The sequence below is a fragment of the Apium graveolens genome, chromosome 7, assembly GCF_009905375.1.
Source record: "Apium graveolens cultivar Ventura chromosome 7, ASM990537v1, whole genome shotgun sequence".
In the NCBI taxonomy this organism is placed as follows: domain Eukaryota; kingdom Viridiplantae; phylum Streptophyta; class Magnoliopsida; order Apiales; family Apiaceae; genus Apium; species Apium graveolens.
The window spans coordinates 232,123,287-232,195,375 of NC_133653.1; the positions used below are offsets into that span (position 1 = coordinate 232,123,287).

The 72,089-nt window shown below is 35.8% G+C and overlaps 2 protein-coding genes and 4 non-coding genes across 10 annotated transcripts in view; all 6 read left to right on the top strand.

Annotated features, from left to right (window-relative positions):
* Positions 1–32,548: 32,548 nt before the first annotated feature.
* Positions 32,549–45,358, top strand: LOC141671827 (protection of telomeres protein 1b). Of its 5 annotated transcripts, none has more exons than XM_074478205.1 (11): positions 32,549–32,783; positions 35,881–36,017; positions 37,050–37,239; positions 38,125–38,189; positions 38,359–38,444; positions 39,696–39,731; positions 40,517–40,795; positions 41,093–41,169; positions 41,317–41,375; positions 43,641–43,732; positions 43,863–44,293. In XM_074478205.1, the coding sequence occupies exons 1-11, from the start codon at positions 32,651–32,653 to the stop codon at positions 43,954–43,956; spliced, it is 1,248 nt and encodes a 415-aa protein (XP_074334306.1). In that variant the 5' UTR covers positions 32,549–32,650; the 3' UTR covers positions 43,957–44,293. The 5 variants fall into 5 exon arrangements, with proteins under 5 accessions (XP_074334306.1, XP_074334308.1, XP_074334304.1 ...); XM_074478207.1 differs by lacking the exon at positions 43,863–44,293 and adding an exon at positions 44,304–44,432 and having other exon boundaries at positions 32,551–32,783; XM_074478203.1 differs by lacking the exons at positions 43,641–43,732; positions 43,863–44,293 and adding exons at positions 44,304–44,456; positions 44,854–45,358 and having other exon boundaries at positions 32,565–32,783.
* Positions 33,015–33,105, top strand: LOC141675972 (small nucleolar RNA snoR113). The gene has a single exon (XR_012556592.1). It is a non-coding gene; the product is annotated as a small nucleolar RNA snoR113 (small nucleolar RNA).
* LOC141675975 (small nucleolar RNA snoR113) lies at positions 33,684–33,773 on the top strand. The gene has a single exon (XR_012556595.1). It is a non-coding gene; the product is annotated as a small nucleolar RNA snoR113 (small nucleolar RNA).
* LOC141675974 (small nucleolar RNA snoR113) lies at positions 34,085–34,175 on the top strand. Its single transcript, XR_012556594.1, has one exon. It is a non-coding gene; the product is annotated as a small nucleolar RNA snoR113 (small nucleolar RNA).
* LOC141675976 (small nucleolar RNA snoR113) lies at positions 34,547–34,636 on the top strand. The gene has a single exon (XR_012556596.1). It is a non-coding gene; the product is annotated as a small nucleolar RNA snoR113 (small nucleolar RNA).
* A 26,044-nt stretch (positions 45,359–71,402) lies between the features above and the next one.
* LOC141672680 (polyadenylate-binding protein-interacting protein 5-like) overlaps positions 71,403–72,089 on the top strand; it is a 4,204-nt gene continuing 3,517 nt past the window's right edge. The window contains exon 1 of the mRNA XM_074479333.1: positions 71,403–71,537. The gene's annotated coding sequence lies outside the window, so the exon portion shown is untranslated. The remainder of the gene's footprint in view (positions 71,538–72,089) is intronic.

The following is a 72,089-nucleotide window of genomic DNA, read 5'->3' on the forward strand; positions in this document are numbered from 1 at the left end:
GTATACATTCATTAGAGAACTCTGAGTTATCGATAAGCCAAAGTCTATTAGAGAACTCTGAGTTATCGATAAACCAAAATTCACTAGAGAATCTCAGAGTTGTCGATAAGTCAAGTCAACAATGAAGTTTCAGAGATATCGACAAGCCAACATGCCTATCGAGATGTCGAGTTCTCTACAGCTCAATTGAAGATCTCGAAGTGAAGAAATTTCTCTAAGTACAGAATTGCAGAACAGTTTAATATCCAAGGTTGCAAATCAACAAACAATTCACACAGCTGGATTTACAAGTCTACAAAAAGCAGCTTGAGAGATGTGCAAGATCAATGACAAAGATTAACTGAAAGAGGAGATTAAAGTAAATACCGGATGCTAAAGATATGCTAAGCCATAAATGGAAGATTTGCTTTTCTATAAATAGAAATGACAAGTGACAGTTTAGAAAAGCTAATAGCATGTTTATTACACACTGTGTAAACCAGTAGTTAACTGAGTTATAAAGTTAACATTGGTCCTCTAGTTAAAAATATAACAATCGAGATAGAAAATTGTGTGCCCTCTCTCAAGAAAGAAGCTAAGTTCTAAAACAAGAACTTAGAGATTTTGTAGCAAAACACTGCTTGATTTTTAATATAAAATTAAGTGAGTTTTGAAGATCTTTGTTTTACATATTCGCACAGTTATTTATGTTTAACATCTATTCTATTAAATCATTGATAACAACCAACTGCTAAAGCCAAGGTCGATCAAAAATCAAATATTTAAGCCAAAACACATTCACCCCCCCCCCTCTATGTTGCATTCATACCTAACAAGTGGTATTAGAGCAAAATCTGAAAGTAAACAGATTAGATCTTGGAAAAATGAATACACAGAAAATAAGTAGTATCAAGATTCCTCCCTTTGATAAGGACAACTACACTTTATGGAAAAAGAAAATGTTGATGTTTATAAAAATGGCCAATCATCTTTACATTTGTATCCTCAAGAATGGGCCTTTCACTCCTGTAGTTAGAGTTGAGGAAACCACAAATGGAGATATGGTTATTCCAGCTCATTATGCTCCCAAGGATCCTTTTGAGTATACTGAACCTGGAAGAGAGAAAGTTTCCCTAGATAGTGCTTTGCAACTCATACTAATTGAGTTACTTGACAATATAATGTATGATAACATTGTCAACTGTGACACTGCTAAACAGATCTGGGAAAAGATTGAGATACTTTGTGAAGGAACTGAGGAGGTTAGGTCAAATCAAAGAAGGATATTGATTTCTCAGTATGAGGGTTTTATGGCTAAACCAAAGGAGGGTATTACTGATGTGTTTGAAAGGTTTAATAAGCTGATAAATGACTTGCAGCTTCATGATAAATTTTATGATGTCGAAGAAGTGAATTAAAGTTCTTGCTTACTCGCCCTGACCATTTGGAACAAAAAATCTCTGCAATCAGAGAAGGAAGGGATTTGAGTAGAATCACACTGGAAGTGCTCTATGGGGTTCTGAAAACTTATGAACTTGAAATGATTCAAAAGAAATCATTAAGGGCTGGTCAAGGATATGTACTGGACGGCTCAAGTGCACTAATTGTGAATGATGGCCAGACCTCTAATGATGAGCAAAGATCCCAAACTCCAGAAGTTTCTATAAGTGAGAAAAGAGTCAATGACACTAAAGATCAAGTCATACTGGAATTGGATGTAGAAGATGAATTCTACACTCTTGATGAACTTGATGAGCTAGACAAATCAATGGCTTACTTGGCTAGAAAATTCTATAACATTAGAGTGAAGAAACCAAGATTTTTCAAGAGCAAAGGACAGTCCTTCAATAAAGACAGCAGCTGGAAAGGAAAAGGGAAGTACAATAGCAAAAATGGATACAAGACTGGATCTGTTGATAGATCAAACATAAGGTGCTTTAATTGTGATGAGTTAGGCCATTTTGCTATAGAATGTAGGAAACCCAAGAAGGCAAAGAAAGACAAAGCCTATCTTGAATTGGAAGCAAAGTATGATGTTCTTCTAAAGAAGCAACAAGGGAAAGCTTATATTGCTGAGGGCAAGAGTTGGGATGATTCAGATAATGATGAGGACAAAGAAGTTGGAAACTATGCACTCATGGCCTTGGAGTAAGGAGACTCTTCATCATCTAAATCACAGGTACCAACTCTTACCATAATTGATTTAAATGTGAGTCAATATAAGGAAACTGTTGAAAAGATGAGCACAGAAATGTTCCACATTCATACAAGCATGGTTGATGTAAATGAGGAAGTTAGCAGATTGAGAAAGATCAATGAAAAACTTGAGAGTGAAAAACAAGAGACTGAATTGTTACTGGTTGAGCTTGATGCAGCTAGGCAAGAAAATGCATACTTAAAGAACAAATTAAAGTGTGCAAGTGAAATTGAAGCAGTATTGAGAGAAGGCTGGAGAAGAATGAAGTGAAGCTGAAATCCTTTAAAAATGCTTCTGATTTAATTGGCCAATATCATGAAAAGAACAAGCCATGTGCAAACATTGCCATTGGTCTTGATTATGAGGGTTGAACAACAAAAAGAAGTCTGTCAGTGACAAAGGAAAATCAACTGAAGCTGAAGATGTTCCAATTATTTTGAAGAAAGTTGAATCACCTTTGTTCAAGGCATGTGAAGTGAACTTCAGTGAAGAAGAGTTGATCATCAAACATGAAATAGCTGATGAGGACAAGGAAAAGAAAAATGATGAGACAACTCAGTCTTCCATCTCTGTTGAAACACCAAAAGCCAATCAAGAAACTAAGGAGCCAGTGAAGGAGATTAAAACTGAACAGGTCAAAAAGAAAAAGAAGAATAGAAATGGAAAAATTGGGATAAACAAAAGCAATAATTTTGCTTATGTTGCCAATGCTCCTAGAAAGAGGTGTGAGAATTGTGGATCAATGAATCACCTAACTCATCTTTGTAAAAAGACTGTTAGCAATTCACCTGAAGGAGTCTGCAAGTACAATGAAGCTAAGGCTGATGATCCCTATTCATTATGTGACAAGTTTGACTGCATTCCCTGCAACATGAAAGTGATGAAGAGTTGCCACAAATTGAGAATTGATCTCATAGAATCAAAAATTGGTTCTGTATCTGAAAGGGAAAATGCTCAACAGTCTATGAATTCTATTTTATCTCAAAATTCTCATTCTACTTCTGCAAAATCAGTTAACAAGAAGAAAGTGCCCAACACAGCTTGGGTAGCTAAACACAATTAATCCTCATTGTGTGCAGGGCAAAGGAAATAAGGTCATATGGATCATTGATAGTGGATGTTCCAGGCATATGACAGGTGATAAGGCCCTACTATCACAATTTGAGGAGATGGTTAGCCCTTTGGTAACCTTTGGAGACAACAACAAAGGATTCACAATGGGATATGGCAAGATTGTTTCTGGAAATGTTGTCATTGAAAATGTAGCACTAGTTGTTGGATTAGAAGTAAATCTCCTAAGTTTTAGTCAATTTGTAGAAAGAGGTTTTCAAGTTGTTTTCAACAAAGAAGATTGTGCTTTTATTAGCAAAAAGACTGGTGAAATTGCTCTTAAAGGAGTAAGAAAGGGAAGCTTGTTTATTGCAGACTTAGACTCAACAAATAAGGTTGGAGTGTGTTGTTTCTACACCAAGGCATCAGAAGAACAAAGCAAATTATGGCATAAGAAGCTATCTCACCTGAATTTCAAAGCAATCAACACCTTAGTCAAGAAGGAGCTTGTGAGAGACATGCCCAATCTGAAATTTGCTCAACTGGAAGTTTGTGAAGCTTGTCATAAAGGAAAGATGAAAAGATCATGTCATAAGTTAAAATATGTGAATTCCATAAGTACACCTCTGCAACTTATTCACATGTACTTGTTTGGGCCAGTAAATGTCTTGTCCATTTCAAGGAACAAATATGCCCTTGTCATGGTTGATGATTTTTCAAGATACACTTGGGTTGAGTTCATGTACTCCAAAGATGAAACTCCAAACATTATAATTGAGCACATAAAGAAAATTGAGAAGCAAGCTGAAGGAAAAGTTAGTGTGAAAAGATTGAGAAGTGATAATGGAACAGAATTCAGAAACTCAACGTTAAGTGAATTCTGCAAAAACAGAGGCATTGTTCAAGAATTTTCAGCAGCTAGAACACCTCAACAGAATGGAGTAGTTGAGAGGAAAAATAGAACATTGGTTGAAGATGCTAGAACTCTGCTACAAGATGCTCAATTGCCAACTAGTTTTTGGGAAGAGGCTGTTAATACTGCATGCTACACTCAAAACAGATATCTCATAAACAAAGCTCATGGCAAATCACCTTACTCAATCATGTCTAACAGGAAGCCTACCGTGAAGCATCTACATGTGTTTGGAAGCAAGTGTTATATTCTAAAAGACAACTCTGAATATGTGGGAAAATTTGACTCTAAAGTGTTTGAAGCAATTTTTCTGGGATATTCATTGGAAAGTAGGGGTGTTCAAAAAATTCGTCAAACCGTGAATCCGGACCGGACCACGGCAATCCGAACCAAAAAAAACCGAAATCGCTAAAACCATTTTCAATGGTTCGGTTAACCGGACCGTTCACACATAAATGGTTTAGTTATGGTTTCCAATAAATTAAAACCGTTTAGACCAAACCGGACCGTTATATAATAATATATAAAAATTCTACTATATACGTACAAGTTAAGATTATAAATAATGGTTTTGTTTATGTGTGGGTGTATACTATATTAAAAAAATCAAATTACTTTTTAAATAAAAACTTCAGTTAATATGTTGCAGTTATACTCTTATTCATATACTTAGTATTATTTAAATTAAATTGAAGTATATGAAGGTCATATGTAAACTAAATATTTATAAATATATATCATAGTAATTCTATGCAATATATAATAATAATAAATATGATAAATTTTATATTACATTTACTTAAATAGCTGTTTCCATGTAAGTTTAACAAAAATGAAATAAAAGTAAATGATTAAGTTCAAACTGTGGTTCAAAAACGAACCAATCCGTTATTTTATGGTCTGGCTTGGTTTGGTCTCGGCGTTTAATTGGTCTGGTTTGGTTTTAATTTTCAAAAAACCGTTCTTACTGGTTCGGTTTCAAAAAAAACAAGAATCCGGACCAAACCAATACGTGAACACCCCTATTGGAAAGAACAGCCTACAAAGTTTATGTGATTGATCAAAAGAAAATTATGGAAAGCACAGATGTGACTTTTGATGATGACAAGTGACCAGGCTTAGAATGCCTTGATGTAAATAATGTTGAAGCCCTTGCATTTGAAAATCTAACCATTGATAATAATTCTGATGAGGAAGATGAAGTTGTGACACAACAAGTGACAAATGAAGAAACCTCTGAACAAAATCATGGAAATGAAAGCTCTCTTCAGACACCTGAATTTGATGGCACAAACTCAGGGGGAGAAGGAGAGAATGGAAATGACAGTCATGGTAATACTGAAGAAAATGATGAAGGCACTAGTCAACAGACACACACTAGAAAGTGGGATAGGAGTCATACTATTGAAGCTATTATTGGTGATCCCTCAGCTGGAGTGAGAACTAGAAGTGCAACTGCTAATGAATGCCTACATGCATGTTTTCTATCTCAAGTAGAGCCCAAGAAAACTGAAGAAGCCCTATTGGATCCTGATTGGATATGTGCTATGCAGGAGGAGCTGAATCAGTTTGAGAGAAACAAAGTTTGGAAATTAATTCCTGCACCAAAGAATAGAAGTATAGTTGGAACTAAGTGGGTGTACAGGAACATAATGGATGAAAACGGAATTGTTACTAGAAATAAAGCAAGGCTGGTTACTAAAGGCTACTCGTAAGAAGAGGGAATTGACTATGATGAGACTTTTGCTCATGTTGCAAGAATAGAAGCAATAAGAATTTTTCTGGCATTTGATGCACACTCAAATTTCAAGGTGTATCAAATGGATGTCAATAGTGCTTTTCTTAATGGTGAACTAGAAGAAGAAGTTTATGTGCAACAGCCACCTGGCTTTGAAGATCTAGAATTCCCTAACTTTGTCTACAAATTACTCAAGGCTCTATATGGACTGAAACAGGCACCTAGAGCCTGGTATGACACACTGTCAGAATTTCTACTCAAATATGGTTTTACTAGAGGTACCATTGATAAGACTCTCTTCTACAAGAAGCATGGTGAATATATGATCCTAGTTCAAATCTATGTAGATGATATCATCTTTGGATCTACAAATGAAAAGCTTTGTCAAAGATTCTCTAGGCTAATGTAGAGTGAGTATGAAATGAGCATGATGGGAGAATTGAGTTACCTCCTTGGCCTTCAAGTTAGTCAAAGAAGTGACGGTATTTTCATCAGCCAAACCAAATATGTGAATGACTTATTGAAGAAATTTGGTATGGTGGATAGCTCACCAGCATCTACACCAATGTCTACTGCAACCAAGTTGGATGAAGACAAGAAAGGCAAGAGTGTGGATATTTCAAGCTATAGAGGGATGATTCGATCATTGCTGTATTTGACTGCTAGTAGACCAGACATCATGTTTGCTACTTGTCTGTGTGCCAGATTTCAAGCCAATCCAAAGGAATCACATTTGATGGCTGTAAAAAGGATTTTTAGATACTTAAAAGGAACTCCAAACTTGGGATTATGGTATCCTAAGGGAACTGGTTTTGAAGTTGTTGGATACACTGATGCAGATTTTGCTGGATGCAGGGTTGATAGGAAAAGTACTAGTGGAAGCTGTCAATTTCTTGGTCAAAGACTTGTATCCTGGTATAGTAAGAAACAACAATATGTGTGAACTTCCACAGCTGAGGCTGAATATATAGCTGCTGGAAGTTGTTGTGCTCAAGTGCTTTGGATTAGAAATCAGCTAATGGACTATGGTCTAGTGTTACACAAAATTCCTATTATGTGTGACAATACTAGTGTCATATCTATAGTAGCTAATCCAGTTAATCATTCTAGAACAAAGCACATTGATGTTAGGTACCATTTTATCAGGGAACATGCTGTAACTGGTACCATTGAGCTCATTTTTATTCCAACAGAGAAACAATTAGCTGATATTTTTACTAAACCTTTGGATGAAGCAACCTTCACTAGACTTGTGAGTGAAATTGGAATGCTCAATTCTTCATCCTAAGGCAAGAACTCAGCTAATGTGTTGCAACAGATTAATTTCTGATAAATCTACCTAGTTTGATGTAATTGGAAATTAACTGAAATATGAATTATAAATATTTCAGAATCTCTGTATATTTATCTTTCTTAAAAACTCAAAAATTAACTTAGAATATTTCTAAATTCTAAGTAAACTGCTTAGTTGTTAATTTACATCTTAAATGTGTAAAATTAACACAAGGCAGAAAAACAGTACTCAAAGGTATAGAGAACTGAGTTCTCGATAAGTTAAAATGACTTATCGACAAGTCATTTTAGAGTTCTCGAGTGAGTCCTCGATAAGTCTATTTACAGACTTCTCGAATGACTTCTCGATAAGCTCTATTATGACTTATCGATAAGGCCATGTAGAGTTCTCTAATAGTGTTAATTCACAGAGTTCTCAACAAGGATATTTTGAGACTTATCAGTAACTCAGAACTAAAATAATTTAATTCAATGAATTATTTTAGACAAATACTTTTGGAAAATTTATTCTAATTTTGATTTGATTCAATTCAAATAAATTAAAATTATTTCAGTCATTTTCGGATAAACTGGGCATTTATCAGAGTTCTCGATAAATCATATTTGACTTCTCGATAAGTATTTTACTTTTTCTATAAATACCCAGACTTCTCGATTATTCTTAACTTGGAATTTCTCAAAATTCTAAGTAAACTGAATATTTATTACTTCATATCTTCAGTTTATGAACTTAATAAATAACAGATCAAAAGAAGCAAAAAGTATGAAAAACTGAACAAATTTAATTCATAAATTCTGTTCATAAAAATACTTTTGACATACTTTGTCTCTAATTTCTCTGACTTATTGACACATTTACATGCTTATATGATTTCTTGCTTACGTGGAAATATGTTAGCCCAATGTTAGTAGACTAGTACATTATTTGTGTTGTTTTCAGTATGTTGATAGTGATAAATTTATCTGACTGATTGCTAATAGGGTGAGTTACTTTTTGTGTCGGGAGTATGTGATTATTACTCTTATTATCCTGGAAACTCAAGAGTCTCTTGGTTTCTATCTTTACTCCCTCTATAAATTAAAACGCTTCACTCTTTATCACTCATCACTCTCTTACTCTCAACAAACATCAAATTTCAAACTTACCTCATGTTCATCTCTCTCTCTCTCTCTCACTCAAATGGATTCCCCAGTCTTCTACAGACTTATTCATGGAGCTTACCAACCGGTCCATCATTTGGATGATGATCTAGTGTATTTTGATCCTAGCGGACTTCGTATCCGTCTCAAGGGGTTGTTTACAGCCCCTTTGATATTCCACTTGAGGTCTTTTACGAACTCTCATGGAATGATCAAATCAACATTATTTTCTTTGAGATGGAAGCCTCTTTCGAGCAGGAGAGACGAGCCAGCGTGGCTGAGCAGCAAAGCCTTGCTGCTTTGGAGTTGCAGGAGAGGATCATCTCTCTTGCACACTCCATGTCCAGAGCTTACCAGCGCAGGGCAAGGAGGTTGGAGGCCGAGAAGAAGGAGTCTGAATTAGAGTAGTTAGGATTAGGATTTACTTGTTAAATCTATGTCTTAATGTACTATGTTTCCATTTTTAATGAAAGTTCTGATTCTTGTCTTGAAATCTCTTGTTTGTGTAATAATTACTATGTGCTTAAATCTATATTAAATTTTGTCTTCTCTGCAATAATGCTTGCAACTAAAATATCTTACAATGTATTTGTCTAATGAAACTCCAAAGAGATACAGTTGTTCAATGCATTACAGGTCTAATAGAAGACATAACAGGGAATTCAAATAATCAATTCACAGGTATTAGTGCTAAAACTGCAGCTAAAACACTTCAAAACCAAACTGTGGTTTACCCAGGCACAACAACACAAACACAAACTCAAACACAATCCCACTCAGGTGACTCTCAAAAGCCACCTGTTTTACAAAAGGACAGCAATTTCATGATGATCTTCAGATTGTTCTGTTGTTTGAGAAAAGAATCCACCAAACATGAAAGTTTATCAGTTTACTGAATACTTCATGAGTGTTTCTCTTGCACCTTCATGTGCACAAACAGTCTTCACAGACTGAAAGGTTTGAGGGTAGTACTCCTGAGGGGGAGCTATCTAAATCCTCTCCAATTCAATTGGAGGTTCCTCAAGAAGGAACAACTCCCCTCATAACTCTAGCAGAAGTTGTCTTAGCAGTCAAAGCTAGAAGAACAATTGCATATGACAATGTCATAAGAAGAGCAATCTTATCACATTTATGTGAAAGTGCTCTGCAAGGTGCACAAAGGTTTGAGGCTGGTGTACATGACAGTAACCCAGTCAAATCCTCTCCAATTCCAATGGAGTTTCCCACTACATGTGGTGGACAACACACTGTCACAACCACAGAGCAATCTGTGAGTCAAACTGTGACCCTAGTCATAGATGCTTATGCACTCATTTTTTTTGGTGAAATGAGTATGATTAGCCCTATATGGTCTTCCTCTAATCATATGATCACAGATTACCTCTTCTCAGTCACCTCTTATTTCTGTAGATCAAACAACATTTGAGCCTTTCATGTGAGGATAAGAGAAAAGATTGAGTGAAAAACAAAGAATAAGAGAGGCAGGATCCTTCCTGGCAAAAGGAGAGGTAGATGAATGTATGGATTTAGTAATCCTTGTGAGGGAACTCTGACTCTCAAAAGTCATGAGACTAGTGCAGTGAGAATTGGTGAGACTACTTATTCAAAAGAACAGAGAGCTTAGGACTTTTATCACTAACAGACTTTTTCTGCAGATCTAAGTGAAACTTCTATTTTTTGATAAACTCATCACCATGAATCTCAGTGAAGCTTGAAGCTGCAGACAGTGTTTCAAATGGACAATGACAACAGCTTGAACAATGTGCATTTAGCTGGATCTTTCTTCCTGGAGATAATGTCAAAAAGGGGGAGAATATATCTAAATGCCAAAACAGCTAAAGGATGTTGAATAAATCTAAATGCAACTCAACAAAAGAAGACCTAATGGGAAGATTGGTTTTGGTTTCTGCACTTGGATAAAGTTTTGACATCATCAATCAGAACTTGTGCATAATTTCATAATGAACAAGTTGGGGGAGATTGTAATATATAATAGATGATGTCAAAGATTACTGGAACTAATAATGTCATCAACATCTATGATCTGAGTATATTAGAAGATCAGAAGAGTTGAAGGCAGCAGGCAAGAGCAGAATATCAAAGGATTGAAGATTTCTGAATGTAAAAGTTGGCTCTTTGTCAAGATACATGATAGGGATGTTAGCTAGTTATCCTAAGCCAGATTTGCTGAAACTAATAGAGGCTCTAACTAAAACCCCCATCCTAGAAGAATTGGAAATACTTGTGCAGATTAAAAACATAATTGAGAAAGGATCAGACAGCTCAGTCTTTGCTTAATTATTGTAAACTGTCAAATGTTCAATGTACAAGTGTTGTATCAGCTTTTGTATTGTTTTGTTTTCATTCTTTAACTTGGGGTTAGTCTTGTTAACAGGCATGAATTTGTGATAAGTAATCTTCTCACAAATTGGGGGAGATTGTTGTGCAAGACATGCCTGTATCATAACAAGACTAAGTCATACTGACAACCATAAGATTAGTTATATTGTTACCTTAATCTGTAATTCATACTTGTAACACTTAATGTCTATAAAATGTAAATGGAGCAGACTGGAGCATTTTTCCCTAAACAGTGTCAAGCCTAAGAATTATATCTGGAAGAAGATCAAGAAGGTCATGCCTCAGAAGAATTATGAAGAAGTTTGGAGTTGAATAAATCTATTTGGTGAAAAACATTCTAAGTCAAGATCTCTACAAATCACAGAATTAGTGTTATAGAGAAGTCATTCGAGAACTCAGAAAGACCTATCGAGAACTCAGGAATTGTCTATCGAGAACTCAGGAAATGTTATTGGAGATATCGATAAGTCAGATACCCATTCGAAAACTCAGAGATATCGATAAGTATACATTCATTAGAGAACTCTGAGTTATCGATAAGCCAAAGTCCATTAGAGAACTCTGAGTTATCGATAAACCAAAATTCACTAGAGAACTCAGAGTTGTCGATAAGTCAAGTCAACAATAAAGTTTCAGAGATATCGATAAGCCAACATGTCTATCGAGATGTCGAGTTTCTACAGCTCAATTAAAGATCTCGAAGTGAAGAAATTTCTCTAAGTACAGAATTGCATAACAGTTTAATATCCAAGGTTGCAAATCAACAAACAATTCACACAGCTGGATTGACAAGTCTACAAAAAACAGCTTGAGAGATGTGCAAGATCAATGACAAAGATTAACTGATAGAGGAGATTAAAGTAAACACGGGATGCTAAAGATATGCTAAGCCAGAAATGGAAGATTTGTTTTTCTATAAATAGAAATAACAAGTGACAGTTTTAGAAAAGCTAATAGCATGTTTATTACACACTATGTAAACCAGTAGTTAACTGAGTTATAAAGTTAACATTGGTCCTCTAGTTAAAAATATAACAATCGAGATAGAAAATTGTGTGCTCTCTCTCAAGAAAGAAGCTTAGTTCTAAAACAAGAACTTAGAGATTTTGTAGCAAAATACTGCTTGATTTTTAATATAAAATTAAGTGAGTTTTGAAGATCTTTGTTTTACATATTCGCACAGTTATTTATGTTTAACATCTATTCTATTAAATCATTGATAACAACCAACTGCTAAAGCCAAGGTCGATCAAAAATCAAACATTTAAGCCAAAACACATTCACCCCCCCCCTCTGTGTTGCATTCATACCTAACACATAACATGCCTAACATGCCTAAAGTTTCTAAGTGTAATAAATCTGTTTGCATGCCATGTGTAGTATCTTTCATGCACACTTATCTTGATTCCACACACTCACATAATACATTTCATAATCATGATAAGCATGTTAGTAAGAACACTGGTAGATCAAAGACTGTAAGCCCTCCTAAAGCTAGGAAAGTGGCACCTGTCACCAAGCCCAAGAGCAAGTCTGTTGGTGCTTCTGAAAGTGCCAAGGAAACAGTCAATGATAAAGCAAAAACTGTTAAGCCTGTCAACTCTGTGAGAAGAAATGTTATATATTCAAATGCTTCTAAGTCTTCTGGACCCAACATAGTTTGGGTACCAAAGAAAACTTAATCACTTTTGTTTTTAGGGCATAAAGCAGAAGAAGGTCATGTGGATTCTGGACAGTGGATGTTCAAGGCATATGACTGGAGATAGAGCCCTGCTATCAAAGGTGGTTGAGAAAGCTGGCCCAGTGGTTACTTTTGGAGATGACAGCAAAGATTATACTACGGGATATGGCTGTTTGGAAATTGGCAATGTCATTATTGAAGAAATCTCTCTGGTTGAAGGTCTTATGCACAATCTTCTCAGTATCAGTCAATTCTGTGACAAAGGATGTGAAGTGCTGTTCAAGAAAGAGAAGTGTTTGATCTCTAATCAGAAGAATGAGAAGCTGACTCTCAATGGAGTTAGAAAGGGTGATTTGTTCGTAGCTGAATGGAATTCTGCAGATGGTCAAGTAATGTGTTTCTACAGTAAAGCCTCTCTAGATGAAAGTTGGTTATGGCATAAGAAGGTGTCCCACTTGAACTTCAAGACCATAAATTCTTTGGTTAAGAGGGAATTGGTGAGAGGATTGCCCGAGATGGAATTCAGTCCTGATGGACTCTGTGAAGCATGTGAGAAGGAAAAGTCAAAAAGGGCATCACACAAGAAGAAGACAATGACCGACATCAGTGAACCACTACAACTCCTTCATATGGATTTGTTTGGTCCTGTCAACATCATGTCTATATCAAGAAAGAAATATGGCTTAGTGATTGTTGATGACTATACCAGATACACGTGGGTGTTATTCTTACATTCAAAGGATGAAGCACCTGATATAATTATTGATCACATTAACAAGCTTGAGTTAGAAGTTGGAGTGCCTGTGCGAACAATCAGATCAGATAATGGAATAGAATTCAGAAATGCAAAGCTGAATGACTTCTGTGTCGAGAATGGCATCTCAAGGCAGTTTTCAGCACCAAGGACTCCACAACAAAATGGAGTGGTTGAGAGGAAGAATCGAACATTGGTTGAAGCTGCAAGGACTATGCTTAATGAAGCCAATCTTCCTACTTACTTTTGGGTTAAAGCAGTTAACACTGCATGCTTAATAGGGATAAATAAATCCTGATTAAATATTACAGTTTGGGCTGCAAGGCCCAATAAGAAGATGTATGGCATTCAGACCAGAAAGGTTAACATGTTGATCAGGCCTGATCTGGTCCATCAGGCCTGATCAACATGTTAACCTTTCTGGTCTGAATGTCATACATCTTCTTATTGGGCCTTGCAGCCCAAACATTTGGCGCCGTCTGTGGGAAAGCACAACAACAACCATGGTGAGAACACGGAGAACAATTTGAGCCCTGGAGGAAGGAACACCATCAGGGACAACCCAGGTGATTTCGTCAACCGTGGAGATTCCTCCCCACTCAACTTATGCATATACTCAAGGGGAAGCCCAGATAGGGGCAACTCAACCTCAACCACAAGGGACGACTCCCCCGACTATTCAAGGTACGAATCCTCAAGTTCAACAAGTACATGTACCTGTGACTTCTTGACCCGTCGGGTATGAATATTCAATTGTTGTTACTACTAACCCCCCTTATGGGATGCCCTTTTGCCCCGAGGTTGGAGGAAGTAGACATGTTGGGTGAAGTGAAGCACGAGGGCAATCGCCCCCCTATATACGAGGTTTGGCTCCTATCCCCGAGGATCGGGAATTTTCCGGTCCTTATACTGGGAGAGACTCTAAATCTTCGGATGATGAAGTAGCCCCAAGAAGGAGGCGTCTTGGCAAAGAGCCGATGGCCGATGGAAGACAACGCCCTCAGAGCACCCAAGGGGCGAATCCCCAAGAAGTGCAGGAAATGATCAGGGCTCATGAGGCTGAAATCCAAAGGCTGAGGCGTGACTTAGAAGCTCACCAGGCCACCAGACCCCAGATACCCCCTAGGGGGAGAAATCCTCCTCCTGTCATAGACCTGGATGGTCCAGTACGGAGAAGGGCTGTTGTCCCAAGAACTAATCCAAGCAATCTCCTTCCCCTTGGAGATCCTGATGATCCGACTCCTCCCTTCACTGAAGAGATAATGAATGCCCATATCTCAAGGAAGTTTAAGATGCCAACCATCAAAGCCTATGATGGCACGGGAGATCCCGCTAATCATGTTAGGACATTCTCTAATGCACTGTTGTTGCAACCCGTGAATGATGTTATAAAGTGTCGGGCCTTCCCTCAAACCCTGTCGGGTATGGCTCAAAGATGGTACAGTCGCTTGCCCCCAAACTCTATTGGGTCGTTCAGAGAATTAAGCCAGGCTTTTATTAAGCAATTCATCAGTGGAAGAGTTCATGAGAAAAGTTCTGCATCTCTTATGAGCATTGTGCAGGGACCAAAGGAATCCTTGAGAGATTACCTGAATCGTTTCACGAAGGAGGCTTTAAAAGTCCCAGACCTTGATGATAAGGTAGCCATGATAGCACTGCAACAAGGAACTAGGGACGAGTTCTTTAAGATGTCTTTGGCCAAACGCCCCCCTGAAAGCATGTTGCAGCTCCAGGAGAGGGCAGGAAAGTATATCAAAGTTGAAGAAAGCATGAGGAAGACCGTAATAAGTAATGAGCCCACTGGAGGCAAAAAGCGAAAAACTGATCTGGAGTATATCGCTAAGGACAAGTATCCTAGAACCGAGCAAAACCCTGATTCAACCCCCAAGAAGGGAGGACCTGGGCAAAAGTTCACCGAATACGCTAAGCTGAATGCTCCTAGAAGCCAGATCTTGATGGAAATCAGGAAAGATCGAGATATTCGTTGGCCTAAGACCCTGAAGGCTGATCCTACCAAGCTAGACAAAAGCAAATATTGCAGATTTCACAAAGATGTTGGCCATGACACCGATGAGTGTAGGCAATTGAAAGACGAAATTGAGTTTCTGATTCGAAAAGGAAGATTGAACAAATATACTGGAGAAGGAGGGGATAGAAACAACAACGTGAGAAGGAACTTCGATGATCGAAGGAAAGACCAAGACGATCAGGGGCGAAACCCCCAGCCGAGAGGGCCAGTTATAAACACAATTTATGGAGGGCCAAGACTTCGAGGGCCTGTGATAAACACGATCTTTGGAGGCCCAACTGCTGCTGGATTGTCCAAAAATTCCAGAAAGGCATATACTAGAGAGGTTATGCATATTGTTGGAGAAGCCCCGAAGAGGGCCAGGACAGGAGTAACATTGGCTTTTGACGATTCTGACCTAGAGGGAGTAAAGTTTCCTCATGACGACCCGCTGGTCATAACACCGGTAATAGGAAATAGCCCGGTCAAGAGGGTCCTTGTGGATAACGGTGCTTCAGTGGATATCTTGCTCCATGACGCTTTTCTAAGGATGGGGTATAACGACTCCCAGTTGACACCAACCGATATGCCGATATATGGATTTGCAGGAGTGGAATATCATGTGGAAGGGATAATCAAGTTGCCAACCACCATAGGTCAGGAACCAAGGCAGGCAATGCAGATGTTGGACTTTGTGGTGGTAAAGGCTAGTTCAACTTATAATGCTATCATGGGGAGGACAGGGATACACGCCTTCAAGGCAGTCCCTTCTTCCTACCATTCAGTTATGAAGTTTCCCACCCGGAATGGGATTGGAGAGGAGAAAGGAGATCAAAAAATGGCTAGAAGCTGCTATGTGGCCTCTTTGAGGGCAGATTAAGTCGGGGGGCAGGTTCTTCCTATTGAAGATATGGATGTCCGAGAAAATGATGAGAAGAGAGGAAAGCCAGCAGAAGACTTGGTTTCGATTCCTTTAGACCCCGAGAATCCTGAGAGGATGACTTTCATTGGAGCCACATTAGAGGAGCCCCTTAGAGGGAAGTTGGTGAAATTTTTGCAAGAAAATAGTGATGTGTTTGCATGGTCAGCAGCTGATATGCCAGGCATAGACCCGGAGCTGATTACTCATAAGTTAAATGTGGATCCAAGCAGGAAGACAGTGAAAAAAAAGAAAAGAAATTTTGCCCCCGAAAGACAAGAGGCTATAAAATAGGAAGTAGAAAAGCTCTTAGAGGTTGGTTTCATTGAGGAGATTCAATTTCCGGAATGGTTAGCAAACCCTGTAATGGTGAAGAAGGCTAATGGGAAGTGGAGGATGTGTATAGACTTCACTGACCTGAATGATGCATGCCCTAAAGACTGTTTTCCATTGCCAAGGATTGATACTTTGATTGATGCCACTGTTGGGCATGAGATGCTGAGTTTCATGGATGGATTTAGCGGATATAATCAGATTAAGATGCACAAGGATGACATTCCAAAGGTATCATTTATTACTTACTTTGGTGTTTATTGTTATCTTGTTATGGTATTTGGTCTTAAGAATGCAGGAGCCACCTATCAAAGGTTGGTAAATAAAATTTTTAAGGATCTTATTGGTAAGACTATGGAAGTCTATGTTGATGACATGTTAGTCAAGAGTCTAGTAAAGATTGATCATATAACCCATTTGAGGGAAGCTTTTGAGGTCCTGAGGTACCACAAGATGATGTTGAATCCTACGAAGTGTGCTTTCGGAGTAGGATCTGGAAAATTCTTGGGATTGATGGTCTCAAAGAGAGGAATTGAGGCTAACCCCGATAAAATAAAGGCAATCCTGGACATGGAACCACCAAAAACTGTTAAGGATGTTCAGAAGCTCACAGGAAGGGTTGCTGCGCTAGGACGATTCATCTCCAAGTCAGGAGACAAGTGCCTATCATTCTTTAAGTCATTAAAAAATATTAAGGACTTTGTATGGAGCGAAGAAAACCAGAAGGCTTTCGAAGAGTTAAAGAAATATATGGCTCAGGCCCCGTTGTTGGCCAAACCATCTTTGAATGAAGTTTTATTCTTGTACTTGGTTGTTTCAGAGAGCGCCTTGAGCGCGGTGTTGGTTAAGGAGGAGCTGAAAGTCCAGAAACCCGTATATTATGTCAGCAAAATTCTGCATGGTGCTGAATTGAATTATTCAACTATTGAGAAATTTGATCTAGCCTTGGTAATGGCTTCGAGAAAACTGCGTCCTTACTTTCAGGCTCATCAGATTGAGGTGCTAACAAATCAGCCACTGAGAAATATCATTCACAGTCCCAAGGCAAGTGGGAGATTGATTAAGTGGGCAATAGAGCTGGGAGAGTTCGATCTCAAGTATAAGCCGCGAACGGCAATAAAAGCCCAGGCGCTAGCTGACTTCGTGGTGGAATGTACCATACCCAATCAAGAAGTCAGGGGGCAGGAAGATACCATACAGCAAGATAAGAGAGTCGATAATGGGGACAGAGAGAAGGATGATAAGGAGAAAGAGTATTAGGTTCTCTATTTTGATGGAGCATCAAAAACAAACTCCAGTGGAGCAGGATTGGTATTGCAAAGCCCTGATGGGATCTTAATTGAGTATGCTATGAAGCTAGACTTCCCAACCACAAAAAATGAGGCAGAATATGAAGCCCTGATAGCTGGCCTTGGCCTAGCTGGGACAGTTAGAGTCAAAAACTTAAAGGTCCGTGGAGACTCGAAACTGATCATATCCCAGGTAAAGGGAGAATTTGAGGCAAGGGATGATACGATGGCTAAGTATGTCCGCCTAGTAAGGGCTGTGATGACCCAATTTAATGAATGCCATGTTGAACACATTCCAAGGGAAGAAAATGCTAAGGCAGATGCGTTATCAAAGTTTGCTTCATCTGAGATAGAAGAAAGTTCAGGAAGTGTGTACTTCTGTGTTTTGAAGATACGAAGCATAGATGTTAAGCTTGTGGCTCCCATAGGTCTGGGGACGTCATGGATTGATCCCATCAAGGCTCACATTCAAACCGGTTGGTTGCCAAGCGATGCAACTGAAGCACGGAAGTTAACTGTTTGAGCACTAAGGTACTCTTTGATAGATGGGATTCCGTATAAAAGATCTTTCGTGGTTCCTTACTTGAGGTGTCTCAGGCCCGATGAGGCACGCTTGGCTCTTGAAGAAGTGCATGAAGGTATTTGTGGACAACACTTGGGGGCAGGGCCTTGACTCATAAGATAACTCGTATAGGCTTTTATTGGCCAGAAATGATGGCTGATGCCAAAGAATATGTGAAGAAGTGTGACCGCTGTCAGAAGCATGCACCTATTGTTAGACAACCTCCCGAGATGCTGACCTCTATCAACTCGCCCATTCCCTTTGCTATGTGGGGGATGGATATTCTGGGGCCTTTCCCTATGGCCACGACACAAAGGAAGTTTCTGATTGTAGCCAGTGATTATTTCACCAAGTGGATTGAAGCCAAACCCTTGGCCAAAATCACAACTAAGCAGGTTGCACAATTCCTGTGGGAAAACATTATGTGCCGATATGGAATTCCCCTTATCCTCGTCACTGACAATGGAACACAATTCAACAACGAGAAATTCAAGAAGTATTGTGAAGAAAATGAAATTGAGTTACGGTTCACCTCTGTGGCTCACCCACAGGCCAATGGGCAAGCGGAAGTAGCAAATCGAATAATCCTGGATGGACTAAAGAAGAGGATCGAGAAGTCAAGAAATAATTGGGTGGATGAGATACTTCCCATATTATGGGCGTATAGGACTACCTGTAGAGTCACGACAGGAGCAACTCCCTTCATGTTGGCATATGGGGCAGAAGCAGTAGTTCCAGTAGAGATATCACATTCCTCTCCAAGGATTCAGGCTTTCAATGCAGAAGAAAATGAAGAAGGGCGGAGGTTAGCCCTGGATCTAATCGATGAAGTGCGAGATAAGGCACATGCAAAGATAGTAGAATATCAGAAAAAGGCTTCATTCTACTACTACCTAAGGGTTAAAGAAAGGTTTTTCAAACAAGGTGATCTAGTCTTGAGGAAGATAGAAGCATCTGGTGTAAGACAAAAAGGGAAGCTTGCCCCGAATTGGGAAGGGCCGTACAGAGTCAAGAGTGTTCAGGGTGGAGGAACCTACAAGCTAGAGACTATGGATGGTTTTGAAGTCCCGAGAACTTGGCATGCACAAAACCTGAAGGTTTACTATGTGTAGGGCAGCTGGATACGATTCTCACTTGTCAGGATGGCGAGTAGGTTGAAAAGCACCTTGAAGCTTTGCTTGCTTAGGGTTTATATGTTCTAGTTTTATTACGAAGTTTATTAAGACTTGTGTAAGGGACAAATCCCAGACAATTTATGAAATTCATGAGTTCTTCAAAGTATGTTTATGACCTAACAGGTAAAAACCAAATGCATGGATGCAAGCATAAAAGGTGATAAATAAAATAGATCGGATAAATATTACAAGAAGTTCGATAAATAAAGTCTCGAAAATAAGATAAAGAAAACAAGCCACGCAGGGCTGAAAAAGCTCTAAGGAGCTGAGGTACCCTCGGCATCCATATCATCGTCCTCTCTGCTCTCGCTGGATGTCTCTGTCGTCTCGGAGGAGGAGGAAGAGTTATCGTCCTTAGCAGGTCTGGAAGAAGACTCGGGAGGAGGAAGGAGTGGATCCTGAGGAACATGATCCGAGACAACTACTCGGGTACGAAACCTCTGTAGCAAAGCCTCGTCATCAGGGCAGACATAATCCGCCGGGTTAATATCAGGAAAAGCCTCGTTCACGGTCCCAAGGGTCGTGTCCCAACCAGTCCTAAAAAACCCGGGAAAGACTGAATCATCCCTAATCCTTATGGACTGGGCAAACTCCTCCGAGTCCAGATAGTTGTCTATAGCTTTATCCTTCTCCGCCCGAAGTACCACCAGCTCGGCGTTAGACTCCCCGAGTTCTTCCTCCTTGCGCTTGAGCTTCTTCTCCAGGGTAGCATACTTCTTCTATTGCCTCCTAAGGGCATTATCGGCCTTATCAGAAGCCCGCTTCCATGACTCGGCTTGCCTCACAGCGCCTTGAAAATAGGCGTTAGACTGAAACAAAGCAATCAGCAAAGTATAAGGCAAGAAAATGCTACAAGAATGAAAGATAAGTTTAAAAGAGAGGAGGCATACCGAAGCCAGAGACTGAGCTCCCATGAGCTTAATCCTCTCAAGGTCAGGGGTGGCCACCATGTCAGTAAAGTCCTTGGGAGTCACGCTATGGTAGGACCAATCCCAACCATACTTCGTGGAACCAACCACGGTATCCCCTCGGCAGAATCCCCAGAGAGGCTGAAAGGCGCCTGTAGCAGCAGCAGCAGGGGCAGCAGCGGTGATAGGAGCATTATGGCCCTCAGCTCCTTCAGTTAAAGCCTCCCTCATAGGCTCCTTGTGCTTTCTCAAGAAGATAGGCTCTGTCGCCTTTCCCCAGGTGTCTAGGCCTGCGAGCCGAGCTTTCTTCATCCTAGCAGTCTCTTCAACAGGAGGAACATTGTCCTCGTTAATCTCCTTAGCAGCTGCAAAACAAGGCAAAAAACAAAATAAGTGATGTTAATAATGCATGAAATGAAATAAAGATGATAAGGGAAGGAAAATACCCTGTTGAGAAACAGAGGATAGTCCCACGTGAATGAGGGAGAACTCCTCTAAGAGAGTCCAGCTGGTAGTAGTGTCGTTGTCTTGAGTAAGCCCATTATAAATAATAGTTTCCTCGGGGGTTAAGTGAATGGATTTGAGGCTACCATCACTGACCTTCCCGAAGGAAGATCGGAAGAGTGTGCCCCAGTCACCATTCTCCCAACGTAACCCAACGAAACTATTCCTCCAATTTTGGTTGTTGTCAGCAATGGAGGCGTTGTTAAAGATATGTTTACTTTTGGGCCTTTTCTTAACATAGACCCAACCACAAATACTGGAAGAGCTATTATAGCACTGAAAGACCTTCCTAAAAATAGCTACGGAAAGGGGAAAACCCTCCCTAAGGCAGCAGACCATAAAACATAAAATGTTCCTCCAAGCGTTTAGAGGAAGCTGACACGGGTTGATTTGTAAATCAGCTAAAAGATGAGGAATAAAAGGGTGGAAAGGAAACCTAAGCCCAGCATTAAGGGCATCAGTGTAAATAAAGAGAGTGTCGGGTCTCCAGTGGTAAGTACGGTCACCACCAGAGACTGGAACTAATCTAAGAGGAGGAAGGACGTTATAACGTGCATTTAGTTTATCGAAATCAATGTTGTGCCAAGTGTTATAATGATTAAAAGAATCGAGATGTGCAGTAGAGGGATATTCATCCCCCATAGTGTTAATCATATCGATTAAAGACATATACGAAGAACGGATCTCGATATCCTTACCTCGTTTTGAAACCGAGGCTATCTTGGCTGCCCTCTCGGAACTCTTGTCAGCCATTAGCAAAGCTGGAAAAGCCTGGAAACTTTGAAAGAAAGAGGGCTGGAAGCTAAGGGAGGAAAGTTGAGAGAGGAGAAAGTTGGAGAATTTTAGAAATGTATGAAATGAGGAGTGAAGAGTGTGAGTGAGAACACTCCCCCCCACCTTTATATAGGAGGAAAGAGGGGAAAATGGGCCTAGAAAAGCCCATTTGGGCCCAAGTTCAGGAACCTTCTGGAATGATCTACAAAATATTGGAAGAATTTGGAAAGATTTTCTAGAAAAATCCAGAAAGTTTTGGGAATATTTCTCAAAATTCCAAAAGCTTCTTAGCTTAGCCCACCTCAGAAAAACCAAGGCCCAATACCAAGGCCCAAAAAATAAAAAAGCCCTGTATGAGGCCCACTTGATTTTTAAGAAAAAATGGGCCTAAGTTCAAACCCAAAGTGTTGGCCCAAATTGAAAGCCCAGAACTAGGGGCCCAATTGGAAGGCCTGTGTAAAATAGGCCCAATAAGACAAACCCAACTAAAGAGGGCCCAAGTTTTAATCCATTAAAAATTTGGCCCAAAACAAATCCAGTTCATGGGCTCAAAATTCAGGATGGAAGAAATTTAGCCCAGATTTAAGGGCCCAAATCCAAGCATTTGCAAAAAGGGAAAATAAATATATTCCTGACCCAATTCGATCAGGACTTGCAATAGAATCCTAGTCGAATGAATTGAGGTTGTATTTCCTTCGACCAAGGCTAAAAGACAGCCTTAATTCGACCAGAAAGAAGATCCATTCGACTAGAAATCCAGAAAAAATCCTGGTCGAACGAGCCCTGCCCGAAATTTCGTCGACCTGGGCAATCAAAAAGGGGATAATTCGGTCAAAAGTAGAGACCTTGACCGAAATTCCTGATCGAAGTTGAATCCTGGCCGAAGGAAGAAAGCCCTGATCGAAATAGAATCCTGGCCGAAGAAAAATCCTGCTCGAAATACAAAAAAAAATATAGAAAAAATCCTGGCAGAAATTCGACCAGGATTCTTGCTCGAATGGTTCCTCCTCGAAAAGCCTTCGACCAAGGCACAGCAGAGGTTAATTCGACCAGGATCCTGGTCGAACAGGATTCCTGGTCGAAATCTGTAAAAAAAAGAGAGAGGATAAAGGGGGAAGAAAAAGAAGAAAAAATTCCTGGAAAATTACAGAAAAATAAGGAAATTCCTTAAAATATTTTCTGAAAAATGTTAATATTTTCAGAAATAAGGAATAAATCCAGAAAATTAAGGATAAATCCCAGAAAATTAGGGGAAAATCCAGAAGATTAAGGATAAATCCCAGAAAATTAGGGGAAAATCCAGAAAATTAAGGATAAATCCCAGAAAATTAGGGAAAAATCCAAAAAATTAAGGATAAATCCCAGAAAATTAGGGAAAAATCAGAAATTAAGGATAAGTCCCAGAAAATCAGGGAAAAATCCAGGAAAGTAAGGGAAAAATCCAGAAATTAAAGGAAAAATCCAGAAAATTAGGGAAACATCCCGGAATTAAGGGAAAAATTCCTGGAAATTAAGATAATTCCTGAATAAAAGGAAAAATCGTTGTAAACGTGTAGGTCGTTGTAAACGTGTAGGTCGCTCCACACTTTATTAATTTCGTAATTAATAAATAAGGGAGAAAAACAGCTATTAAGATAAGTCCTAGTGGGGATATAAATCCTTGTAGATTGGCCTCCAAGGAACCTCATGGGATAAGGAATCAGCTTCCTACTTCCTAGGACTCCTAAGTCTATCCTAATTCAGAGACTTGACCACCAAGTCTCCTATACCAAGTCCTCTTCAAGGACTCCCACATCTATATAAGGGGCAATCAGCAAGGTACGTAGGCATCTTGTTAAGGCAGATCGAGTCACGAAACACAAGAGCAGTCAAATCGAGCCTTGAAGCTCACGTTCCTTAGTACTAAATACAACAATTATATATATTAGTTTTTAATCCATAACAATGCTATACTCAAAACAGAACCCTGATCAACAAGATATATGAGAAGACCCCTTACGAGTTAATGGCCAATAAGAAACCATCAGTGAAATACTTTCACGTGTTTGGAGGAAAGTGCTTTGTGCTTAAGGATGATGAGCATCTTGGAAAGTTTGATGCTAAAGCTGAAGAAGGTATCTTTCTGGGCTATTCTCTGGAGTCAAAGGCTTACAGGGTGTATGTGATTAGTGATCAAAAGGTTGTGGAAAGCCTTAATGTAACATTTGATGACGCCAAGCTCCCAAGTATTCAGAAGGAAGATGATAGTGATAATCTTGATGTTGAAGATCTTTCTGATGGAGAAGATGAACCTGAAGTTGTTCCGGACAACAATGATAATGGCAATGATCCTGGTGATCATAATTCTGATGCAGATTCTGAAGGTAATGGTCATAAGACAAGTCACACAATCTCAGGGACCAGTCCTCAAGCTTCAGATTCTGTAGATCAGGCTGGAAACATCTTAGGGGGAGCAGAACAAGGAGAAGAACAAGGATCCGGTAGTCAGACTCAACTCAGTTCTGGAAATGCTGAGTCATCAAGGGCTAATCTACCAAGACATAGAGTATGGAGTAAAAACCACCCTCAGAACTTGATACTTAGTAATCCTGACAGTGGAGTCAAGACTAGAAGAGCTACAGTAAATGAATGTTTCTATTCTGGGTTTCTATCTCAAATGGAGCCAAAGAAAGTAGATGAAGCTCTTGGATATCCTGATTGGGTGATTGCTATGCAAGAGGAACTCAATCAGTTCGAACGACAGAAAGTGTGGAAGTTTGTACCTAGACCTAAAGACAAATCAGTGATTGGCACTAAATGGGTTTTTAGAAATAAGTTTGATGAAGATGGAATTGTAACAAGGAACAAGGCGAGACTGGTTGCTAAGGGATACTCTCAAGAAGAAGGGATTGACTATGATGAGACCTTTGCACCAGTTGCTAGACTTGAAGCCATCAGGATGTTTTTAGCATTTGCAGCACATTCAAACTTCAAGGTATATCAGATGGATGTGAAAAGTGCTTTCTTGAATGGTGAGCTTGAAGAAGAGGTCTATGTGGAGCAACCCCCTGGTTTCATAGATCATGAGTTTGAAGATTTTGTCTATTTTCTCTTCAAGGCTCTTTATGGTCTAAGGCAAGCGCCAAGAACATGGTATGATACTCTCTCAGAATTTCTTTATGAAAATGGTTTCACTAGAGGTGTCATAGATAAGACTTTGTTTCATAAGAATCATAAAGATGATACCATATTTGTGCAAGTTTATGTTGACGACATTATATTTGGGTCTACGAATGATGCACTTTGTGCAAGGTTTGTTAAGCTTATGCAGAGTAGGTATGAGATGAGTATAATGGGTGAGTTGAGCTACTTACTTGGATTACAAGTGAGTCAGAAATCAGATGGTATCTTCATTTGTCAAATGAATTATATCAGAGATCTTCTGAAGAAATATCAGTTGGAAGAATCAACACCTGCAAAGACTCCGATGGCAACTGCCACAAAACTTGATCAAGATAAGTCTGGTAAAATGGTGGACATCACTTATTATCGAGGCATGATTGGATCATTACTCTACCTGACTGCGAGTCATCCAGATATTATGTTTGCTATATATTTGTGTGCACGGTTCCAAGCTGATCCGAAGGAATCTCATATGATAGTCGTTAAAAGAATTTTCAGATATCTGAAGGGTACACCTAATCTAGGTATCTAGTATCCTAAAGATACGGGCTTTGATCTCATCGGCTACACAGATTTTGACTACGCTGGTTGTAATATTGATCGGAAGAGTACTTCAGGAAGCTGTCAGTTTTTTTGAGAGAAGATTGGTTTCTTGGTTTAGTAAGAAGCATCATTCAGTTTCTACATCTACTGCTGAAGCTGAATACATTGTTGCCGGTAGCTGCTGTTCTCAACTTCTTTGGATGAGAAACTAACTCCGAGACTATGGACTTGATTTGAAGAATATTCCTATCTATTGTGACAACACAAGTGTCATAGCAATCTCAAACAACCCTGTTCAGCATTCAAGGACCAAACATATTAATATAAGGTATCATTTCATTCGAGAGCATATAACGAATGGAATTGTGGAACTTCATTATGTTCCCACAACGGACCAAATTGCAGACATTTTCACGAAACCACTTGATGAAGCTACCTTCAACAAGTTGGTCAGTGAATTTGGCATGTTAAATTTATCCAATTAATTGGAAATCAACAAATGTAATTTGGTGCGGGTAAACTTTACTACCCCAATGATGATGCTTTGAGGGGAAAGTAAGTTTACATATCTATTCATTATATATATCCATGTTTGTAAACTTGTTTTGAAGCTAACTGATTACCATGAGTTACATGTTATATGCTAGTGGTAAGTAAGTTAGAGTTTTGATGCAATATATGAGTTGTTTGAATGTTTACATGTTACATGCTTACTCTGATGCAAACACTCTTGATATTGATATTATTATGATTGGAGTAGATTTTAAATTGGTTCAGTCTAGTGTTGTCTAATCAATTGGTGCATACTTGTTGTGTACACTCCTGGCATAATTAATGGCTTATATGACTTATAGGTTGATCCTTTATATAACTCTGATGATCTTGCTATGCTTATAATTTGTTCTGGATATTTGATCCTGATATATTCCTTATACTCTGATTACTTTATGCAAGTCTTATAAGTCTAGAACAATGTTTATCTCTTTGCTCTATAGTATTGATCTGTATTGGACTAACTTTGAACTGTTTTGAGTTGATGAGATTTGTTTGAGTAGTACTATCAAAAGAATCAGAAAGCATGATCATCTGAGACATCCTTCATGAATTCATATTGTGGTAAGTAAAGGTAAAAGACTTCTGGCTCTGAAATCACTATGTTCTTGATCATCAAACTCTCTGATATTATACTTTGGATGTTTGTGATCTTCAACACCCTCGGTGGTTTTAGGAACTGACTAAGAGCCTATCAAACCTCATAGGTTCTAACCCAAGTCATTAGAACCAAACATTTCTCAAACAATATTCCATTACCTTACTCTGATACATCCCCCAGATTTTGCTCCGATTCACTTAATTTTCTTGAGATATCAACTCAGTGATCAGACAAAATTACCACTTGGTTTTGGAGTTGTGTTGAGGATGAGGGAGATAGTGCCAAGAAGCACCACATAAGGAAGAAAAGGTCAACCCTACACCTCTGTCTCTTACAAAGAAGTGGAGTATGTATAACCTGAGACATCTGTAAGCCCATCTGTATTCTCTCAAAAGGATAAAGAGCTGAAAAAGGCATATAAACAGTTACTAGGTGCATTCTCCCAACAGAATGTTATCTATTGAAAATTCACCTGTCAGCCAGGGCATCTGTATAAGAGTCAGTACTCCTTGATTAAAATGTTTCCAATACACATGTGAGATTCACACACACAAGGGAGGTATTGACGCAACAATCATTATCAAACCATATCAAGGTCAATGGCAATAGGTTGAAATCCTGGATCATGTTCTAATCTTTATCTCTGATTTTGAATAAGAATATATGATCTTGGTTGGTTACTTTGATAAGTCTTCACAGACTTCAGAAAAAATCTTTGATCCTTAATGGCATATCATTGATCATTGGTTATCTTCCCAGAATTCAAATCTGGATATGATTTTGACTTAGTCAAAATAGCAACTTGTAAATGAGGACTCATGTATCAACTAACGAGTTTATAAGGTATACTTCTTCATAGAAGTATACCACTTAAAAGAATCCTAATTTCCCCTCTCAGAAGGAACATTTCTGAATCTCTTGACTGAGAGTTTCCATCCTTGAAGGTGGAAGGCAACTTTTCAATGAAAAGGATTTTTCTCACAGGTACACTTGGATGTTTGGAGCTTTGAGTGAGTGACACACTGTGAGACTGAGTGATAAACACTTGAGTGCAAAGTGGAGTGAAACACAATGTGAGATCACTAAACAGAAATCACACACTTGCACTGTGAGGAATGGTTACCAATTAATCTCTTCACTTGGTTGGTTGATCCTAAGGTTTTACTCTGAATACATTTTAATGGATTACTCAACAAAGGGGGATAGATTATGTAGAGATTATGAACTGATAGTATTTCTGTAACTAAGAAGAAGGATTTCTAACTTTATTGTACTAAGGAAGGGGTTCTTCATCTTAGGGGGAGAGATTATTGAGTTTCAATTAGTCTTTCTGTAACTAAGAAGAAGGATTTCTAACTTTATTGTACTAAGGAAGGGGTTCTTCATCTTAGGGGGAGAGATTATTGAGTTTCAGTTACAAGTTCCAAAATGTTGTCTATGTGCTTTATGGGAAGATCTGAAGATTATTGAAGATAATATTTGGAAGACGTATCTAGCTGCAACTTTACATAAGGGAGAGAAGAATCTATTCTCTGTTGAAGCTGAATGCTTATAGAAGATGTGATAGATATAAGATAATATTATTTCCAAGTCCAGGATTGAAAGTTGAAAGTTGATTGAAGATTTTTAGATAAGGTTAGTTGAGTTATCCTCCAAACTGTTGCTTCTCCATTATTATTTGACCGTTAGGTGTAACAGTCAAATAGGGGGAGATTGTTGAGCAAGATTGTAACTCAACATAGAACAAGAACTTTGAAATAATCTATGTTCCACTAGAATCAGTACATAATGGTTATTGGGTATATGCATAAAAGGTTTTGTTAGCTGCAGTGAAGAAGACGTCAACAACGATCCGTATGAAGTTCATTAATATGTTCAGGCATCGAAGTAATAAGGTTGGAATCATTCGAAGCAGTTGTCAGAATCAGTGTGAAGACCTCAAGGATTCGTAGTGAAGTTGGTTATATTTGGTAGAAGACTTAACAGTGGTTTATACGGGTATAATACGAAGGCTTGAGAGTGGGACTAGTCGTCTGTGAACCAGACCCATGCACGAGACGTCAGTGATTCGTGAAAGGAAACAGAGTATTATTTTTAGAAATATTGTTAAGTGGTTTTGGTAATCGAGAAGTCTGGGAATATGTTAAGATGTACCCGATTATTTGCTAAACAAAAGAAACCGATTTAAGTACACAGGTTGCAAATGGAAAAGGAAATTGGCAGCTCAGTGTTTACTTATTTACAAATGCTCGTGGGACCCCTGAGAAACAAAAACAAAAACATCACAAAGTTTGCAAAAGAGATAATCAGAATTGGCTTGGTTTTCTATTTTATTGTCACACACTCCCACGCGCACATGGCACTTAACTTCCTTCTATTTACCATGCTTTCCGGCGTGTGGACTGCACCTCATGTCCTGGCGATTCTTGTCCTCCTTGATGTTTCCTGTACAGCATGTGCTTGTTCAGTAAAACAAATGAAAATATACTGAACTTCAGTTTTTATCGCCACAGAGCAATGCATGTATAGTCGCCATAGGCGAATTAGAACAAGGCATATGACGGCGCTACTGTGATCACCTAGTAGTCGCCACAGAAATTGAAGCTAATAATATTTCCTAAGGCAACTGCATTCTACAGAGTATTCAACTGGTCGCCACATGGAGTATGCAGAAATTATTCTAAGTCCTATTGATACTCTGATCGCCACAGAGATTAAAAGTGCAGTTGTTGCAAATGTGAATACTTGAATATTATTGATCCACGTAGCCTCATTTATCTCTCCAACAATTCTACCTCTACAAAACCAATTTTCAGCAGATTGGTTTAAACACTTCTCAGAAAAACACCATTAAAGCTCTGCAGAATTTTCTTGTAGAGTGGGTTGATTTCATTTATTGAAATTAAGGAGAGAAGTGCTGCCCAATTTATTTCACACCATTAAAGCCTTACAAATTTGTAACACTCATCATTTAAAACTCTCTTGATTGTATTTAATTTTTTTGATAGAAGCTTTGAATTTTTAGAGTGACAGATAGAACCCTAAATTGATTGCTATTATTTTGGTTCTCTCTATATTTGTTGCTTCGAATTATTTATATTCGGAGTTGTAAGCAAACCTTTACGGTTTAATTTCTTAATAAAAAAAATTATTCCGTGAATCTCTTAGTGTTTGTTTATTTCGTTTTCGAGGTTTATTCTCCGCTGCAATTAATTAACAAAAAACGAAAAACATACATTCACCCCCCCCTCTATATGTATATTTGGGCCTAACAATGACTCATCAGGTTTTGAGTCAAAGTGCTCATACTCTTGAGTGAGTATAGTCCTCCTGTTCTTCTTAATTGAATCAGTTCCCTGGCATCTTGTCTCCAAGGCATCCCATATCTCCTTTGCAGTCTTGCAGTTAATTACCATGTTTGACATGATATTATCAATAGCACTATACAGCAAATGTCTTACCTTTGCATCCTTGGCAATAGATGAGATATCTTCAGCTGTATACTCACTTTTCTCCTTTGGTACAGTCTGTGTTGGCTGATCTGCAACTACAACAGAAAGCTTTGTTGGCTTATGTGGACCTTCATTAATTATGTCAAGGTATTCTGGATCTGTAGCTTCCAGAAACATAGTCATCCTCACTTTCCATATGGGATACTCAGAAGGTTTCAGTATTGGAACCCTAATAGTCTCATATCGATTATGGATTTGAGTCTTTGGAGTTTCTTCAGTTTTGGTGGGCTTGGTTGGAGTTTTCTCTTCTTCAGACATGATTGTTTTGGATCTTTACTGTATATGTGTTAACATACTGCTCTGATACCACTTGTTAGGTCACCCACACTGTAGAAGGGGGTTGAATACAATGTCTAGTACAATCAAATCGAATTAAGAACACAAGTATGAAACACAAAATAATCTTATTAATGAAACAGTATTACAATGGAACCATTCTCTCTCAGTGATGAACAAATATTACGAGAGCTGCTAGGGTTACAATGAATAATATTCTCGATTAAAATAACACTTATAGTGTAAACCCTATGTTGTGTTTATATAGACACACAGTTACAAGATAAACTTCTAATTGATATCGAACATAAGTCTGCATCCTAAAATATATCAACTAGTTATCTTTTCTTCCAAGTATTCTATTCTTCATAGAATTCTTCTCCATGCATATCTCTTCTTGTGTTTGTCTTAATCTTCTTTCCTTCAATCAATCGTCTTCCTCATCTGAATGTCTTCTTAAGTCCTGATATTATTTCTGGATAAATATCTTCTGATATCTTAAGTTCTGATAACTTAAGTTCTGATATCTTAAGTTCTGACTTCAGTATAAGTACTGATTTCCAGTTAAGTCCTGATTTGTCCTGTTAGTTAAGATCTAAACACAAATTATTATTAGACATGATATCACAAATATATCTAACAAATTGTACTTTATCCGGTGCTACCATATCATGATCATGCTTCAATTGAACCAAAGTTATTTCCCACTTATATTTAACAAATATAGTTTTAATTTTAGAATATTTTGTTTATGATATGAAGTCCAGCTAAAAAAAGAAAAATATACAATTCCGTGTTACAAACATTTAATCTCGAACTCCAATAAAAAATGGTGAAAAAAATAAGAAGAAAAGTGTGAAAAATATGAAAAAGATGGAAAAAATAGGCTAGTGGAGGTGCATTTAATGATTGCGGAAGAAGTATTAAAGACCCCAACCATTTTGCGCGCCACACACGCGCAAAATTTAAAACACTTTGAGACCTTCCGCAATGAATCATTGCAGAAGCACGAGGCTTCCGCAATAAGTACACTAAAAATAAAAAAAAATTATTTAACAAATATAGTTTTAATTTTAGAATATTTTCTTTATGATATGAAGTCCAGCTAAAAAAAGAAAAATATACAATTCCGTGTTACAAATATTATAACGCCTCATAACCACAAATGAAGTATTTTGAGTATATATTCTATAATTTTTCTTTGAAATATAAAATTTTGTACAATTTAAATTGAAACACATAAATATATTTTAAATATAATAGATAGGCTATGTCGGAAGTAAACTTTTTTTGTTCATATTTATATCCTTTAAACAATATTTTATAAATTTTGTAGAAACATTTTTTATTTATAATAAAATTATATTTTTATTAAATAATACTCGTTTCATTAATACTATTATTAGGTAATTTGAAAAAACGCGTACCCAAGACGATTTTTGATTCATAAAGTCATCATATACTCATGGTGTCATGAGTTTATGAATCAAAAATCAATATGAATCAAAAATCATATGGGATACGTGTTTCTTGAATAATCTAAAAGTCTTAGATATTTATATTATAATTTTATTATTCAATGATACATAATTTTACTAAATTTATACAATAATAAATTTTATTCTATTATTATAATTATATTATTTTATAATTGAAATATAGTAACTATTTAATAATAAATCAAAAGTAGTTTCTACAATTATTTATTGCGGAAGGTGACGTGACTTCCGCAATAAATCAATGCGGATTGGTTTGGACGACCCAAATTTGTTGGTTCCACAGCCACGTGAAGCCAACTGTGACTGTGACACTTTTACCATTTATTAATTTTATAAAACAGTTATGTAAAGTTGATTAAAAAATTGGTATAAGTTAAAATTTCTTAAAATATCTTATATTATATATATATATTATATATATATCTTAAAATTTTATAATCATAAATTTTAATTTGTAATTGTATTTATACACTTTTAGAACTTTACATATCACCTTAATTTAATTATATTTTAGATTTTATAATTTATGGTTTAAAATTTTAATACAATTTTATTTATTTCAAAAAATTCGGTCCGTTCGGTTCAAAACCGGACCGAACCGAATTATTTCTGTTCGGTTCGGTTCGATTCGGTCCGGTTTCATAATACAATTTCGATCTAATTCGGTCCAAAAAAATAAAATTATTTAATTTTCGATTTATTTAGTTCAATAAAAATATGATAATTCGATTTTTCATTATTAGGTCAGAACCTACCAAATGCTCATCCTTGCGCTTTATTTATTTCAAAAAAAAGGAACGCGGCTATCAAGTTGGGGGTAGGATGGCACGGGGTAATAAATTTAGTATTTAAAAAAGGCTGCGGAATTCAAAACCCTGTACTAAAAAATTAGGAAAGGCGTGTCTAGGGTTTTAGAAGTAGCCGAAAATGGGAAAGAAAGAGAGAGTCGACGACTACAAATTTCTACCAATAGCAGACGCCCTTGTTGCTATTAATCAGAAGGTTAATCTTATCGGCATTGTTATCGACACAAGTATTCCCAAGAAATCCAGAGGCACTGGTATTTCCTCCGCCAAATTTCCTTTAATGTTTCCTCTTTTATAATATCGTATTGTGTCTGTTTAAATGAATTGATTTTTTTTTTTGTACATTATTGCATTCTCGTATTTAAATACCGGAGAGGTGCCTGTGTGTATGCATTTGTAGATTAGTACCTCAAGTGAGTTAATTAGATGTTTTCGATGTGCGTTTGGAGTAAATTGGGGCTTTCTTTACATTACTTTTTGTTGTGTGGCGATGACGATAAAAGGCCGGACTTACGGCTGCTTTCCAACTTGTTGGTAGTAGATTGATGATTATTTCCAAAGGTTATACTGAGCCACTGCCTTTATTTCCAGGTTTTATGCGTTTTTTTTATTCATACCTTTTTGTTTGTTTCAAATTATTATCATACTTGGGAGATGCCTGTTACGTCTTTTTCTTATGATTACTATTCATTTAATCAAATAAATATTTTATTAAAGACACACACATTGTCGTGCTCTTGAAAACCAATCTAAATGGGAGTTGCGAGACTTACCAATATATTTTGAACAAACCCCTAATTATTTGGCGATTGTATTTATGTATTTGGTAATTTGTTTTCTACTGTCCATGTATCTACGTGGGTCTGATTTGTGCACTTGCCTACATATTTATATACTACACGAGTATGTGTATTTAAGTGAATGTAGTGTTTTCCTTGGATTAATTATAGTTTATACAATACACTATTGCATTCTCTCAATCTTGGGTTAATTATAGTATGTTCACTATTGTGTTCTCTTAATTAACTCCAAAGGGACGTGTGTGTGTGTATATATATGTATTTTTATAACGTTGAGACTATTTCATTATATATTATTTTTGAGTTGGGGTTTTTTTAAATCACTCAAGATCTGATTTAACTTTGTTATATTTTTGGCAATGAGGACAAAAAGGCCGGTCTTATGGCTGCTTTCCATGTTTTTGGTAGTAGATTGATGATCCTCCAAAGGTTTTACTGAGCTATTTGCTAATTTTTTTTTTTACACCAACGATCAAACTTCGGAGACGACTTTATTAATAATTTCAAATTTTGAAGGTTTTTCTGCCATAAGGAGTTATCTAATCTTACACTTTATCATCTACATATTCTTGTAGACCAATCTTTCATCAATTTTTAAGTTAGTTTGAGGAGATTACCTAATCCAACAGTTACTATGGGACTGTCATTCCATGTGTTAAAAATGTGATAACATTTAGCCCGTGTGTAACTTAACAGTTATGTTTGGGAGAGAATTGGGGTTTTTCAAAGATTAATTTGAAGTTTTAATTTTTAAGTGGCAATGACGATAAAAGGCCGGACTTACAGCTGCTATCCATGTTGCTGGTAGTAGATTGATGATCATCTCCAAAGGTTATACTGAGCCACTGCTTTATTTCTAGGTTTTATGCATATTCTTACTTGTACATTTTTTTTTAATTCAATAGAAATTAAACTTGGGAGATTCCAATTTCTTGGTATGATCTTTATATTTATTTTTCTTTGTTTTAGTGTAACTAGAGCATGGTTGATTTATAGATTTTTTTAACTTTGTGTACACTACTACACTCACACATTTAGTGTTGTTTTCGGTCGAAAACCAATTTAAAATGAGGACTGTGAGTACCAAAGTGAATTTTCTATATTATGAACAAATTACAAATAATTTGGTGTTTTGTAATTATGTATTTGGTAATTTCTTTTGATTCTATTTTTCTCATTTCTATATAGTTCTGATTTGGTTTAACTTTGTTTCTGACTGGCAATGAGGAATAAAAGGCCGGACTTACAGCTTCTTTCCATGTTGGTAGTAGATTGATGATCCACTTCCAAAGGTTATATTAAGCCACTCCGTTTTACGTTATGTTTGTCTCAAAAGATCGAATTTGGGAGACAACTCTATATAATTTTTTTATTTAAGATTTTTTCGTGATAAAGGGTTATTTAATCTCACTCTTTATCATCTGCATAATCCTGTAAATCAGATTTTTGTCACTTTTTGGTTCATTTGCTAAGATTATTAACTTAAAATGTTATTATGGGATTATTGATTCCTTATGGAATGTATTAGGTGATAACATTGAGTCCATATGATAGCTCAAATGGTTAAGTTTGGGATAAAAATTCATTTTTTGATCTCCAAATATCTGCGCCTTCTATAATTATTTTTCTAGCCATATACTATAGGTCTAGAATGCATACACCGGTCACCACTCTATGGAAATTGACTAATTTCATTTAGCTCTGAATCATATTAATGTATTACTTTTTTAAAGTAATATAATATTGTGTGTGTAGGTGCTATTAAGTTTTTTATTTAACCTTTTTGCTATGACTCTTCTCATATTACAGTTCTTTGCATTGTGACACTAAAAAGGTAGTCATCGATAAAGTGTGGTCATTTATTAATTTTGTATTAATTCTATTGGAGTTCAAACAACCAGACATAAAGCTTCTTTTGGTAAAATCACGTACAATATATTTAAGTATTCATGCACACATCCACTAGATTAAGTTTTGTGTACGTGAAGTTATGCTATTGACATTGTAAGATAAACCAATTTGGTGCATGCAACAGCCTCATAATCACAGGCCACATAAATCAATATCTTGTCTGTGTATACTGTATAGGTGGCCAATAAGGGTTCATCCCTCTCAAATATTATGTTGTTGCTTAAAGGCTTAATTATTTGTCTCCTTTTATTATAGCATGTGGTTGGGGATTTTCTATAAGCTGTATTTTACATGGTAACCTGCTACTGAAATCACGAGTCGTTTTTAAAGGGTAAACATGCGCTTTTAAGGATGTACGGAACATGTTATGAATGACACTTAATGAATTGTAAGGAGATATTTATTATGCTCACAGTTCATGCTTTCCTTGAGATATTAATAATCTATAATAACGCTCATCGGTCAGTGGCTCTTGTTACACATACAATTATTTGGAGATTTTGTTTTCTTATCTAATAGCACGTTCTTTTTAGTTTTTCAAGGCAACTATATCATTTACTCATTTACTGTTCAGGAGTTTGAGCTTTGTATTTAATTTTTTTCTCTACTCTATTATCACATTTTAGTTCCTTCTTTGCAGATTACTTCTGTGCACTCAATATTGTTGATGAATCATATCTGAATCCAGGGGTTTCCGTTAGTTTTTTTGTTGAAAATATGGGAAATCTCCCCCAAGTTGAGTGCATTGGTGATATCATTCTGCTTTCGAACATATTGGTATAGTAAATTTTCTTCCCCGCGAAATATCAAATATATACAAATTTGTACTGGTTATAGTTCTTAAATCTAAACGCTAAAATGTCTGCCTACGTTGTTCTCACAAGTATTTTTAATGTATAATTTTTTTGAGGCTTTGTTGCCCAAAGCAATTCCAGACTTACTTTTAAGAATGATTTTGCGAGAAACTACCTAATTACTGACTGAATATAGGTCATACTTTTGTGATGAAAAACTTGAAGGAAACTTGAATATGTCCCTAATAAAAATATCATGATATCTATACGTGTAGATTTTGTAATATTATATTTTAATATAAAAGGTATATGACACATGTTTATGCGTTTGTGTGATTGTATTAATAAGACGCCTCATTGAAAACTCTGAGAAAGCAAACTGAATTGTAAGGTTTATGCACATTTTTTCAGGTTCCGTTTATGAACTTAGTTTTGCATGCTTAAATATGTGTCATGCAATAACCACAACCTATTCTATCAGCACAAGTAGTGTAACTTACAAAGTTAACAATGATTGCAACTGCATTTTTTTGTCATACACTATTTCATCTTTTCCAATTATGATACAGTATTTAATGATAGCATACCCAGAGAACGGGGGTAGTAGGGGGTGTTTGTTCAATATTACAAGTTCTGAAATCAACTTTTAAGTTCCAAGTCAAAAAAGTGTTTCATTGGCAAATTAGTCAAAATGACATATCTGCCATTTTTACGTTGGCAAGATGTCAGTAGAGCTGCAAGTAATTCTTCTTGCACTTATCGAGATTTGTTGTTGACCTTAGAATCATTGTAGTTTTGCCATTATTTCTAACTTTTAGTTATACATTATCATTAAAAATATTTGAAAGATAATGTCTTGTAACTTTAATTTTAATTTTTAAGTAACTATATTGTAAGGTAAGCCAAGCAGGCCATAAAATATTAATATCTCCTATCTATGATTAAAATCATTATGCTTTATCATGTGATTGTATGTTACAATTTTTTTTTATGTAGTTTGCCTAATTCTTTGCAGATGAAAACTCATAATTCAGAGGTATATGCTCTATATAACAAAAAATATTCATCATTTGCTTTGTATGATGGAAAACAAGGTTCAAATTTTACTCCATATCAAGTTTCCTCAAAATTTCGTGGTAGGGAGCAAGACAAGAAGTTCATAGCAGGATTAAGAAATTGGTTAGGTGATAACCAGCTTGATTCAGGTATTAACAGAAATACTAAAGTTCCACAAAATTAATTTTCATTTATTAGGTCCTGTGGATTTTTTTTAAAAAATAATGATTGTAAAGCTTGTAATGGATCTGTAGAAGAAAGTGTTGTTTGTTTGTTTTGCTTTAAGTCCTTTGTCTTTATAGCACTAGGGTCGCAGTTCCGCCAAAAATACGTTAGGTATCAGTTGTAATTTAATTCTTGTGTTATTTAGCAATATAAAATAAAATAATTCTTGTGTTCATATATTGTTTCTGAAAGCTCAAATGCTACTGTATATCAAGATTAGAAATTTCTCTAATGTGAAAGCTAACATTCTATCTAATCTTCCCTCTCCGAGGCTTATATATTTAGGTACATGCGTGTTAATCTCATATGCTCTTTGATTGGAGTTTTTTTTCTGCGGAGATATTTTGTTATAGAATGAACAGAAATAATCAAATAAATGAAGTCACTAACCAGGCATTTGTTAGTTTCAATCTGTCTTATAAAGCATGTTGTCGTTTAGGTAATTTTTAGAATTGCTTTGTTATGAAAAAATTATCAAAATCTGTTAAGTTTTTCTGCATATTATAAAGGTTCACCACCTGCTAGCATTTCTTGGTGCACATCACACTAGTACAACTACACAACTACAATATAGACAGAGAAGAGTGAATGAAGGTTGGAGTTTAATATTAAAAATACTCAGAACAGTCTTCATTATTATACTAAAATTTAAAGGTTTACTATTGCATGCGAGCTGTCAATTTGAGTCTTATTTTTGGGGTTACTTGATCAGTTTGAGTATTTGACTAATGAAAGGTTTGCTAGATTAAATTGGTAAGAAATGATCTACTTCCAAAAAATGTCTCTTAATCAGATGTATGTTTTGATAGGGGTAGATGATTCATCATCACTAAAAGACATTCGGGAGAATGAACATTTCAACCTGGTGTGCAAGGTAATTAAATGTCATATTCTGAATCTGCATGCTTACAGACAAATATATGATATTTTATAAAAGACCAGATTTAATGTACTTTTAGTCATTAATGTTGATTATATATTTATATAATTCAGTTTATGGGCACTTGTTCAAATCTGGATACTTTTTTTTTCAATGAGGCTAGGTTCTTCATGTATGCGAGTTTACAAAAGATGAGCAGATTCTCTTTGTGTGGGACGGTAATGATACTCCAGATGCTAAACAAAAGAAGTGAGTATTGTCATTTTTGTTGGTTTACAATTATGCTTTAAATTTTGACCCTGTTCACTGAAGGTTGGCATTTGTTGTATTTAGGTGCATGTTTAGAATTTTAAGCCAAGGCCCAATGACGTACTCTTTGCTACATTTTGTATTGCCTTTCCTCTAAGTTCATCAGTACATTTTAGCTTTTGTTTATACGTTAGTTATCTTTACACAAAAGATTAGTACATTACATCTGGAATGAGGACATTATGTATATTAATATTTTAATGTCAGTATTAACCTTCTCTCAAGCCATGCATCTATTAATATTTGATTCGTAGGATGTACACTAGAATAAATAGACTGGCATATGATTGTTAGAAATGTCAAACAGTGAACTACATCTACAAGACTAATGGTTGGTTTATAAAAAGAGTAAAAAAATAAATTCACACATTACTGTGAATATCATTTGCACCTAATCCCAAAATTTCTGTTTCTTCCTTTTGTGCCGATCTGCTGTTTACTGGTTGATGAAGTTGCATTTACGGATCCAACCAATTCTTGTACTTTTATCTGGCATGTGTATACAACATTTTTAATGTAATGTTTTAAGGTCCCTTTTCATATGTTGTGAAGTATAGTAAACATAGACTTATCTTCCACAGTTGATGGCTACAACACATATAGTTTTGTTTGTTGGTGTACTAAAAAGATTTTTGGGTGCCTTCTACGGTACCATCTCACCACTAAGATTTTTTTCTTGACATAGGAAATCCTCACCACTAAGATTTGTTTCTTGATGTAGGAAATCCTTTGAATGATTTGACAGTGGAAATGCATTACCTCGACCCTTCTTTAGGATGTCGTGTTTTAGGTTTTTCCAATGCGGTCATTACATACAACATCCTTCCCTTTATGACATCCTCAATTAACTATTAATGTTTTGGCATCTCCATTTCTTGCAGATACTATAAGTTGATTTTATTTTCTGACATCTGTTAACTTGATGCTTGGATTATTGTGTCGTCTAATATCTGATGTCTTTGGGAATTTACAATATCTGAATAGTATATTCAAAATCCAGGTTCTTGTTATTTGTTATTGAACAAATCTTTTGCACTTTTTAATAATATTTCTTTAAAGCAAATCCTTTTATATGGATGTTGGTACAAGATTCTTGCCAGTTGCCTCTTTTTCTGAGATTAGTTTACAAAACCCTGCTTAAGATAGCTAAATCTCTGGAAAATCTCAGAAGTTTTGTACCCTGTTTGTCAGAACTCACAGAAGAATGGGAGACTTCAGTGACATAAGGTGTGTTCATGGTTCTAGGGCATAGCTTCACACTACAAAGGATACTTCTGCTTAAATTTACTTTTAAGAAGAAAACGATCTTGCAAGTACTCACAAATAGTATATGGGCAGGCTACTGAACAATCACTTCGTATTATTTCAATTCGTACATTTTATATGTTAGGAAGTAATATAGGTAAAATGACACTGTGAAGAGAAGGTTAAATTTTATGCTTACTTTCAAGTACACTGTACTACCTTTCACTCCGGCTAAATATTGCACACGTCCTAACAACAATTATGCTAGGGCTTAGTTCCAAGGCTTCTCTTGTACAGTATATCTAGTTATATTTGTAGCTCATCCGTCCTGATAAGCAATGGGAAAAACTTGTGGGTGGGACCGAGCACTGAGATAACTTATGTCTGGAAAAGACAGGGAGGATGTCTTAGTGTATTTGATATTCTGTGACTTGTAACCAAACCCCTTGAATTTTTATCAACATTTATAATCTTAACATGGTACTCGAATTGTCAGTTAATAAATCCATCAGATTTGCGTTTTTTGATGGTTTCTAGAGTACTGAAGTAGTATAGCATAGTGCCATATAGGTCAAGAAAGTTTTTTTATCGAGAAATTCCTTTTTAGTGCAATTTCTGCTGGTTTTCTTTTACTACTTAGTGGCTGAAGTTTGTGGGACGGTAAATGGCCCTCTTCCATACTTCTAATCTGTCATTAATATTTCTCTTAATCCGTGTAGATGTACTTAAAAGAAATAACTAAAAGTGGTTTTTGTTAATAACTTCAGGAAAGAAGACAAAATAGAAGAACTACCCTTACAGTTGGAATCTTCTCCTCTTCCGCTAGATGTTTTACGCATGTTTCCGACTGTTGGTACTGTCTTGAGGGTTTATATTGATAGCGGAAGTGAGAAGCTTGGTCTTCACATATTAAAGACTGGCAGATGGGTCAAAATTATGAAAATGAAGTGTGAAATTCGTGAAGGAATGTGGTGTGGTGTGTTGATGCCCTCCACTAAGCTCCGTTATTTGGGTGATGATAACAAACATGTATTCATGTGTCAAAGGTCAATTTTAAACTCGCTGCTGCATAATTATTGTGTTCTTAATGTTCCTTATGGACGAAACTGCTGTCCGGCAACGTTCTTTTGAACCTAACTGGTTGCAGATGTTGTTTGCTTTAAACTACCTTTTATAGTTCTTAGAAGAAAGACCTATCACTGAAAGAGATACAACATATATATAGTAAAGTCCCGACATATTTTTCCCCCTTTCTCAACATCTGTCATCACTGTTTTAACTTTTGAAACAGTTAGTAAGTTATGTTAATTGCTTGGTTAAATCTATGTTTTTACGTGATTCAGAGATTATGATGAACGGATAAAATTAAAATTTGGACGCATGCCAAGCATGAGCTTCCCATGGCCTTCTCATATAACAGGTTGACACTGTCATTTCGTTATTTGTACTTCACTGATGTTTCATGTTGTTTACATTGTCATTTCTTAAATGTACAATTATATATCCATCTTTGGCCATGACGATGATAATCTGCGTCTTTGTGTGATCTTTTTTCTCTTTTATACAGAAACCGACTATCCAGATGTTTCCTTTTGTACTCTTATGGATGTTCTGACCTATCCAGAGGTATTTACATTCTAGACCTCTTTTTGATTTCTCCTTTTTAGTAGTTAACGTTGTAGATTTATGGTAGATAGAGATGCAACTATTCACTCTGTATTTGTTAAATTTTGCTGTGGAATCAAGTAATTGAAACTATAACTCAGTACACCAAGCAAGTTACTGACACAACTGATGAATAAAACAAGTCCATCTGAATAGTATAGAATAAATGTGAATGTGACAAGAATCAGTGAATTACAACCCCAAAATGATCACCTAATCCCTGCCCCCAACTTTCCAGAGGTTGGAGCTCTCCTTAGTAAACTCTCTTCCATATTGTCGATAAATAAACCTGTTTGGTCCCCTTTTTCCTTATAACCCTTGATGTAAATTGTTAACCAGAATACCCTCACTTTCTGTGCTGACTGTTTTACCCTTCCCTTTTTTTAGAATATGTCCACAGTCTTGGTATTTTAATTTGGGTTTTACAACCCCAAAATGATCACCTAATCCTTGCCTCCCAAATTTCAAGAGGTTGGAGCCAGGGGCGGATCCAGGAATTAAATTCCGGGGGGACATCGACTATATTTTGTGAATACACCCTTATATTTTTGAATTGTCGGGGGGCGGGGGGATTTCCATATATTTTAGGAAATTTTATTGGTAATAAAAGGTAAAAAAAAAATTTAATGTGGGACACGTGTCCCCCGGTGCCCGAGCTCTCCTTAGTAAACTCTTTTACATATTCTCGATAAATAAACCTAATTTGATCCCCTTTTTCCTTATAAGTTATAACCCTTGATATAAATTGTTAACTCTCCTTACTTCCCAGAATTCCCTCACTTTCTGTGCTGACTGTTTTACCCTTCCCTTTTTAGAATATGTCCACAGTCTTGGTATATTTATTTGGGTTTTGGCACATTATAACTTCTATATGTTATGCTAATATTTCTTAGTCACACAATGAAAGCTTGTTGCAGATTTCTTAATAAAAGTTTTCATTTTCCCATAATACAAGACTCTATCTGATTGAGGGTTATGGCTTAAATATTAATAGAGATTAGGATTGTCAATGAACTCAAGTACTCAACAACTTCGATATCTGCCCTGTCAATATCCTTATAGCAGTGGTGCTTCCACTAGGCTAGTATAACATTTTCTATAGGCCTTTGCTGGCCTCCAAATATATATATACAAACTCTGATGTACGTTAACAGTTTTTGAAATGTGTGTGCGTGTGTTTGTGTCTGTGTTATACTAAAAAATGTACAATTTAAAATTTGATATTGAAATAATGCAAGAAAAGCTCTCTAATGTTTACGTTTTTCTATTATTTAATTTGAGTTTTTATGAAATTAAATTTTTAACTGTACTGTTTCATGATTAGTTTAAAAAAATATCATGAAGTTTTCTGGAAAAACATCCGTAGTTAGTTTAACTTAAAATGCATAATTTACTTTTTTCAAGGATCATTACTAGGCACGAAATGCTCAACTATCTTCTCCTGTGCATTGATAATTCTAATCATGGCCTTTTTTCTGAACTTGTCATATTTGCTAGTATTTCATTGTCATGTTTATTTAATTACATCCGTGTACAAAAAACTAATTTAAATTTAAATTTTGTATTGAATGTACAAATTAATAAATTTTATATGAAGTTTAATGTCTACACCGAGTTACAATTGATAATACTATATATGTTTTGTAAAAATATATTATCAGATTATCTTAATGTAAATTCAGAAAGATTATATTACAAAGACTTGTTACAGAAAGTAAAAATTGGAGGTACAGTTAAAGAATTTTCTATTAAAAAATTTAGCAAAAAATAGTTATATATAGGAGTGCTTAATGAATTATAACAATATAACGAACAGAGTTCGGAAAAGGATAGGTTGACATAGAGAAGAATGTGGATTAGAGAAGAACACTTAATTAATAAAAGTAGTTTGTAGGCATTTAATGAGTGGATTTGGTTGGAGATTGAATTAGGCGTTGCTATCTGTTACCTTATCCTTTTCTTGTTTTTTAGAGTCTACTAGTTAACTCCAGTTGGAGTCGTCAGCTATGGAAAGGCAATTGCTGACAAAATAAGCGTTCATCAGCTATATGTATTGATTTGTAGATTATGCCTACTGCATTTACTCCATCTCAATTTGTCCATTTTGCCTCTTTCATTTCTCTGCATTGGGTTAGTTCGATCTGCAAATTCTAATCAACTTGATTCAGTAAGTTCATCTATTATATTTTTTTCTTCTAAGGTAGGGACACTACTTCACTGCAACAGGTGTTTTTATTTACTTTCCTTAGAGCAAGTAACAGATGTCATTATACTAAGAAAAAACTTGGCCAGATACAAGAAGCTAGTCGACTATTAAGGTAATAGATTATTTATCTATTACACAAAGCACAGATTTAAAATGCCCTACACAAAATTTGTCATTTTTAATTCCCTTGTCAAGTTCTTGGTCCGCCTTGCCCATTTCCTCACATTCATAACATTTACTAGATCAATAAGACGCGTACCAGCCTGGTCCTGTTTCCTGACTTGGGCAATTAATCATGCGAGCATTACTATATTTGAGTGTTGTATAGATGGTTGAATGATCGGGAGGGAAGTTTTGGCCCTGGTTGAATATTTTTCAACTTTGAATTATTCAAGGCGTGAAATTGTCTTTTGAGAGGCCTGGCCAGACTATCAGTATTCTCTACTCTCTAGTTCCTGCTAGTTTCCCGCTTTTCCCTTCATGCATGATACGTTTAGCTCTATTTGTTTATTTCTGCTGATCTTTTTCCATCAGTTATGTGTTATTCTTTTTATATACCCTAAAAATCCACGAGTGTATAGTTTGTTAGTCTGTTTACCTGTTTTTTTAAGAAAAACTATTATATGCATATTTTTTAGTATATCCTTGACAGAATTTATCTAGGTTTGCTTTATCCTTTACAGGTGACTGCTAAGTTCAAGTGTGTAGTCCAGGTTATAGACGTATATCCATGGCGGGTTGAAGACTTCCACTCTCCTCTTGGGACTTGCAGAATTAAGCTGACCCTAGAGGATCCAACTGCAAGAATCCACGCGTTTGTGTATGCTGAAGATGGGGTAATCCCCAAATAACTTACACTGCTCTACTTTGCTTGAATATCACATTAGTTTCTAGTAAAAATATTTTGTTCTTGTGAAGTTGTGATTGTCTGTCCTTTACCATCACTTTTTTTTTTGTTGTCAATGGTTTTAGACTTTTAGTTATTGGTTGATGTTATAGATGTTAGAACTAAAGTATATTTGCCGGAAATCTGAATTAGCAATGAATTAAATAAGCAATGAAATTGAACAATGCTGTTTACTGTCCTAAATTACTCGCATTCCTTTTTTATATTCAGAATGAATTTAATAAGCAAAGCAATTGAACAATGCCGCTTACTATTCTCTAAATTACTTGCATTCCTTTTTTTTAGATTATAGGTTTTTCATTATCATGTTTGTGTTCATGTTATAGATTCATTTCTTTGGAGCTTCTCAATCGACTGATGTATTGACGAGGAAGAGAAATATGTTGCTTGGTACCAGTGGTAGTGCCGATAGCAAAGAGTCAAAGAATGCTCCAAGAGATGCCCCCTGGATTCAGTGCTGCATAAAATCTTATTACCTCGATATAGATGACATCTGGGGAAGTAGACGCTATCAGATCTTTGGCACAAAACTTGTAAACGAGCTATAATAATTATGCGTTCATCTTAGATAAGGCTGTATAGATGCATTTTTTTTCCAACACTTCTAGTCATATGATATGGTTTCAGTGCTAAGCTTTTGTGATATTTGCGTTCTATAATTATATACGTTTAGACTTCCCTTGACGACTATGTATCTAGTACCTAACCTACCAATGAAGTTAAGTTGCATAACACACGCTTTACAGAGGGATACAGAGTATTATCCAGGAAATGTGTTTACTGTTTATTGCAGGAAGTTGGTTGATTATGTATATTTACAGTTAATTATCAGTTGCTCACTATTATACATTGTTTGTATTGTTCGTTCAATTTCCCATGTGTATCAGTAGGAGATGCAAACACAACCTCTAAATCTGCACAAAAGATTCTAAGAGTCCGGCTGGTTGTGTGGTGACCATTTCTGGTAAACGCGGCATTCACAATGATTCTCATATCAAAAGTAATGGATCCACTATCTCGTCGTTCATTTTCAATATCTTTTTCCCAGGCAGCTCCTGTAACGTTGTTTTGTTTTGCATTCGGCATCAAAAACCCAAAATTAACGTCCCAACTTTGAGTTTTTCCCAGCACGAATGGATTAGCATAATTTGTATCCAAAATATGATCTTCATAAACCAATGCAGCTTCGACGTAATCATATTGAACGTCATCCTTGTGGCTTGTATTTTTGATACTCACGTTTGCGCTCCATGAAGCGTTTAACCCCATGTCATCAAAACTAAACACTGTCATGTTTAGTGATTGTGCGTAGAATACAGGGATATCAGAGCCATAAATAAACCAAGTTAGGAGACTCATTATTGACATCCCAAAAAATATAATGATCATGAGTGTAAGAAACAAACGAGCATATTTGTAACCATTGCTTCTTTGTGGAGGGCCTATTAGTACAAAGTTACGCGCGGTAGTCTGATAATAGCCTGGTGGTGGTGGTGGTGCAGGGCCATATTCATGATAGTTGGAGTTGGGGTAACCAGGACACGGTGGAGGGTAGCCTTGATATGATGGTGGGTAAGGATATATCTGCGGTGGTGGTTGTGATTCTGTCACAGTTTTCGCGGTTTTCGAATCATCTTCCGACGAGATATCATCACCCTTAGTTTTTTCATCTCCCATTCCATAGGCATTAAGGAGAGAATCATAGATGGAAGACGATTCTATTGTATTTTAAGATTGGAATTGTAGGTGAAAATATGATAGGAGGACATTGATATGGATATGCGTTGTTGGATAGTTGAACTTGGTTTTGTTGAGCCCTGCATGTCAATTGAAATACATTTACAAATCACTGGATGGAAATAAGATTCTAATTTGATTCTGATTGGAAAGGAAAATTATATGGTACCAAATTGGTTTTCAGAAAAATTATAAAAATATTAGATGTCAAATTTTTATTAACTAAATGAAAATGGAGGCATGCATTTACATCAAAATCATCAATTAAATTATTTCAAACTATCACATCAATCATGACACATTATTTTCTAACAATTTTTTATATTTATAGCATTACTCAATTGGAAATCCAAAGAATGGTGTAACAGAGCTTTGGGGCTTTTTGTGTTTTTAAGACCCAACTTTAGTTTTCGTAAAAGTTTAGACCCAATTCAGAATGTTGATGCTTTATAAATAAAGCCTTTCATGTAACTCATTCTAATATATACAACTACTCTAAGTATAAGTATCTGACTTGTATTCAAATTTTTTGTAAATTTGATTTTGAGTAAATAATAATTTGCACCCCTTAGCAATAGCCAATATGCATTTTCTCGAATTGGTTATATTATTAATCTTGACAGTTTATATCTTAAATTTTAATTGGCCCTTTGATTTGCACCCCTTCCGTCCATATTGATCGTTACCGTTAGTTTTGGCAGGGGTAAAATCGGAAGTTTTTATTTAAGTTTAGTTAATGACAGTATACACCCAATAATTTTAAAATTCTAACAGATTGCATTTTAACAAATATTCATACTTTAAAAATAACTATTTATAAAATATTTATTTCTACAATATAGTAGCTAATATTTTTTTATTTAAAAAATGGTAAAATATATACATTTTAAAAAATATATAGAAGTAAAATATTTTTTTTTCTTAAGTGTCTTTTATATACATGCAATATTAGTTTACGAAAATCTTGTAAAATCAGTTTTCATTACTTTTTTATCCTCGTAATATCTATACTTTTTATTACTTTTTAAATACAGGGGTATAATTACGAATTGTCCTTTGATTTTTTTTTTAATAAATTGATCACATGACCACTACTAAATAAACTATATAGACTAAGAAAGATGATAAAATACTAATACTAATACTAAAATTAAGTCTTGGATTCTAGGAACCAAAAGACTACTTGGCATACTTTAACAAAAAAACCTAATACTTGACGAAGATGGAGGTTTTCATGAGAAGGCACTAAAACATGGCCCCTAGTGTTGATTATGATATTATGAGATGAGAAAAATCTGAATTGTTTTAGTTGTTGATTATTGTTGGAGAATTTCAATCCAATACTAATATATTATCTATATCTAACAATAAAATAATAAAAAAATCAGAGGATAAAAAATTAGTTACTTCCAAGTATTCCTAAAAATACGTGTACTTTATAGCATTTTTCAAATAAGTAAAATATTAGCTACTATATTTTATAAATAGTTATTTTTAAAATATTAAGATTTGTTAAAAAAGGTTATATTTTTATAAATTAAAATGCAATATGTAAAAAAATTAAAAGAATGGGGTGCATTCTGTCATAAACTAAATTTAAATAAAAATTTCCGATTTTACTCCTACCCAAACTAATTTTAACGGTCAATTTGGACGGAAGGGTGTAAATCGAAGCGCCAATTAAAATTTAAGGTGCAAAGTGCCAAGATTAATAATATGGAATCAATTCGAAAAAAATGCCCATTACTAAGGGGTGCAAATTGCTATTTACTGTAAAACAATACGCTGCGTAGCCCTCTCTCATAATGTTGTTCATTTCTCCATGAATTCATGGAGGTCTTCGTAGTATCAGACCTATAGACAACAACATAAACTTCTGCGAGCGTTAAGATGATTGTGTCTCTCGTTCTACAATCTTCTCTCTCGTTTCGTGATATACATCTAGTTTTATACATCTATCTGTGATCTCTCTACGCGATTCTTGATCTATCTCTTCATTTAATATTTTACTATCTTCTCTTCGTGTTTTTACTTCAATTTGATGATCAATTGTTAGTTATTCCTGATCAATCATTGATATGATATGTAAAGAGTTTTGATGATTGTTAGTATTGTGTTTAAGATTATTGAATTAGTATTCTAAATTTTAGTTGAGATTTGTTGGATTGAAGAATAAATCAGTGGTTGGAAACTCATATGCTATTGTTGTTACTAATCCCTCAACAAGTAATATTGCCGGTAGTAATAGTACTACCAGTAATATTGAAGAGATAAAATCTATTAGTGTTAATGCGATTATTTTCAATCAACATTTGTTATTTTTAAAAATGTTGATCATCCAAGTTTGGTTTTAATGTCTAAAACACTAAATGGAACTGAAAAATACGGTCCCCGGAAAAAATCTCTCACAAAACTAAGAATAAATTGAGTATTGTTAATAGTACTTTTATGTTGTTTCATGTAAACTCAGTGAGACATTGTCAATGACTTGTTAACCAGTTGAATGCTTTATACTATTTATGAGAAAATCAGTAATAGAATGAATTTTGTTATTCTATTAAAGATGTTGGGATGAGTACACCATCAGTTCTCTTGCGTTGGTGTTTATCACATGTATCAATTCTTAAAAGACCTTCATACTTTGGAACAAGGTGATAAGATTGTAGTATTATATTATCACAAATGAAGAATTTTTGGGATGAGTAAGATACACTCAGCATGAACCCTATGTGCCCGGAAACGTAGTGGATCCTCCACGAGCTCCGGATGTGGGAGGAACACCGCAAGTTCTCATTAACAACGCTGATATCTTGGATCAACTGTATCGCATGAGAGATACTTTGAACAACTTTAATTCAAGGTTGAACATGTTGGAGCGTCGCAAGACAAGGAGAGGCTGCCGTTTCCCCCACTATGGTCATGCTGTGGAGAAAGCCCCCATGGTTGAAGGAAACACCCACGATGTTCGTGGCCAAACTAATGGAGGAAATCCTCGACTCACTCCGCGGCGCTTGGAGTATTCTGACGATGTTGAGCTAATTGTGGAACTTGTTGACAAGGACACTGATGGGAGAGAAAGGCCTCGTATCGATAATCAGGTTGCTCCACATCCTCATAGGTCTGGACGTACGATGGATGAGCATCGCCGTGCCAAGAATATCCAGAATTAAGATGAGGAAAGAAGAGATTTTTCGACTCTAAAGAGAAGACTTGGCATAAGGTTGGAAGATGATGATTTAAGAATGTTGTTGTTGGAATGGCAAAAGGAAGGTAGCAATGGAGAAGCGAGGCCCCGTGACACAACACGTGTGCCCCCTACATACTCAAGGGATGATAGGGTGCGGTAACGCAAAAAAGAGCGTGCCCCTCCACGTGGAAGACTTGAAAATAATGGTCGGAGATATCAAAGGAATGGCCGGGGAAGGATTGGATATCAGCAGAGAAGGGCGCCATATCACGGAAGACGTGAGGGCGCGCCCTCAACTGGAGAAGCTCCCGTCATTGTCCCTATAGCTTACCACAGTGTTATGGGCAATGGATCGAGGACGCATCCTCATAGTAGAGACGACATCCAAATTCAAGAGAGGTTGCAAAATAACGGTGAGGCTCAGAGACGCGATCAAGAGATACCTCATGTACAAGGGGAGGTTCAAAATCATGATGATAATGTACCGCACCCGCAACCTCAGGGCCAGGGGCGATAAGATCCAACGGTACACCCGAGGGGTAATCAGGGGGAACAACAACAACCCCAACAATCCAATGTTCAAACCGTCCCTGGAGTTGGGACGTTCAATGTGGATGATCTTAGGAGGTTGCTCAATCATCTTGAAGGAGGAAGGGTTACAACAACTGCGCAAGCTCCATCCCCCTTCTCTGCTATTATAAGGGAAGCGCAGTTACCCGCTGGATACATGAACATGACCAATAACTTACATTTTCATGGAAACTCTGACCCCGTGGAATTCCTGGAACGTTTCAACATTGAAATGGATGTATATCAAGTACCTGACTTAGTACGGTGCCGTCTTTTGGCAGCCACTTTTAGAGAAGGCGCTCAACAATAGTTTCAGATTCTTGGTACATGAATTATCACGTCGTGGGAATAAATGAAAACGATGTTTCTGACTCAGTTTAAAGCTGCCGTGAAGTATACTGCACCTGTTACCACCTTGGAAAATATGAAACGGAAAGATGGAGAAAGCTTGATTTCATACTTCAAGAGGTTTAGTGCAGAGTTTACCTTGGTGAGGGGTGCAATGGACGAGACACATAAAATACATCTTATAGCTGGTCTGTGCGTGGGAACAGAGATCTGGAAATATTTGCAAGGGAAAGCCCTTGTGTCGTTAGCTGACGTACTTGCGCAAGCTGAATCCTTCAAGGCAATTGAACAATCATTAGCTGAAACTAAAAAGAATGATGGTGTGAGCAATCCCAATGGGAGATCTAAGAGAAGGGATAGGTTTGTAAGTTCAAAAAATCGGCATAACGCTCGTAGTCCTAATAGGGTTAGTGCTACTAGATCACGAAGAGAATGGAGTCCACAGTTGAACTTTTAATATTGGAAAATGGTTCAAGGATCAAAGTTATTGAGGAGACTATGATGGAGCGTGAAGGAGATACGATACAACGAGAAGTTAATAGAGAAAGGTAGGCAGGAAGGAATGAATCCTTTCAAATTTTGAATAACCCTCTTGAGGTTGATGCCCCCTAAAGAAGGATGCGCCCTCAAGGAATGAAATGTTGAAAAGTTCATGGGAGGTTGATGCTTCTCCAAGGGAGAACACACCCTCATGATGTGCAATGTTGGAAGCATTTCCATGTCCTGAGGTTGATGCTCCTCCAAGGGCGGACGCGCCCCCAGGCTCTACAATGGCTGAAGCTTTGCCTTGTCCTGAGGTAGATGCTCCCATTAATGAAAACGCACCCTCAAGTGAAAAGATGATGATCGAAGATCCTTGGGATTTTGAGTTTGATCTGGATTCAAGAATTCCTCCAAAAATATTAAACTTTTAGATATTTTATGAAGTTTTGTTGAAGAGGCTTTGAAAACCTTCCAAAAATATTGGAAGGTAACTCGCTCCTCTTAGAGAGAACGCACCCGGCAAGGATGAAGATCCTTGTCGAGGTAGAATCTCCTCTTAGGGAGGACGCGCCCTCCAAGGATGAAGACCTTGTTGAGAAAAACACTCCTCTTAGAGAGATGCGCCCTCCAAGGATGAATACCCTTGTCGAGGTAACTCGCTCTTCTTAGAGAGGGCTTGTCCTCGCTCCGGACTTGTCCTCGCTCAGGACAAGGCAAAGGGCTTGTCCTCACTCCAGGTTTGTCCTCGCTCTAGACTTGTCCTTGCTTCGGACTTGTCCTTGCTCAGAATGATACAACGGGCTTGTCTTCGCTCAGGACAAGGAAAAATGGCTTGTCCTCACTCAGGACGATCCAATGAGCTTGTCCTCACCTGGGACAAGAAAAACAAGAACAACCTTAGGACAAGGCAAAAATGGAGAGGGTAATAGAGATTGTTTTCACTAACATATTTGTTGTAGGTACTCTTTGAATAATTCCCTTCTTGAGTCGGTCAAGGAGGGGGGTGTGCGTGAAAAACTTGAAGGCCTCTGGGGGTATGCCTGATGATTGAATGTCTCCTCCTGTATTCAACGGGTGTCCTCGTTGGAGATGCGAGGTTTAATATTGGTGTGTGCTTTGGGATATCTATTCTTGCACTCAACGGGTGTCCTCGTTGGAGAACTTTGGAGTCGTCCTGCACTTTGCACCCAAGAGCTTGGGATCACCAGTCCTGTTATCTGGTGTATTATCCTCATTCGGGGGACAGGAACATGTCCGGAATTTGGGGTGAACCGTGGTTATACCTTTGATCGTAAATCAAGGGAGATAGTTGTAGCGGAGTGTTATCCTTGCGCAGGGAGATGCACTATCCGTGAAGTCCTACGATTACGGACGAGTCTTGGGCCTTCACGATTGGGCCTCGTAGTGGGACATTCCTAAAGCTAGCGGAAGATGGATTCTTGAGGGACTTCTACCGGGCCTAGAAATGAGAATTCTAAGTCCATTAGATTTCTTGTTCCCCAAGAACTATGTCAGGCTTGATCCCTATATAAAGGGTACGTAGGCACATTGAGAGGGGTTGGAAATTGAGAGCTAAAAAGAAGCAACTACTAACCCTAATCAATCTCACCTATCAATTTATCACAACCACCACACTCTACTCACTTTTATCAGCGAAGAAACACCATCATAGATCTTGATTCAGGAGACAAACCTCAAACTTTGTTGATACCAAATTGCTTCGTCAATAATCTTCTCGACCAAATATTGTTTACTCAACGTAGTTATTAAGCCAGTTCTTAAATACTACTCGAAAAACTCATTTTAAGGATGTCACTGGAGTTCACTTCACTTAAAGCATATATTAGCACATGGATTGCCGTTTTCTACTAGACAATTTCTTTTCAAAGTTTGCTCCCAAAATTTTATGGGGATGGAAAAGAAAAATTGAGAAAGAAAATTTTTAATTTTTTCCATGAAAGTTTCTTCCAAAAAATGGGAGGATTGGGAGAGAATGTCTCACATTCAATTTCTAAAAAAATGATTCCTCCATGTTATATTTTTCAAAATTTTCTCTACTTTACGAAAAAAAACTCGGGAACGTGTTGAAGATTTTTTTTAATTCTCTTCTCTCCCATTATTTTCGCTTCTCTTATTTTCTTTAATAAAAACTAGGGAGCACAACATTAAGGCTATAGTGACATTGACTGAGTTAGAAGTATGTTTGATAGACATTATGTTGGTGATTATTATTTTTTGCTAGGTTGTGTAGCCATATTGGAAGGCAAAAAGAAATTCGGCACATCTTGTAACTCGAATAAATCTGAATATAGGGTTCTAACTCACTCTTCTTTTGAAGTTTTGTGACTTAAAAAATTTCTTGTAGACAGTATCGCATCATAATACTCTCTTACATTTAGGAGTGAGCATTTCACAGGTCAAAACTGAGAACCAAACCGAACCGTTCAAAAATTTTGGGTTGGGTTCAGGTATTCAACTATTCGGGTCTGGTTCTTAAAATTTTGAACATTTCGGTTCCCGGTTCGGTTCTTGACGGTCAAAAACCGAAAGAACCGAGAACAGTTTATGTATGATATAATTAGAATTTATATGTAATTATATTATATATAATATATGTGTATTTAACTGCGTGTCTTTGTCTATGTATTCAGTCTTTTAACTGCTGCTATAGTATATGTATATGTATATGAAAGTGAAATGACGTCATTACTCCATCAGAACAAGGCGGTAAGTATAACCCTACTACAACTATAAGTATGATATGATTTTTTTCTTCTTTCTCATCACTCAAAAAATCTTATAGATTCAGTAAGAGATTCAGTAAGTACTTGTACTTTTACTTTCTTTTCTGTTTCGTTAATTGTATTACTTTATTAGGTTTTTCTAAAAGCAGTTGAGGAACAATAAACTATAAAGAGATGATGAACAATAATAACTCTAATCTTTAATGACGTATTGTATTCATGTTTATTAAAATAATAAATTTGTAGCAGGTTTTTGGACTTTATTTTTAAAAAGAATATTTTAACGGTTCTTTCGATTCTGACCGAACCGAACTGTAATTTCTGGTTCGGTTCTCGTATAAAAACGGTTCCGGCTCGGTTCCAAAATTTTGCTTATTTCGGTTCTCGATTCTTTCGGGTCCAGTTCGGTTTGGGTCCGTTCTTACCCGTTGCTCACCCCTACTTACATTTTGATAGTAAAACAGTTATAAGCCTTGGTACTTATCCGATATACCATGCTCGTACCATGTATATTAAGTTAGATATACATGTTACACAAAATATTGCTTGTGGTCTAACCAATATTACTCAAATTGTTTTAAAAAAGAACTTTGTTGATTTGCTTATTAAAGATCTTTGTAAAGTACCTTATTAGATAATTTGAAATAATATATCGAAGAAACATATAATGGTGGAAATTTAGATAAAATTGATAGAGCATAAATCTATAAGAAGATATAATTTTGTTATTTTTTTTATTTTATCATGAATTGATCATATATTATTGATGTGATTTGAATATTAAGATATTTGTTATATATATATTTATAGTTAATTTGAAGTTATTATTAATATTACCATTATTGATTTCGATTTTTGATAATATTTTAATATTATAATTTTTACGTTTATTATATTAATTAATTTTGTTAAATTATTGATAAATAATCTGTTAGATATATTTGATAATGTCATGGCTAATATAATTTATGTTTAGATTTCAGATCTTACTTAACAGGATAAAACAGTACTTAACTGTTGATCAGTACTTATACTGGAAGTCAGGACTTAAGGATATCAGTACTTATATTATCAGGAGATAATCATCAGAAGTTAGATATCAGAACTTAAGTGCTGAAGGATGATCAGATAAGGACAGTAGCTGATTAAAGGAAAGAAGATCGAGATAAACATAAGAAGAGATATGCATGAAGAAGGAGTTCCGTGAAGAATGGAATACTTGGAAGAAAAGATATCTGATTGATATATTTTAGGAAGCAGAATTATATTCCATATCAATTAGCGATTATCTTGTAACTGTGTAATATATAAACACAGACATAGGGTTTACACTATAAGTGTTATCATATTCGAGAAGATTATTCATTGTAACCCTAGCAGCTCTCGTGATATTTGTTCATCACTGAGAGGTAACAGTTCCATACTGTAACAGAGTTTATTGTTTCAATAAAGTTTGTTTTCTGTTACTTAATATATTAAAGTTCGATTTGATTGTATTATACACTGTATTCACCCCCTCTACAGTGTGTGTGACCTAACAAGTGGTATCAGAGCCTATCTGTTAACACACATACAGTTAAAGATCCAAACACAATCATGTCTGACACAGAAACTCCAACTAAGCCTACCAAAACTGAGGAACCACCAAAGACACAAATTCAGAGTCGGTATGAGACCATCAGAGTTCACATACTGAGACCATCTAAATATCCCATATGGAAGGTAAGGATGACCATGTTCCTGGAAGCAACAGATCCATAATACCTTGATAGAATCAAGGAAGGACCTCACAAACCAACCAAGCTCGTTGTTGCAGTTGCAGGTGAAGCAGCAAAGACCGTACCAAAGGAGAAAAGTGATTATACTGCTGTAGATATATCATCAATTGCTAAGGATGCTAAGGTACGACACTTACTGCATAGTGCCATTGATAATGTAATGTCAAATAGGGTAATCAACTGCAAGACTGCTAAGGAGATATGGGATGCTCTGGAAACAAGGTGTCAGGGAACTGATACAATTAAGAAGAACAGGAAGACAATACTCACTCAAGAGTATGAACATTTTGACTCAAGGACTAATGAGTCATTGAATGATTTATATGATAGATTTGTCAAACTTTTGAATGATTTGTCATTGGTTGATAAAGAGTATGATCTTGAAGATTCAAACCTTAAATTCCTGTTAGCTCTTCCTGAATGCTGGGATTTGAAGGCAACGACAATAAGAGACAACTACAATCTTGATGAAACAACTCTTGATGAAATCTATGGAATGCTCAAGACTCATGAGCTTGAGATGGAACAAAGAAGCAAGAGGAAAGGAGGAAAGTCAAGGACAGTTGCTCTTAAGGCTGAAGAAGAATCCCCCAAAGAAGCTTCCTCAAGGAAAGACAAGGGTAAAGCTCTTGTCATAAAGTCTGAAACTGAGTCATCAAGTTCTGAAAGTGATGATGACTCAGATTCTGAAAGCTTGCCTGAGACTGATGCTGATGAGGAGATGATGAAGCTGTGTGCTCTTATGGTGAAAGGAATCACAAAGATTGCATACAGGAAGTTCAGGGAGGGACAGAAGTTTTCCAGGAAAGGCATAAGTTCGATAAGAAGAATTTCAGAAGATCTGAAGGCAGAGGAGGAAAGTCTGACAGAGGAGATTATACCAATGTTAAATGCTATAACTGTGGCGAGAAAGGCCACATATCTCCTGATTGCAAGAAGGTAAAGGGTGACAAAGGCAAGGCTCTTGTCACAAAGCAGAAAAGCTGGACAGACACCTCAGACTCTGAGAGTGAGGAGAACTATGTATTGATGGTAAATGTTGATAAAGAAAGTGCTGAGAGCAGTTCTGAAGCTGCTGAAACAAAGGTACCTCAGACTACTTATGCTTTTCATACTGATGATATTAATGAGTTAAGAAGATATCTTAAAACCATGTTTGTTAGTTATAGAGATCAAACTTTAACATGTGAAAGATTAACTTCTGAAAATCTTGCTTTTAAGAAAAGAAATGATTTCTTAGAAAAAGAGTTAGTCATGTTTCATCAAACTTAGAAGGATAGAGATGATGCTTTTTATGTTAGGGATAAAGTGCTAAAAATGAATGAATCTCTAAAAACTGAGTTAGAAAAGGAAAGAGAGAATATCAGGACATGGACTAACTCTGGAAAAACAACTCAAAATTTGCTAAGTAGTGGAAACTGGAAAGAGGGCTTAGGTTATGGAGAAGATAAGAATGATAAAGGAACTGAAGAAATTAAGCCTGTTGTTAAGCAAAAGCCAAAGTTAAAACCTGTTAAGTTTGTAACTGTAAAGTCTGAAAATGAGAAATCAGAAGTTAAAGAGGAATTAACTTCTGACAAACTAAAACAGGAAAAGACAGCTGAAGTGAACATAGGCTTAATGACAAAGAAGCAGCTTAAGCATAAGCTGAAAGATGTTAAGAATGCAAACAAGGTAAAATCACCTAGGAAAAATAGGAATGGAAAGGAAGGTGTGAATAAAAGCAATGATTATAAACCTGTTCCTGATGCTCCTAGGAAAACATGTCATAACTGTGGAAGTTCTAACCATCTGGCTTCTTTTTGCAGGAAGAATAAGAATATTAACTCCTTACCTTCAAAATCAGGAGTTAAGAGTCAGTCTGTTAGATACAAACCACAAAATCCTTGTTTTCATTGTGGTAGTTTATGGCATTCCATTTATACTTGTAAGGAATATCATAGTTTGTACTATGATTATTATCAAATAAAACCTTCTTTGAAGAAAGTTTCCATTGTTTCTTCTAGTGTAAATTCTGATTCAAAGTCTGATAGTGTAAGTTCTGATAAGAAAAATGTTAACATAAACTCTGATGCTAAATCCGCTGCAAATGTTAACAAACTTAATAAGGCCAAAGGATCCAAGCAAGTCTGGGTCCTTAAAACTAATAATTAGTGGTCTTTGTGATTGCAGGGCAACAGGAAAAATATTCTAGTTCTGGACAGTGGATGTTCAGGACAGTGGATGTTCAGGACATATGACTGGAAATAAGGCCCTGCTATCAGACTTTGTGGAGAAAGCTGGCCCAAGTGTTTCTTATGGAGATGGCAACATTGGAAAAACATTGGGATATGGCAATATCAATCTTGGAAATGTCATAATTAAAGAAGTAGCTCTGGTCTCAGGACTTAAACACAATCTACTGAGTATAAGTCAAATCTGTGACAGAGGTTATCATGTTGATTTCTTTGAAGAACACTGTGAAATTGTGAGTAAATCTAAAGGCAAAGTTGTTCTGAAAGGATACAGGCGTGGTAACATTTATGAAGCTAAGCTTTCAACAAGTACTGATGGTTCTGCAATCTGTCTGATGAGTAGAGCATCAATTGAAAAAAGCTGGAATTGGCACAAGAAACTCTCTCATTTATGCCAAAGTCAGTATTTGCTCCTGATGGCCTTTGTGATTCCTGTCAGAAGTCCAAACAAAGAAAATCTTCATTCAAGAGCAAGACTGAATCATCAATTCTTGATCCTTATCATCTACTACATGTTGATCTATTTGGTCCAGTGAATGTCATGTCTATTGCAAAGAAGAAATATGCATTGGTCATAGTGGATGAGTTCACCAGATACACATGGGTGTATTTCTTGCACACAAAAAGTGAAACTGCATCTATCTTGATTGATCATGTCAAACATCTGGATAAACTGGTCAAAGATTCTGTGAAAATTTTAAGGAGTGATAATGGCACTGAGTTCAAGAATTTGATAATGGAAGAGTTCTGCAAAAACCATGGAATAAAGCAGGAATTTTCTGCTCCTGGAACTCCACAGCAAAATGGAGTTGTTGAAAGGAAGAATAGAACTCTCATTGAAGCTGCACGTACAATGCTTGAAGAAGCAAAGCTTCCAACCTATTTCTGGGCTGAAGCTGTGCAGACTGCTTGTTTTACTCAAAATGCAACACTCATTAACAAGCATGGAAAAACACCATATGAGATGGTGAAGAAAAAGAAGCCAAATCTGAAATACTTTCATGTATTTGGATGCAAGTGTTTTGTTCTCAAGACTCATCCTGAACAGCTATCCAAGTTTGATTTAAAAGCTGATGAAGGAATCTTTGTTGGATATCCACTTTCCACAAAAGCCTTCAGAGTCTATAATTTGAGAACAAAAGTGGTCATGGAATCCATCAATGTCTCTTTTGATGAAAAGAAGATTACTGGTCTTGAAGATTTCATTGACCATGATCAGCTGAGATTTGAAAATGAAGACTCAAATTCTGATACTGAAAATCCAGACAGTCTAATTCCCGATACTGTAAATTCTGATGGATTTAACTCTGATGTTATTGAAACTGTGGTGACTACGTCAAAGGAATATGCACCTATGCAGGGGGAGCATACTCAAGATCCTACCACATCTCAAGAAACATCAGAACATACATCTGGCTCTTCAAGTTCTGATTCGTCAAGTTCTGATAAGCCAAGTTCTGATAGTGTTGAAAATCTAAATACTGAAGAATCCAACTCAGAGAGCATAGTTTCAGGGGGAGCATCAGAAAATGAAAATGAAGACAGCATGGATCATGGGGGAGCATCCAGTTCTGGAGAAAACCTTCCATCTGCAAGGAAGTGGACAAAATCACATACACCTGATTTGATAATTGGAAATCATGATGCATGTGTCAGAACTAGAACAGGTACTTCAAATGAATGTCTTTACAATTCTTTTCTCTCTCAGACTGAGCCAAAGAAAGTGGAAGAAGCTCTTCAAGATGCTGATTGGGTGCAAGCAATGCAGGAAGAGTTAAATGAATTTGAAAGAAACAAAGTCTGGACCCTAGTGCCAAGACCAAAGAATAGATATGTTGTTGGTACAAAGTGGGTATTCAGAAACAAAACTGACAGTGATGGCATAATTACAAGGAATAAGGCAAGGCTGGTTGCAAAAGGATATTCTCAACAGAAGGGAATTGATTATGATGAAACATTTGCACCAGTTGCTAGGTTAGAAGCCATAAGGATATTTTTGGCTTATGCTGCTCACAAAAAGTTTACTGTCTTTCAAATGGATGTGAAAAGTGCTTTTCTCAATGGAGAATTGGAGGAGGAGGTATATGTTGAACAACCTCTAGGCTTTGTAGATTCCAAACATCCAGATTATGTCTACAGGCTTGATAAAGCACTTTATGGACTTAAGCAAGCTCCTAGAGCATGGTATGAGACTTTAGCTCAATTTCTTCTGGAAAGTGGATTCAACAGAGGAACAATAGATAAAACACTGTTCTACCTCAACCATGGAAAGGACTTACTTCTGGTCCAGATTTATGTTGATGATATCATTTTTGGGTCTACAAATGACAGACTTTGCAAGAAGTTTGCCAAACTAATGCAGTCAAGATATCAGATGAGTATGATGGGGGAACTTAGCTATTTTCTGGGCCTTCAAGTCAAGCAGAATGAAGAAGGCACTTTTATTTGTCAAACCAAGTACACCAGAAACTTGCTGAAGAAATTTGGAATGCAAGATTGTTCTAGTGCATCCACTCCCATGGGCCACTGCAACAAAACTGGATAAGGATACTGGTAAATCAGTAGATATTACTGACTACAGGGGTATGATTGGCTCTCTACTCTATCTAACTGCTAGTAGACCTGATATCATGTATGCTACCTGTCTTTGTGCAAGATTTCAAGCAGATCCAAGAGAACCTCACTTAACAGCTGTGAAAAGAATCTTTAAGTATCTTAAAGGAACAGCTGATCTGGGATTGTGGTATCCTAGAGAATCAGATTTTAAACTAATAGGTTACTCAGATGCAGATTTTGCAGGTTGCAAAATTGACAGGAAAAGCACAAGTGGAAGCTGCCAATTTCTTGGAGGCAGATTGGTTTCTTGGTTCAGCAAGAAACAAAAGTCAATTTCCACATCAACTGCAGAAGCAGTGTATATTGCTGCAGGAAGCTGTTGTGCACAGATTCTTTGGATGAAGAATCAGTTACTGGATTATGGGTTAACATATTTCAAAATCCCTATTTACTGTGATAATCAAAGTGCTATTGTTATGACAGGTAATCCAGTTCAACACTCTATGACAAAGCACATCAGCATCAGGTACCACTTCATAAGGGAACATGTGGATGAAGGTACAGTGGAATTGCACTTTGTTCCAACAGATCAACAACTAGCAGATATCTTCACAAAACCACTTTGTGAAGCCACTTTTACAAGATTGGTAAATGAACTTGGAATGATTTCAGGTTCTTTCTCTAAATCTGCTTAGTCTTGTTCTGTATTATCAGACTTTATGATCAGTATTTACAGAATTTAATCTCTTTGTGTATTATGTGATTAATTGACAAATGTTTTTAAGTACTTACTGATGTCTGATATATATTTCTAAACTCTGATAAGTGATTTGTATGTCTAAGTAAAAATTCAATCCTATGAGGATAACTGTGTTAGATACTGACTTACTAGTCTTCAATAAACAAATGATCCCATGTAAGAAGTAATTATTTCTGTGGAAATCTTATGCCACTAGCAAATTCTGATAATTGAGCTTAGTTGAGTTTACTTTGTTTATCTTATTACTAAGTCATAAATTAGAATAATGCTACTCATCTGTTAAGTTCTGATACTAGTAAAACTGCTGAATGTACTAAGTGCTGATAAACCTCACTTATAAAAAGAAAAATCAAAAGGATCAAAGAATAAAATCAGGTACTCCTTTGAGATCTAGAGTAAAAATGTGGAAGGGAAGACCCAAGTGCATTGCTGGTATTAAGTAAATATGCATTAGAAAAGCAAAATATTTTCTTGGTGACTTTTCACACTCTATGATTACTGGAGAAATACTCTGATAACAACATAAATTCTGATAAGCAGTCGTGACTCACTTACACTGAGGAGCCACTGTAAAATAGAATTTAAAAAGATGCATAAAATTAGCACAAAACAGTTGAGGTGGACTCAAGCATGAACTCATTCATCAGTAGGTTTCAGGATAATGACAGCTCTTTAGCAAAATTTTAGTTATGCCTTATTTTTAAGATGTACTGAAGTGAATCAGACTTTACTCTTTGTCTGTTATTTAGCTTGATGCACACACTAATCACTCCATCTGAATGATGAAAATTACTGTGGTGGTCTATGTTGTTTTAGATAAACAGTTATTGTGTCACCTTGCACTAATTCTGAGGACAAGTTCTGATTACATGTTCTGATGATTAAGTTCTGAAGAATATAACTCAGAACTTGTATGAGGATTTACTAAAATAGGCATTCCTTTTCGAGTTAAGAAATTATGTTCTGATGATTGTTAAGTTCTGATATAAGTCTAAGTTCTGATATTACAGTCTAATTCGTTACTTAACTTATCTGTGGATAAAATTTGTTAACAGTCTCGGTTCAAACTAGAATATGTTGAAGTGGAAGATTAATAGTCATTATGGTTAGGGTTAATGGTATTCGTACTTGAACAGTCAACTTTTACTTGCTTCTTGTGCGCATTAAACCATGTTTTCTCTTTCCAATGAATGTTATTCTTTTTCCAAGTCTGGGGAGACGAGGTAGAATTAATTCTACCTGTCAGCATTAAAAACCTTTACGTCTCCTGGCATTCTCTTGCCTATATAAACAGCCTCTTCACATCAGCCTTCCCATCAAATTCTTTCTCACAAACTTACCTTCATACTTTTTCTTTCAAAAACACAATGGTCAGATACAACATGTTTTTGAACTACCAAAACTTCAATATGGAGCTAAGCTGTGCCGACTGGCAGCAGGAATGGCACGTCACGACCATTCCTGAGGAGATATGGGACTCTGTCCCACCAGAGGTACTGATCCAACTCCTGTTCTTCTATATGGACTACCATCGCCATCTGGAGCGATTGGAGGAGGAAAGACTGGCAGCTCTCCGCCAGCAAGAGCGAATCATCCGACTCGCCATTCTGTTTGTAGAAAGTAGGAAGAAGAAATGATTTAATCTCGTCTTCTTCCTGTTTTTCTTCATCATCAGCTTTGTCAGGCTTCTTAGCTAGGACTAAAGTTGTTGATGTTAGGTTTCGTAGCTTAGGGAAATCTTATATAAGTACTGATGTAATTTCCATTTCATGAATGTATTCTCTTGATATATTAATGAAATTTGTTTTTATTTCAAGATTTTGTCTCTAAGTTATTTTCCAATGCATTGATAAATCCTGATTGATATTCTGATGACCATATAAATTCTGTTTTAATTTAAGCTCTGACTTTCCTTTATCAGTACTTACTCATATGATTTATCTTGGTCATTTTCACTTGATTTCTTTTCAGAATATTAATGATGCAGTGAAAAATAATTAAATCAGTGGGAACGGTTTCAATTTTGAATTAAAATTGTTTCACCTTGTTTAATGGAATATCTGGGTAAATGGAACGGTTTTTTCCTTGAAAACAGGCAAGTGGGCAAGTAATGATTACTGTTTTCTCGCGCCCAGTAACTATCCGTTATTACTGCATGTCTGACAGGTGTCCAACGGTAACATTTTTTTTAGAGTATAAGTACGACAGAGAAAGGATTTCTTTAATCTTTTATTTCCTTCATACTTTTTCTCTCTATTTGCTTTTACTCTCTCTTTCTCTCACGTTGGTTTTTCATACAGACATTTTATCAAACACCTAACAAGCACTTTTAAATCTCAATTTTTCACATGGCACCTAAGGATTTACTCATTGATGGAGCTAAGTTTGTTCCAAACAACTATGCTGCAATTCTTGATCATGCTGAAGCTCCATCTGAATTGCATTTTGTGCAAGATCTTCTTGCACACAGTGAGATTGGGTATGCACTGACCCAACCTTCAGTCTTTTCGAGCCAACAAGTTCTGACATTTTGGCGGACTGGGCACTTTGATGATGGTGGTAAACATGGCACTCCCAGTATTATTTTCGAAGTGGGTGATTCATCTTATGCAGTCACTCCTGGTACAATACGCAAAGCTCTACATCTCCCAGAAGATTGTACCTTTTCAATTCCAGAAGAATCAGCTCTTCAGGAGTTAATGGCAAATTTGGGGTATGAAAGGAGTTTGGCAAAACTTGAGCAGTTGAAACGGGCTCATATCAGAAGAGAATGGAGCTTCTTCTTCGACTGCATCACCAAAGCTTTTGGGAACAAATGTTCGAATTTTGATGTTATCCCAATTCTGAGTCAGCACATAGGGTATGCTATTATCCATCAAACTCATTTTGATTTTGCAACTGGAATAATTGGTTTTATTGAGGGTAGGATGACAGAGGATAGGAATGTTGTCTATTTTGCTAGATTCTGTCAACTTATATATACTTTTTGTACTGATGAACCTCAATTAACCAGTTCCTCAACCCCACCTTTTAGAGTTGCAAAATGATACTTTAATGACCTGGTAAATGCTGATACTAAGAAATCAGTGGTTAGACCATTACAGATTCCTCAGTCTGTAAAACAGATCTTAGTAAATGCTGATCCTCATACTTATAGATCTGTTTACTCTGATGTCCAACCAACCACAAACACCCAAAAACCATCATCCTCAGCACCTACCACTCATTCTACTCAACCTACCCTCAGGACATATCTCAAATCCTATCTCTCCACTTCACAGACTGATCAACCCTCAGCCTCAGCACCTATTGTGAAGCCTTCTTCCTCCAAGCCAAAGAGGACAAAAACTGTTCCTCAAACACCTCAAAAGAGAAGGAGGATTACCTTTAGAGATGAATCTGATAATGAGGAACAGGTTCCTTCTTCAGAACCTGTTGTAAGTGAAGCTGAGAAAAAGACTTCTCAGAAGGATTCTGGAATTGGGGGATCTAGGCTTCTCAAAAGGCTTAGAAGAATGACAATTCCTGAAACTCCCAAGGAATCCAAATCAACAAAGAGATACCAGAAACAGAGGGCAAAAAGACCAGTTTCAGATGATGAAGAGGAAGCAGCTAAGGAAGGAGATCAGGAATCTCTGATCTCACAAGACAAGAAATTGGCTCCAGTCACTTCTTCTCCATCAACTCCATCTAAGGAAGCTGCTACTGAAAAGGCCAACACACCATTTGTGTCTCCTGTTCAAAAGTCTGTCTCTCCTGTTGATCCAGGCCTAAGTGCTGAAATTGATATTTCGAACCTGGTTGTGCCTAACATACTTTTCTTAGAAGCTCCACCAGCAACTAATCCTTCTACAACACCTGTTCCTGATGTTGTTCAAACTCCAGAGTTAACAACAACATCTTCTCTGAATCATGATGCTGATGATCAGACTTTAGGTGAACATCAGGATTTGGCTGTTGATCAGAACTTAGAACAAGATCAGCAATTAGAGGATGTTGAAGCCTCTATTGCTACTCACACTGTTGTCTTATCAGAAGATACTGATTCTTTAAGTTCTGATGCTGCAAATGCTGGAGATATTGGTGATGCTGCTCCAACTGCAGATACTGATGCAGCAGGTCCTTCAGGATATGCTCCTCAACAGACTATTCTAAAGTCTGAACTGGTTAATAAGTTTGTTACCGGAGAAGCACCAGTACCTTGGAGTGAAACTCCTGCAGGAAAGGAGTGGACTAAGGAATGGAACTCAGTTTCATGTGTTCCAACTGAAAAGTATCTTGCTGAGCACTTGACTAAAGCTGATGAAATGTTAAATTCTGATGATTTCAAAACCCAGCTTAGAGTCACTGCATTGAGTACTAAACATCTACAAGGTCTTCATTCAACTACTCATGCAGAGCTACACAAGATTCAGGAGAACTTTATCAAACAGGAACAAGTTTGGAAAATTGATAAAAAAAGTTCTTCCAACCTACCATTGACAGGATTGCTTATATTGAGAAGACTCAAGATCATCAACAAGCTCAGATTGATGAAATTCTGAAAAATCAAGCTTCTCAGCAGTCACAACTAACTGAAATCTAATCCTCAGTGGAATTGCTTATCTCTCTACTACTACCTGCTGATGCCAAAAAGGGGGAGAAAGTAATTAAGTCCAAATGCAAGACTGACAAGACACTGACATGAAAGGATAATGAAAAAGATGATCAAGGAAACTCTGGAATGGGTAGAGGTCATAGTCAAGGTAGAGGATTCACATCAAGACAAGCTAGTCACAGGACAAGTTCTGATACTGGGAAGAGAATAAGTTCTGTTACTGGTAAAAGGATAAGTTCTGATGAACTTATAAGTTCTGATGAACTTTTAGATCTTGATGAGGAAATGTCAAGACAGTTATTTCTTCAGGAAAATCCAGGAATGGACTTGGAGAGTTTAATGAAAGAAGAAGCCAGGCTTAAATCAGAGAAAGTCACATCTAGATCTGAAGCTTCTGGTAAAAAGCCACTTCCAAAACTCAAAGGCATTGTGATCAAAGAAAGGACACTTACTGAAGCAACATTGGCTAGATCACAACCGCAGATAGATCCAAGATCCAAGGGTAAAGAAAAAGTTGGTGAACCTATCAAGGTTTATGTGCCTCCTGAGGATGAAGAAATTACTGATGAAAAGGATGATCTTGCTCTGACTTCAAGAAAAGTTCTTAAAACAACCTCTGACATGGCTCAAGTTGTTCAGAGTCAAGAAATTGTAAGTTCTGATATTCAGAAGAAGCAAGTAACCTCTGACATAGCTCAAGTTAACTTGATATCAGAAGATAGACCAAAGACACTCCTACCAGGATTCACTAAAGCAAAACAGACTCAACCTTTGAAGACTACTGCAAGTGGTTTTGAAGTAAGAGTAGTTACTGGAAAGGAAGCTAGAGATAAAACTGGATTGGGAAGTGTTGAGGAAAGAAGAATACATAACACTACCAATGATCCAACTTCCTTGAGTGAACCAGGTATTGGAGCAACTCCTGAGAGATTGAATCAACTGAAATCTGTACAAATGGTTTACCATACCTACTTGAAATAATACATCATGTTGTATTTCATGACAGATGGTAGGGTTTATCATATAAGACAAAATGTCATTCCATTGAAGTATTTTGAAGAATTGGAGCATGTACTTTTCTTACTTCAAGTGGATGACAGAATAACAGGAACTGCTGCAAACTATTTAAAAGAACAGATTCAGAGACAGAAAAGGCTTTATTCTGTTAAGTCTGACAGCACATACGTTCCAAAGTACAGAGATCACAATGGTGATATTGTTGATATGAAACCTAATACTGCTCAGATCAGAACATATCTTGGTATTAAGGGACTTGAATTCAATCTGGAGTCTGACAAAGCCTATGTCATAAGACTAGATCAAGAGTTGAGAAAAGCAAAGATCAATGATCTCAGAGCTGCAATCTTTCAAACTGGTGAAGATACTGCAGAGCTTAAAGATGCCAAAAGGAGAATGATTGATGAACTCAGATATGCTGAGAAATGTTTGTTGAAGAACTATCTCAGAACAACTCCTGACATCAGAGAGATCAGATGATGAAGCCAAGTCGAAGATCTACAACTGCTTAAATTCTGATATTTGTACAGACTGAAGTTGTTATCAGAAGTTGAATATTGGTAAAACTTTAAGAACTGTAAGTTGTAGTTATCTAGTCTAATTCTCATGCATTTGTACTTAATGTTTTTGACATTATCAAATATCTGTTAAACTTGTATATTATGCTAATTTACAAGTTGGGGGAGATTGTTAGATATATTTGATAATGTCATGGCTAATATAATTTATGTTTAGATTTCAGATCTTACTTAACAGGACAAATCAGTACTTAACTGTTGATCAGTACTTATACTGGAAGTCAGGACTTAAGGATATCAGTACTTATATTATCAGGAGATAATTATCAGAAGTTAGATATCAGAACTTAAGTGCTGAAGGATGATCAGATAAGGACAGTAGCTGATTAAAGGAAAGAAGATCGAGATAAACATAATAAGAGATATGCATGAAGAAGGAGTTCCGTGAAGAATGGAATACTTGGAAGAAAAGATATATGATTGATATATTTTAGGAAGCAAAATTATATTCCATATCAATTAGCGATTATCTTGTAACTGTGTAGTATATAAACACAGACATAGGGTTTACACTATAAGTGTTATCATATTCGAGAAAATTATTCATTGTAACCCTAGCAGCTCTCGTGATATTTGTTCATCACTGAGAGGTAACAGTTCCATACTGTAACAGAGTTTATTGTTTCAATAAAGTTTGTTTTCTGTTACTTAATATATTAAAGTTCGATTTGATTGTATTATACACTGTATTCACCCCCTCTACAGTGTGTGTGACCTAACATAATCCTGGTTCAATAAATTTTATTTATTAATTGGGGTTATTCGTTTACCGAAATTAAAAATAATGTTCTTATCATATTTATTTATTTAAATAAATTATTTAAAGTAAATAAAAAATTTTAGATCTAAATTATGAATTGAGGTTAATTCGAGATGAAAAATTAAACAATTTCGCTATTTAACCATTAAAAATAGTAATTATATATACGAGAATAACATTTTTCTTAATTTTTTTCCAATCTTTACTTCTTATTTTTTCTTACCAAATCCTATTTTTGAGATTTATGACCGATAAATTCAATATTTTATAATTTTTGACTAATTGTTATAAATTTTTTAATTTTAATCTGATTTTCGCTTAATCTCTTTTGTATATAATAGTAGAACATGTTAAAATTCATGAGATTTTTTATTTTCATTAAAATGACTATTTTACCCTTTTATGTGTTTTTTTGGAAAAATATTTTTCCTGGGAATCGAACCTAGGTCTTACAATAACTTTGCAAGAGTTTTAACCACTGTTATACTTACACCATATGTGTTGTTAATTATACACATATTAGGTATATGCTTGTATGTCTTTAAACGAATAAATATTGTGTATTCTAATTATTGAGACTTACTAGTAACTTATAATCATATTTTTCTTTTACATTTGCTACTTTTTATCATATTATTATATAACAGTTTTTTGAATTAACATATATGTAATATTTTATTAAATACACACGATATCAAGCAGAGTTAATCAAATTGAAATCGAGTGTTATACATTTACGATAGAGGAGAACATGGTGATAAAATTTACGAGATTTTTTTATTCTCATTAAAATGACTATTTTATCCTTGTATGTTATTTTTTGGAAAAATATTTTTTTAGGAAAACGAACATAGGTCTAACAATTGTTTTGCAAGAGCTCTAACCACTGTCCAACTTACACCATACGTGTTGTTAATCATACACATGTGTTATTAATCATATACATACATATTAAATATCCTTTTGTATTTTTAAACGAATATATATTTTGTATTCCAATTATTGAGACTTGCTCATAACTTACGATCATATTTTTATTTTACATTTGCTAATTTTTGTCATATTATAATATAATATTTTTTTAATTAACATATATGTAATATTTCATTAAATACACACGATATGAAGTAGAATTAATCAAATTAAAATTAAATTGAAATAAAGTATTTCACATTTACAATAGAATATATCTAATAGTTCAATAAATATATTTTATCCCAATTTATTACTGACAACATATAATTAATTTACATTAATTATTATATAGAACTAAATTATATTATTTGATTGGATCCATTCTATAATCTTTTTAGAAATATAATTATATTAATCACGATAAATATCATAGAAATTACTTCATAAAATTCTAAAAGAATGTATAAATTTAAACAAATGGTTATGACAATTGAGTCGAATTTATAAAAATAATTTTAAAAAATAAATAAATATTATTGTTGAATTAGTATACGGGGAAAGATTGAAATCATTCACGAATAAAATTCGTCAACGATTAAAATAATGCTATATTAATCACTATACTAGAAAATAATTCATGTATGACCGATATCAATACTATTATCACTATAACATATTCTCAAATACATATCACATGCGACACATATATATTGTTAACTACACGTCATCGCCATGAATATAACAATCTTGTACATATATTTTAATACAACATCAATGAAGTTGGACGGATACATTGTCGATTTCAAATACAACAAGTTACAATTATCATACACCCATAAATATTGCACCTACACAAAATTTAATTAGTATGAACAAATTTTAACACAAAAATTACATCTACCAAAAAAAATTATTATAACCAGAATCATTAAAGAATGAAAAAAACGAAACACAACAAAATATTTCATCACAAAAAAGTTTAAACAACCATCGATGATAAGTTGTTTCGAGTGATATTTTTACTACACTTCAAATAAATTATTAAAAACTAAACATTTTATTTTCTAACAAAACCCGTACTAAAGTTTTTGAAAAAATAAAATTAACTTTTTTTTGTTTATTCTCGTGATAAAATCTAAGAACAAAATTTTGTATATAATTTTTAATGGTTATATTGTTTTTTATTATTTTAAATTTTAAATATATTTACACCGATATTTAAAATTGAAAGCTGAAAAACTGATAATTAGACCACCTCAAGTGACTGCAAATACTAATATGTTGAGATCGGTAAACAAAGTATAATAAATGGGCTCCATTTCAGTGGCTAGTTTATAACACATTTAAAATATCATAAAAATACTTAATGTTATATCAAGAATATCATTCCGAAACTCCGTGCATTCCAAGTTAAAATCACAAATATATTTTGTTTTCCAATATTTTAAAAAATACACGGTCACATTTGTCTTGTATTGCTTACCAATTACAAAAGTTGACGACAATAATGATTTTGACACTGAGTTGAAAAAACAGAAAGATCCTGAATCACCCACAAAGTTATTTTTCTTTTAATATAAAAAGATATTATGTATTCTACATCTATATTTTAGAACTTTGCATTTTACAATTTATTTTCATTTTCATAAAATATGTATAAATGTAATTGTCCATCATTGATAATTACAAATCTAAATTTTCGATTTTATCATACTTCTTTCCCCTTCATCTTGTATGATTACGAACATAAAAATTTAATTAAAGAAATATTTTTAATTTAATATTTACATCCAAAATAATAGTCAACGGATATTTTGATGATTACTAAAAAATGTATGTAACTCGTACGGGCTAGTACGGATATTAAAAAATATACTACGGTTAAACCCGAAATCGGGTTGTGGGCCTAAATTAGGGGTGTACACGGTTTGGCCAACCCGACCAATCCAAACCGAACCGACCCTATTTCAGCCGAACCAAACCGATTTTTTTCAACCCGATATATAGTTGGGCTGAAAAAATGTCAACCCGATTTAATTGGGTTGGATATGGTTTTCCATAATTTTAAACCAATCCAACCCAACCCGATTAAAATATATATATATACATGCTAATAAGTTAATCCAAATTTATGTTTAGATAATTTACATAGATCCATATATCTCTAACTCTAAATGTAACTTATAACCTCCGTGTTCATAGTTCATTTCGTAGCAACAATAGATGTTTGATTAGTGTTATATTTTTTGCATTTATGATTCATTCCAATATTTAAAGCGTAAGCAATATTATTAGTACTTTTGATGTCGAAAATTAGATGCTTAAGACTATTCAATATGGAGGATTGTAATATTGTTTTGAACTATTTTCAAGTGTTTTAAACTTTGAAACCTTATGTTTTATTATAATTTTTTATATTAATTTTGTATATTTAATAAACCGATCAAACCGATCCAAACCGAACTAAACCGAAGTATACAAATTGGTTTGGGTTACAAATTTAAACGGTTTGGGTTGGATTGAAATTTTGAAAACCCGAATTAATTAGATTGGGTTGCTAAATTTTCTCAACCCGCCCAACCCGATCCGTGTACACCCCTAGCTGGATAGTTACCTAAAAAATTATAAAAATAAGAATAAATAATTAAAGTATTAAAGCGTCTCCTCGTTACTCCTTTACCAGTTTCCACTTGAGAAATACAATACAATAGCTGCTTGGTGAAATCTAGGGTTTCAATCAAACTTTGTGAGTTTTTATCGCCCCCATTCTACCATTTGTATACGATCTCTCTCAGTATTATAAGTTTGTATTACTAATATTGTTTTGTAATACTTTAATGCGCTTTTGATCGATCATTTTTATATATTTACACACCTTTTATATCTTCTTATTGTGTTTTAATTACTTGAATACGATCATATATACATGTACGTTGTTTTGTTTGATGCGATCTTATTGCTTTTGTTTCGTTACGCTTGAATATGTTCGATTCGATATGGAATTTTTGCTCTATTTATCGCGGTTAGTTGTACTCGGAGAATTTAGTGTTTGATTTGATATTGTTCTATTGGTTTAATTGCTGTGATATGGATGTACACCTTTTTTATGCTATTTTTTGTAGGATTCTTTTATTAATACAGTGTGATTTTGTAAAATAATAGAATGTTATGGTGTTTTATTGGATCAAACATTTTTACTTTATTTAGTTTGAATATTATTCAGTCGAATTTAGACTTGATTAGTTAAGAATCAAGTGGAATATTTAGAATAGATTGTTTTGGTACCAGATTAATAAAA

Excerpts from the sequence above, each read along its gene's own strand:
- LOC141671827 (XM_074478203.1), top strand. The coding sequence starts at position 32,651 with ATGGGAAAGAAAGAGAGAGTCGACGACTACAAATTTCTACCAATAGCA. Across the intron at positions 36,018-37,049 it reads TTCTGCTTTCGAACATATTG|ATGAAAACTCATAATTCAGA; the intron begins GTATAGTAAATT and ends AATTCTTTGCAG. Across the intron at positions 38,445-39,695 it reads CCAGATGCTAAACAAAAGAA|AACTCACAGAAGAATGGGAG; the intron begins GTGAGTATTGTC and ends CCTGTTTGTCAG.